The 72089-nt window shown below is 38.4% G+C and overlaps 2 protein-coding genes and 2 long non-coding RNA genes across 11 annotated transcripts; 2 read left to right on the forward strand and 2 right to left on the reverse strand.

The window, feature by feature from the left end:
• The first annotated feature begins 5004 nt into the window (after positions 1 to 5004).
• LOC141643540 (uncharacterized protein At2g23090) lies at positions 5005 to 7309 on the forward strand. Its single transcript, XM_074452739.1, has 3 exons — positions 5005 to 5266; positions 5556 to 5596; positions 6980 to 7309. Exons 1-3 carry the CDS (start codon positions 5194 to 5196, stop codon positions 7097 to 7099), a joined length of 234 nt encoding a protein of 77 aa, XP_074308840.1. The 5' UTR covers positions 5005 to 5193; the 3' UTR covers positions 7100 to 7309.
• Positions 7310 to 7353: 44 nt separating this feature from the next.
• Positions 7354 to 7559, forward strand: LOC141643541 (uncharacterized). The gene is made up of 2 exons (XR_012543724.1): positions 7354 to 7454; positions 7501 to 7559. It is a non-coding gene; the product is annotated as an uncharacterized LOC141643541 (long non-coding RNA).
• A 691-nt stretch (positions 7560 to 8250) lies between these two features.
• On the reverse strand, positions 8251 to 19072 carry LOC141643539 (casein kinase II subunit alpha-2). Its single transcript, XM_074452738.1, has 10 exons — positions 18790 to 19072; positions 17462 to 17591; positions 17139 to 17333; positions 15555 to 15712; positions 11365 to 11455; positions 11222 to 11287; positions 9048 to 9130; positions 8841 to 8904; positions 8677 to 8745; positions 8251 to 8588 (listed from the first exon to the last, which is right to left on the reverse strand). The coding sequence occupies exons 1-10, from the start codon at positions 18873 to 18875 to the stop codon at positions 8529 to 8531; spliced, it is 1002 nt and encodes a 333-aa protein (XP_074308839.1). The 5' UTR covers positions 18876 to 19072; the 3' UTR covers positions 8251 to 8528.
• Positions 19073 to 24482: 5410 nt separating this feature from the next.
• On the reverse strand, positions 24483 to 30449 carry LOC141643542 (uncharacterized). Of its 8 annotated transcripts, none has more exons than XR_012543726.1 (7): positions 30087 to 30449; positions 29814 to 29912; positions 28460 to 28566; positions 27963 to 28166; positions 26792 to 26906; positions 24907 to 26374; positions 24483 to 24815 (listed from the first exon to the last, which is right to left on the reverse strand). It is a non-coding gene; the product is annotated as an uncharacterized LOC141643542 (long non-coding RNA). The 8 variants fall into 8 exon arrangements; XR_012543727.1 differs by having other exon boundaries at positions 24483 to 25002; positions 26299 to 26374; positions 30087 to 30436; XR_012543728.1 differs by having other exon boundaries at positions 26299 to 26374; positions 30087 to 30435.
• Between the last annotated feature and the right edge of the window lie 41640 nt (positions 30450 to 72089).

Below are 72089 nucleotides of genomic sequence, written 5' to 3' on the forward strand. Positions count from 1 at the left end.
AGTGGGTGTAATCTTCATGAGCTTAAGGTGACTGGTTCTTACTACACTTGGAATAACAAACATGAAAATGATACAAAGGTTTACAGCAGACTGGATAGGGTGATTGTCAATGATGATTGGATCCTTGCTTATCCTGATTCTGTGGCTCAGTTCTTGCCTGAAGGTCTATATGATCATTGCCCGTGTGTGATCACTCTGATTGAGAAACATATGAGGAAGAAGTCTGCCTTTAAGTACTTTAATATGTGGTCTATGGCTGCAAACTTTTCTGAAGTGGTCAAGGAGGGGTGGAATTGTGATATTCAGGGTACACCCATGTTCAGAGTTGTAAAAAAATTGAAGGGTTTAAAGAAGAAGTTGAAGACTCTAGATAAGGAACAGTTCAGTGATATTGAGAACCTTACTCATGTTACTGAACTTTCCTTAAAGCATTTCCAAGACCAGCTCTCAAAGGAACCCTTGAATCCTGAGTTGTGCAATGCTGAAAGAGAATGTGCACAGGACCTAGTAAATTTAACAAAGGCTAGGAATTCTTTTCTAGCTCAAAAAGCAAAGGAGAATTGGGTAAAAAATGGGGATGAGAATACTGCATTCTTTCATGCTAGTATTAAGAGAAGAAGGGCCTTTAACAGGGTTTATCATATCAAAGACAAAGAGGGGAAGCTGTGTACTATACCTCAAGGAATCAAATCTGCCTTTGAGGAGTATTACATAGGTTTGCTTGGCTCTTCAAATGGGGTGACTCCTGTTCATAAGGGGGTCATTAGAGCTGGTAAATGTTTAACTGATGAGCACAGGGAGATTCTTACCAGATTTGTTACTGATGATGAGATAAAAAATGCAATGTTCTCCATCCCTGGTTCTAAAGCCCCAGGTCGATGGGTATAGCCCCGATTCTTCAAGGACTCATGGGCCATTGTAGGGAAAGACATTTGCGTCTTTGTTAGAAATATGATTAGCTCGGGGAAAGTTTGAAGGAAGCTAATAACACCACTCTCACCTTGATCCCTAAAGTTCTTTGTGCAGCATGGTGTTACTCGATTCGGGCCCATTGCCTGTTGTAACACTGTTTATAAATGTATGGCCAAGGTGTTATGTTCAAGGTTAAGCCGTGTTTTGCCTGATATCATCCACCCTTCTCAGAGTGCTTTTGTTGCAGGAAGGGATATTGTGGGCAACATTTTAATATGCCAAGACCTCATCAAATTACATAATAGAAAGATATGTTCCCCTAGAATCATGATGAAGATAGACCTTCAAAAGGCGTATGATTCAATTGAATGGAGTTTTTTACATGATATGCTAGTCCATCTCCAATTTCCTAAGACTAGCATTGATCTTATTATGCAATGTGTGTCTTCCCCTTCTTACTCTTTAGCTTTGAATGAGGAAGTTTTTGTTTTTTTCAAAGGGAGAAGAGGGTTAAGGCAAGGGGACCCTCTTTCCCCCTTGCTGTTTACTATATGTCTGGATTATTTGAGTAGACTGTTTGGAGTGCTGCACAGGTTCCCTGGGTTTAAATTCCACCCATTATGCAATAAACTCAGCCTGAATCACTTGTGTTTTGCAGACGATTTGTTGCTATTTAGCAGGGGTGACTTGTATTCTATTACTCTAATGATGAGGGCCTTCAGTACTTTCTCTTTGGCGTCTGGACTCCACATGAACAGTAGCAAATCCAGTTTCTATTGTAATGGGGTGGGTGACAGTCTGGTAAAAGATATTGAGGCTCTTACTGGTATGAAGAGAGGCAGTATTCCCTTTAAGTACCTGGGTGTCAAAGTAATGCCTAAAAGACTGGGGGTGCTTGATTGTCAGTGCTTAGTTGATAAGGTCATTGAGAGAATACAGAGAATAGGGGCTAAACAATTGTCATATGCAGGGAGAGTTGTCCTTATTTCTGCAGTGCTTAGTGCTCTTCATAGTTATTGGGCAAGAATTTTCATGATCCCAAAACTAGTTCTCAAGAAGATTGACACAGTCTGTAGAGCTTTCCTCTGGTATGGTACTGAGAACAAAGAACGTCCTCATTTGGTAGCCTGGAATCAGATCTGTCAACCAAAGAAAAAAGGAGGTCTTGGTTTTAAAAATCTCTATCAGTGGAACATTGCTCTCATTGCAAAGTATGTGTGGTGGGTGGAGAAGAAAGCTGATCATTTGTGGGTTCGTTGGGTGCATGCTATTTATATAAAAGACAGGATATGGAAGGACTATGAGCCTTCTATAAGTTCTAGTTGGGCATGGAAACGTATTTGTGCAGTTAAGCACCAACTAAAGCAGCACATGTTTGATGATGACTGGAGGAGGAATGATCAGGAGTACTCTGTACAGCTGGGCTATTCTTGGCTGGCAGAGGATGTTGCTGATGTTCCATGGTACCCTTGGATCAGAAATAGGATAATGCTCCCCAAGCACGAGTTATTTATCTGGTTGGTTGCTCAAAACAGATTGCTCACTCAGGATAGATTGATGAAGATGAGTATTATTCCTGACAACTGTTGTTTCTTATGTGGAGCAGCTGAGGAAAACATTGATCATCTCTTTTTTCTGTGTCCTTTCAGTCAGCAGTGCAGGCAGCAGATTGCAGTCTGGTTGGGGTCCCCTCTCCCTGATCAGAATGTGATTACTTGGTGGCTAGGGCATAGGGATAGGTCTTTGTTGAGGAAGCAAATTGTTGCAGCTTGTTTGGCACATGTAATGTATAGCATATGACAGGTGAGGAATAGGTGTCGGCTTGAAAATGTATTGCCTTTGCCTGCTGTTGTTATAAAGCAGGTGAAGAAGATTTTTCTTATGCAATTGAGAGCTAGTTGTGTTGGTTCCAGTATTAGGAGTGTGCAAGACTGGATAACACGACTAGAATGAGTCTTGTATTGAGCTAGAGATTGATCTCTGGCAAATTTGTTTGGTTGGGCATTAATATAATCACTTACATTTCCCAAAAAAAAAAGGGAACGTACCCCTCTGTTTTTAGGAAATATCATTGGTACCCTAAATTTTATAAATTGTTCATAAAATACCCAAAATAACAAAATTTAAGTTTTTTAACAGTTAAATATAATAAAGAAAATACACTTAAATTGAGTAAACGATATTTGTGATAAATTTTTGACAAATTATCGCAAAAAAATCAATACAAATTGTATAAATTAAAACATTTAAAGAATTAGAGCTTTTTGGGTATTCTAGTTTTCATGAAGTTTAGAGATACTAATAATGTTTTCAAAATATAAAGAGGGTACCACATAAAACTCGAAAAAAAATACGTGTATCGGCGTATCGCGTAAAAAAACCATTTCTTGTTTCAAAATTGACCAAAGCTACAAGACTAACCATGGGAAAACCTAAAACAAATGAAGTAGGATTTATATCGGGGAAGTGGCGATTGACTCCCATAACTTTGTATAATTGTTAAATTTACCTCTAAAACTTTCAATTGGAGTGATTAGGCTCCGTAACTTACATAATAAGTGAGTCCTTTGTCGAAGTTTCACGAGAAATTCAATTTATTATATCACAAAAGTAAAAATGGTTATGTTTTTAAGAAAAATATAAAATAAAAGTTTAGAAAATTAATAAAGAAATTAAAATATATTACGAAAACAAATAATTTATTATTTTTATATAAAGTACATTTTCAAATTTCTAACTGTACAATTTTTGTAAAAAAAAAAATATTGCAAAATATTTTGTTTGATAGTGGTGTTAAAATCAAAAGTCAGAATAAAAGATTTTCATGACAAAAAATATAAAAAATATAATAAAAGGTAAAAAAAATATTCAAATATTTCTAATTTTCAACATTTCAAAATAATTCATATAAAACTGTTAATTTTTTTTTTAAATCATATCAAATTATATACAGATGTAAAATATTTTAATTGGGTTTGTGGGATGACATGGCAATTGGTGGTCTCTAAAACGTACCCAACATATCAAACAAAAAAAAATGAATAATATTGAAGTGATATGTAACATGAACCTTAAAAATATTTGTCTATTATTTTGTATGGGTTTGTTATTGGATAGGTTTGTTAATTTGGTGGTGGGCATGTGACAAACCTCTTTAGGCCATGTTTTTTTTGGACTTAAAGTCACTTAATTTTAGATCACTTTAGATTCTATAAGTTCAGTTCAGTTTAAATTCTATAAGTTCAGTTCAGTTCAGAATTCAGATCCTATAAGTTCAGTTCAGTTCAGATTCTATAAGTCCAGTTCAGTTCAGATCCTATAAGTTCAGATCCTATAAATTCAGTTTAGAAAAGTAATATACAGAGTATTTTTTTTAAAATCGACGCAAAAATACTTGACATTATTAATTATTCGATACATATATACATTATTATTTTCAAAATAAAATTATCATTCTTGTCATTATTTTTTATCGTAATGTAAACGTAGTATAATGTATGAACAAACCAATGTATATAAAGCGAAAAAATGTTATTATTTAACCTTGTGTTTTAGATTATATTTTCTTATCAGTGTTCTCTCTTAGCTACCCACTAATTTCATGTAAATTTTTTGTTTAATCTCACTAAAAGTTTGCGTATTTTTATAATAATAATAATAATAATAATAATAATAATAATAATAATAATAATAAAAGAACAATAATAATAATAATAATAATAATAATAATGTTTAAGTTAAATTAATTTAAGTTAATTTAAATTAGGATCGTGTAAGTTCGATCAGGACCCTTATAAGTTGATTCGAGATCCAATAAGTTCGATTCGATTCGAGATCCTATAAGTTCGATTCGATTCGATTCATATAAGTTCGATTCGATTCCTATAAGTTGATTCGATTGAGATCCTATAAGTTTAGTTCAGTTTAGATTAGACCGTTTCAGTCCAAAAGAATAGGGCCTTAGAGGTTCATCTATTGTGGATGTCCTACTCGAGCTGATTTAATTTTAAAACAGATATACTTGTCATTTTATGTAAAAAAAAAAAAAAAAGACACAAAAGTGTGTAGAAGTTGCGGAAGTGTTGGGACAGTTGGAGTGGCACATTCGAATAAGCGTGTCCACCTCCTCTTTCCTTTATTAATGACCCCTTCCAACAATTCCCATAATCTATCTATTCTAGAAAACTCTCTTTCTATATCTTTTTTCCCCCAAATTACCTCCTAAATAATTAGGGTTTTTATTTGATCTGTCGATCGAATAATCAATCCCCACTAAAAACCATGGGTGGAGGCAATGCTCAGAAATCTAAGATGGCTCGTGAGAGGAACTTGGAGAAGAATAAGGGTTCTAAAGGTTCTTTTCTTCCCTCTTTCTGTTTTTCCTTTTATTTTATTTTTTTGAAATTTCTGAATTTTGTCAGAATGTTATTTTCGTCTGTTCCATTTGATTGTATATTTTTTTCCGAAATAATATGTCCGGATGATTCTGAAAAATGTATACAATTAAATGAAACGGCAGGCAATTTGGCGAAATTGTGGTGCTAAATAATTTGTCATATTATTCTAAAAAATGTATACAATTAAATGAAACATCGGCAAATTTGCTAAGTTGTGAAGTGATTGTTGGGTTGATGTGATTGCAGGTAGTCAACTAGAAGTTAACAAGAAAGCTCTGAACATTCAGGTATTTTTGTCCCTAATTTATCGCTATGTTGCATGTGTATGTGTTTTTTTCGCGGTTTTGAGCTAATTTCATGGTGGATGTGCAACCAATGCTAAATTTGCATGTTAAGTGAATCGGGTTGTTTAATGGATTTGAGAGACCTTGTTTTAAACCTGGGTTCAGCCTCCAAATGACAAGAACCCAAATTGTACGCATAGTACTCACCCGTCTCAATCATTTGTTTATCTTTTATATTCTTTGTGAGACTCTAGTTGGTAGTAAAGTCAATATAGTATTCACTTGTTTCAAATGAAGAGACTAGGATTATTTCTGGACCCCTCATTCAATAAACATTGACCAACTAGATGCCACTAAATTGATACTTATCTCGCCGTCGGGGTTACTGGTTGATCTAGTGTCTGCATTTAAGTGTGTGTTGAGGTCTCTTCCCATGTGTGTTAAGAGGCATTGTCCCACATTGGTAGAAAATGAGTGAAGGGACTAGTTTATAAGTAGGTGGGCTACTACTCCTATCACCAATTGGTTTTACGATGGAACCTCACTTGTTTGTAGGCCGGTCTCTTACACTTAACAGGGTAGTAATTACGATATCGCAGCCTTATCTGGACATAATTTTAAGTATTCACAACCTTATTTGGACATAATTTGTCTGATAAATCCTTATAGAAAGGCACTAATATGGATAATGATGCATTGATGTCGCCTACATCTCATATTTTGGATTAGTGTTCGTTTGGTATAGTTTTCGTTATGTTTGTAGTAGAAATGTTAGAAATTCGCCAAGCTAAATACAAACAATACCTCTCTTTTCATTGCTACAAGTCTACAACACCAAATGGGTACATTAGGTAACTTGTTCCTCTACTAGTAGGAGGTTTGGGGTGGAAATGAGATATTAACTATTGTCGATGTTGTTAGTAGTACATTTTAGTTTGGGGGGGGGGGGGGAATGAGATGCTTGTGGCTGAGGAGCTCTACACCTTCAAGTAAACTGAAATCTGATCAATTTACTGTTGCAACAACTTTTTGATTTACAAGTGATGCAGTCTTACTGGAGAACATCTCATCGATCTATTTGCAGTCTTTCAGAATTGGCGTGTAATTTTATGATCTGCAATCTTACTCCTATTTCCTTTTATTATTTTTACCGTCATTCATTGCCATCTTATACACTATGGTTGATAGCTGGCTTGTGTTACTTTATGAGATTACCATTTGCCTAATCCTTTGGCTCCCTCGGATGTAATGTGGATCTTATCTTATTGGTGAACTTACGAATCTGTTTTTATTCGGTGCTCTTGTTTTCGAGGATTTTAATAATTGATATATTTTGAGGTACCCATAATTGTTGGTGTGTGTACTGACTGTGAATGTTGAGTGCAGTGCAAGGTATGCATGCAGACATTCATCTGCACTACTACTGAAGTGAAATGTCGAGAGCACGCCGATGCGAAGCACCCAAAACACGATATCTACGCATGTTTTCCTCACTTGAAGAATTGACCTTTCATGTGCTGGAATTGATGGTATAATCAGTCGTGGTTGATCTAGTTTTATGTGATTGTGTAAAACCTCTCTTTTCTAAATAAACTATGTATCCTTGTGAAAGTTGCTGCTTAATTTGTAATTGTCTGAACCCAATGTCGTGGGTATAAAAGTTCAAACTGCTCTTATAAGATCTTGAGACGTTGCTTTGGCATGTCACTATCGTAATTCTTGTGCTCATTTTTAATCGTCTTCAGGCTCTTCACTGCTGGCGTGAGCACAAGGATAATACTTTATAAAGATGGTGATAAAACAGGAACAGGACTAATACCCGGTTCTTTTGGATTGTAACTGTCCGAGTTGAACTGGTCAAGTGAAAATGAATTGACTAATGAATTAAACTGACTGTAAGAGAATAGTATCTTTGGTATTTGAAATTCCAAACCATGATCAAAATCTCAATTTTATTTCATTATTATTCCTCCTCAGCCTCATCAATCAGTTACGTGTGAGGATTACGAGATTTAGGACCATTAGATCATAGTGCAATGTACGTGTTGTGATTGAACGCAAGGTTACTTAAGGTTGCATTCAGCCAAATTACCAAAAGATAATACATTGCCTAGCCTAAAGTTGTGACCACATCGGGTTTCTTTTGTCCGGTACTCTTGTGCCTTCATGAGGTACAGGAAACGAGTTTAGGTTTACTCTGTTGAAAACTTCAGATATTAATGCTTCTTCAAAAGACAATTCCCTTGTGGTCCTGAACATTATGCAAGTTTACCCCCTGGAAGGCCGACAAAATTCAGACTAGTAGCCTTTTCACAAAACATATGCCCTAGAATCTCTTACAGAAGGAAACAAAATTGCTCTAAAGAGCATCGCATTCATCCCCTTCATCAGCTGTTTGATCGGTTGATCAAAGGAGCAAAATTTGGAAACAACTTAACGCTGGGTAGTAGAGTATGATGACATGTATATTGGATGTGCCCAAAAATCGAAGCATGGTTGCACAGAATATTTGGAAGTTGCATGAGTTGTCATTTTTCCAAATATATGGATGTGTAGACAGCATTTCTTTGTTCAGACAGCATTAAAGTCCGAGTACAGCACTTCTAAACAGACGTTCAAAAAAAGGATTTTAGGTTAGGTTATCATACAGGGAATCGAGACAAGGATGGCAACCTTACCAAATTGCAATGCATTAGTCAAGTTTAAAACCTGAAAAAGTTACACTCTGATGATCATTTGTCCCAAACCACATGGGATTCCAATGAAAAATATTGCACATATGAATGGCAATAGCATTTTGCAAGAAAACTTCGGCTACATCATAGCTGGTCTATATAATGCTTGAAGTAGCGGCGATGTTAAGATAGGTACGACCTACCTCAAGCAGACACACAAAGGCCTAAAAATACTTGAGGAATGCATATCACGGAAACAGCTATTGTGTCCGCATTCTGCTACTCTCAGCAGCTCTAACTTGAGAGAAATATGGATGTGCCTACAAAAAAAATGCTTAGCTGTGAGCGGTCAACACAGAATGGAAGTGCAACTTTGTACAAGTTAGCGGTCCTTCTATAATAACTCACCATTGCTTCTTTTGCTGTTAGCCTATCCTGATGGTCATAACGAAGGAGTTTATCAAGAAAATCGAGAGCCTGCAGCAGATATACGGCTAAAAAAGGTCACAACCTACAAACTGAAGGAACCAACCAAAGATTAACAACAACGTATATGACTATATGTGCATTACCTCTGGGGAAACTAAATGCTGATTATCTGCATTAATAAATCTTGACCACGGTTTTCTACTGTGCCTGCAGTTATAGTGAGAGTTAGGATTCAGCAAACAGACAGCACAAAATCAACATGTCTCACATAAGACTCTGATAAGAAATTTGAACTCTTTCGGAAAGAATATGGAAATATATAAGAAATGTGTAAAAAATTCCTCGAGTACCTCCCAACAAGAGCATCAAGTTCAGGGAGAAGCTCTAGATGATATTTATTCAGATAAGTGTTCAATTCATCTGTGCCAAGAACCTGAAATCACATCAAATATTATATCAATTCACAAAACACACACACACACACACACACACACACACACACACACACACACAAAAAAAAAAAAAACATTACCACATTGCACCCACATGACAATAATTCACAGCAAAAGCAAAAGATGTTGGTCTCGTACTAGAGAAAGCACTAAAAACGCAATGTAAGGATACATAAAGCTGTGTTTGTGGAACCCATCCCAACTTGCCTCGACAAATGTTAATCACCTCTCCAGTTTAGGTTGTCCTAAACATTTGTTTGTACTTGCCCACATATCATTCCTCCAATAATCACTCATTTAGAAGCAAAAAATGTACTCCCTGACACTTCGACAATATTTCTAGCAATAATATGCTTTTTGGTTTACAGTAATACAATTTGTGAAGTTTTTTTATAACACATGTAAATTTACGAGCATATTATAATTTAGGGTTATTTAATAGAAATCTATACTATTTGGGTGTTTCTCAAAATACTTTGTACTTTAAATTAACTACCAATATAACCAACTATCAAACCCTTTTCTATGAATGAAACAAGTGGAAGGGTGACCTGTATCACCGGTTGCATTCATTTTCACCCTTCTCTGTCTGACTTTATTAGACTATTTTACTCATTTTCTGCACTCCTTGCCTCCTTGGCTCAACAGCCGTCTATCAGTCAATTCAACATAATCATCAAAATCCCCAAATCACATCTTATTCCCAAATTCAATCTAATTACAATATCAATTCCTCTCTCCCCAAATACTTGAGACAATAGGTCAACCATGGAATCCATCAATGTCGTTGGCTCATAAATTAATCAGAAGCTCAGACCTTATCTTCTAATTCATCAACTTACGTGTATGGCTTTATTTTCTACACATGATCACATCCCTTCCTTGCAAAATCCAACTACAAATATGGTAAATTTATCCTTTATGTTTTGTGCTGAGAAGTCACAAAGAGCCACGATTTAACTATGATTGTTTTGTTTTGGACCAATTAGTTAATATGATGATAAATCAATAAGACTACACTGAATCTTGCTATTTACCTTCCTTTTACCCTTCTTTTTCTAACACCATTAATGACCCTACTTCATTTTTTAAGACGCCATTAAAGTGATTTGAGCTATCGGAGATCGCAAACCATTTTGTGGAGTTCAGGTTTGCAAATCTTTTGCTTGTATGAACAATGCGGATCGGTATGGAAGTCTTCAGCAAAATCTGCTACTTTGTCCAATTTTCAGTTCTTTGAGCATGGATTGGATGTCCAAAGAAGGGAGCTCACTAATAAACTGGGTAAAAAAGGAAAAAGAAAAAAAAGATAGTAGTTGATGTTTTATCTTTAGACGGAGGTGAGAGAGAGAATTTGAATTGAAAAAAGAGCAGTTTATGTTGTTAATTATTTTTTTGGAGATAAACTGTATACCTTGTAAATTGTTAAAAAGGGGGGAAGATGAAATTGGGAACAAGGGAAAAAGTGGGTCCCGCCTAAGTTATACCTGCTACTCCAGGTTAATAAGGGAGCAATTCTATTAGATGGGGATGGGTGTTATAGTTGGTTGTATTGTTAGTTAATTTAAAGTACGTAGTATTTTGAGAAGTACTCGAATAGTTTAGAGTATTCTTATTAAACAACCCTATAATTTATTATATTTTTGTTAACATATTTACAATAAAAGTTTTCAAACTTTGATGTCCAAAAGCCAAATGGGGAGATAACTTGGATTCAGAGGGCTGTCATTGCATATCCAGGCAAATAAAGAGTATGCAGCAAATACAACTACTCTACAAGTATATCTATGAGGGTCTTAACAGCTATATGTATAGTACCCAGGGCTTCCCCTCGGCGCAAACTTTGATTATCAAAAGCCAAATGAGGAGATAAGGTAGATCCAGAGGGACTCTCATTAAACATCCAAACAAAAAAGAGTATGCAGCAGAAGCAGCTCTTCGTTGCAAACATAATTGATTAGTCAAGAAGTATATCAGATAGAGCTGTCATAAACAAACATGCATGAAGATTGAAGATACAACCCTTTTTGGTCATGCACCTCCTAATCCATTATAAGGCATAGAAAATATACCTTCGCAATTTTAACAAGTTGATCATGGTTGTCATGTCCATAAAAGAACGGTTCCTTTCGAAAAATCTGCATAATAGATAGAACATATTGAGTAATTTACAGATGGAACTTTTGAACATAAGGAACAATATATTGCAGCTCACCATTCCAGCAAACATGCAACCAAGACTCCACATGTCCAAAGAGTAGTCATAGTCTTGTAAGTCCACAAGAAGTTCAGGTCCTTTAAAGTATCTGCGATGAACAAGAGACTTCAATATTACAGTGATTATGTATGACGTATCAAATTACCCTCTATGACGAGAATAGAACTAATATGATACCATTAACCTTTGCGGTAAAAACATTGTTGTGATATTCTGAGGTCAATCAGTTAGTTTAGAAAGGCCGGGGGGGGGGAAGGTTGAAATGCTTCAGTTGAGGTCTGAACTTGGGACCTCAAGGTCACCAAATGACAAGTCAATAACTGACCAAGTTTTGCTCAGGCAGTAAAAGGCGTATGATTGTCTAGAGGAGGGTTGGAGCCACACGAACATTAAATTATATATTTATTCAAATGACCTAAAAAAGAGTAAACTCCGCCGGTGAGTGTTTTCGGGCATTCGCTGCCGGTCCCAAGCCCGGATAAAGGAGGAGGGTTGCGGTAGGTATGTGGCAGCCAGCATCAAAACTTAAGTCACATTTTATGGACATGAATCGGAATTTGAACATCGTTGGGGCGTCTCCTCAGAAGCGACGCGCTGCACTTCTTAGACCCGGGTGTAGTGAAAAGTATGTGAGGGTTGCTAGGTCGTCGCCCGGAAGCGACGCGCCATCTTTACATCTGGGGGTGGTGTCAAATAGGCAAGGGTGCGCTACATCTTCTAGACCCGGGTGTAGTGAAAAATATGCAAGGGTTGTTAGGTCGTCGCCCAAAAGCGGCGCGCCACCTCGAAGTATGGGTGTGGTGTCAAATAGGTTTGGATCTAGGAAGCATGGTCAAGAGCGGGTAAAGAAATCAGGACATGACTTTAGGAAGGGTAGTAGGTTACGGTTTGGTACTTGGAATGTTGGCTCTTTTTGGGAGATTAGCCGAGGTAGGGGAGGTTATGAAAAGGAGGAGAGTGCATATAATGTGTCTACAAGAGGCAAAGTGGGTCGGAGATAAAGCAAGGGTGATAGCGCCTTGGGGTTATAAGCTTTGGTACACGGGTAAAGACAAAAGTCGTAATGGAGTGGGTATTGTCATTGATAAAGATTACATTGATGATGTGGTAGAAGTATCGAGAAAGAGTGATAGGATTATGAGTATTAAGCTTGTAGTCGGGGATGAGGTGGTGACGGTTATAAGTAGGTTTGGATGCTTCTTTTCGACGAGCCTTCTGGGAAGATTTGGAAGAGGTTGTAGAACGAGTCCCTATTGGAGAGAAATTGATCATTGGTGGGGACCTCAATGGGCATGTGGGTACTAGTCGAGTTGGCTTTGAGAACATTCATGGGGGTTTTGGGTTCGGGGAGAGAAATGAAGCAGGAAGTGACATATTGGATTTTGCTTTGGCATATGACTTGGGTATAATGAACACTTGGTTCGAGAAAAGACATTCTCATTTGGTGACTTATAGAAGTGGAGGTAATGCTAGTCAAATTGACTTCCTTTTGGTAAGGAATGTGTGGAGGAAAGAGTACACCAATTGCAAGGTCATACCCGGGGAAAGTGCCACAACACAACATAGACTAGTGGTTCTTGATTTTCGGGGTAAGAGAGACTTGAGGAAGAGAAAGATAATCGGTGAGGCACGGATCAAGTGGTGGAAGCTACAAGGGGGAAACCAACAAGCGTTTTTGGATAAGGTTGGAAGTAGCGATATTTGGTCGGATTGCGAAGAGAAAGATATTGATGCAACGTGGGATAAATTGGAGCATGTTGTGAAGGATTTGGCGAGGGAGGTGTTAGGGGAATCTAAAGGGAATAGACCATCAAGTAAGGACACATCTTGGTGGAACGATGTGGTGAGACAAGCGATAAAGACTAAACGTGAATGCTATAAGGTTCTGGGGAAATGCATGAGTGATGAGAACTTTGAAAAGTACAAGGAGGCTAGACGAGCCGCTAAAAAGGCCGTACGGGATGCGAGGGCAAAAGTTAACCAAGAAGTGTATGCGAGGTTGGACACGAGAGAAGGAAAGAAGGATATCTATAAACTGGCTCGCATAAGAGACCGAAAGACGAGAGATATTGGGAGAGTTAGGTGTGTGAAAGATATGGACGACAAGGTTCTGGTTTAGGATAACGAGATAAAGGCTAGATGGAGTTCTTACTTTGATAATTTATTCAATGGACATCAAGAACAAGGTTTTGGGGATGTAGAGGTAACACCAAGCATGGTTAATCGGGAATTTGTGCGTAGAATACAAAAGAGTGAAGTTAGAAAGGCGTTAAGGAAGATGGGGTCAAAGAAAGCAGAGGGACCGGATGGTATACCCATAGAAGTCCTGGAGGTGCTTCGGGAGAAAGGGATTGAATGGGTAACCATGCTCTTCAACAAGATTTGGAGGAGCAACAAGATGCCATCGGCTTGGAGGAAAAGCACTCTTGTCCCTTTGTACAAGAACAAAGGTGATGTCCAAGAGTGTTCCAATTATCGGGGAATTAAACTTATGAGTCATACAATGAAGTTGTGGGAGCGGGTAATCGAGCAAAGGCTTAGGAGATATGTAGACATCTCGGAAAACCAATTTGGATTTATGCCCGGGAGATCGACTATGGATGCGATTTTTATCATGAGACAGTTGATGGAATACCATCGGGACAAGAAGAAGGATTTGCATATGGTTTTTATTGACTTGGAAAAGGCATATGATAGGGTACCAAGAGAAGTACTTTGGTGGGCTTTGGCGAGAAAGGGTGTGTCGCGAAAATATATTGACCTCATAAAGGACATGTATGAGGGGGCTAGTGCAAGTGTTCGCACTAATGTTGGGAGAACGGAAAAATTTCCTATTACCATTGGGGTGCATCAAGGCTCCGCACTTAGTCCTTTTCTCTTTGCTATAGTTATGGATGAGTTGACAAGGGATATTCAGGACGACATCCCTTGGTGTATGATGTTTGCTGATGATATTGTGTTGATTGATGAGACAAAAGAGGGGGTGGAGAGAAAGTTGGAATTGTGGAGGCAGACTTTAGAGACTCGTGGGTTGGTGCCGAGGGAGTAAGACTGAGTATTTGAGGTGTCAGTTCACTAAGGTGGCGGGGTTGAGATCGACAGAGGCGGGGAGTATTATTTTCGATGGGAATGTTGTTGAGGGTTCGGATTTCTTCAGATATTTAGGATCTATTATTCAAAAAGATGGGTTGAAATGGAAGAGTGCTTCAGGGTTTCTATGCGATAAAGATATGCCCCAAAGATTAAAGGGAAAATTTTATCGCACGGCAATTAGGCCTGCCCTACTTTACGGCTCCGAGTGTTGGGCCGTGAAACATTGTCACATTCAAAAGATAAGTGTGGCGGAGATGCGCATGTTGAGGTGGATGTGCGGACATACAAGGAAAGATCGGTTAAGGAATGAGGTGATTAAGGAAAAGGTAAAAGTGGCGCCAATAGAGGACAAGATGATGGAAAACCGACTAAGATGGTTTGGCCATGTGAGAAGGAGACCCATGGACGCTTTTGATTAGGAGGCTAGAGACTTGGGGAACAGAAAAGGTCCCTAGAGGCAGAGGAAGACCGAGACAGACATGGTTGAGAGTGATAGAGCACGATATGAGAGTTCTGGGGCTTGAGGAGAGTATGGTGACAGAGAGGGCACAATGGAGGGAAAGGATACATGTGGATTTTTAGTATTTGATATTTTTTTGACAGATTTAGTGTTTTTTTATTTATTTGATTTAAAGAAATTAATTTATTTATTTTTCTCTCCTTTATTACACACTTTTTCAACAACCACTTTCTTATAGATTTTCCGGATCCTTAACTCTATTTCGGTTTTTAAAAATCGTTTTAATCTTTTCCCTCGATTTAAATTTTAAGTTTTTATAAAAGAAAGACGGAATTCGATTTTAAAACCCCTTAATTCACCTTGACTTTACATTACATTTTCGTTCTCCCTTTTTGTTTTTCATCTTCCCTTTTTTTAGTCGCATTTTGAGGCGTGCGTTCACCCATGGACGGTTCGAAAGGATGATTCATGTCAGCCGACCCCAAATCATTTTGGGATTAAGGCTCTGATGTTGTTGTTGTTGTATTCAAATGACCTAAAAATAACTGAAGTGCGTGAAGGATAGTTATTAGTCTAACAATAATAAAATGATATCTAATGACTATATGTAGTTTACTCAAAATTAAGTACTCACCTTGAAGCCACACGAACATTATACTCCTTGCCTGGATGATAGAACTCAGCAAGACCCCAGTCTATTAACCGTAGTTTCCTCAACTCATGGTCTATCATGACATTGTGAGGCTTAACATCTCGATGCATTATTCCTTGTGAATGACAGTAATCTAAAGCCTATCATTAAACCATAGCACTTTAGAAGTGAGGGGAAAAAAAAAGGCACAAAGTTTATTTTTGTCACATATATTAAATTTGTGTTGGCGTTATATGAGCAACCCAGGGCCATCTAATAAAATATAGAAGCATATAAGTATTACATAGTAAAGGCCAATAACTTAACTTCTCTTTGCAAATTCAAAAAACTCGATTGGTACTTCTCCCTCTATTTCAGTGAACAAGCTTCACTATTTCATTAATATAAAGAGATTTATAAGATATATGTGACTTTGGCATGCCGTGTCTCCAATACAGCTCCACGTGACATTACAAAGCACGTGTGTGTGACACCGCAAAAATCAGACAAGACATTGAAACTTTTTTGACATCTTTTTGGGTTAGTTTTAACCAGTGTCAATAAAAGCAAGAATAGAAAGGCAAAAGCAGAAAAATATACATAATGATCGTGTTTGATTCCTAAACAAAATATACAGAGTAGAGAAACAAGAGAGAGGCAAAGGCACAATTGAAACGAAGAGAAAAATAAATCTTCTTACGGGTACATGGGACTGTCAATCAGAATTCAGAAGTAACATCAAACTTATAGGAATTTTGTGGATTGTTTTTCCTAGACACCATGTCATATACTAATTTAACACTATACAATATATGTAATCAGGTTTAATATATTTATGAACACAGTGAGCAAGATAGCTCCAAGTATTTTACAAATAAGTTGGGTTTGTGTGCAAAGGTTGAAAACGAAGAACACCAAACACCATGTCGGACTTAACATGTCCCAGACTCCCGACTCATAGTGTATAACTCTGCTAGTCTGCTCATGTACAATAATTTCAATAAAATTTGGCATATGAAAGCTAAACTATGACCTAGCTGGTAGATAAATATAAAGAGGGACATGAGTCGTGACCATCACTAAAACTCATCTCTAGCTGGTAGATGAACGGAAAAAGAGGCTTGGTCACCACTAAAACTAATCCATAGACATCATATGACAGGAAAAGTTAGCCTCATCATCCTGTTACACTCTGACAGGCCTTACAAAATCACCCTCAAAATACCACGTTAGCAGTTTGAATATACAATGCTGACTGTATAACAGAAATGTCACAGAAATGAAATTTATCGAAACATGAAGTTAGTTTTGACTAAATGCTTGCTGACATTACAGTATTATACTATTTTCTCCTGTCTTGATTTAGTTTAAGACACGTTCACCTCTGAGCTACAGGGTTAAACTAATATGTGCATTGCAAAGACAAATGTTTGAGATCAAAATAATAAAAACAACAGAAAACAGTGCACTCGGTGGGTCTTGGTCAAAGCAAGCCTAGTCAGCACTAAAATATAATGAAAGACTCAATTACCATGGAGAGAAACAAAATTCATCATAGAAGCAGATATAGAACAATAAAAAGCCAACCTTCAGGAGCTCATATATGTAGTAGCGTATGTCATAATCCGATAATGTTGGGTACAACACTTTGAAATCTGTACTGTTGACGTACTCAAAAATCAAGCTTGGGGTCTTAGAATGCTGATCTCTGACGATATCATACAACTTCACTATATTTGGTCCCCCACACAGGTTCTGAAGAATTTTTATTTCTCTTTTGATCTGTCAAAATAAATTACCGTAGAAAATTAGCTTAAAGTATGCATTCACAAGTTATCAATTATTGCATCAAAGATACAAGGAGTGTAAAACAGGTAATAGAATAAATTATCGCGAACAACTGTGTTCACCTTCTTCTTCTTGACAGGCTTGAGGATTTTGATAACACATCGGTCATTGCTGTTAACGTTTATTCCTTCAAAAACCTCACTGTATTTACCCCTTCCAATCTTTCGCACAACTTCATAATCATCTTGATCACTAAGAAATGAGCACAAGGTCACTAAGACGCAATAGACTTGTAAATCACTAATCCAGGAAATATAAAGTAATAACAAAATGCAAGAACATCTTCAATCCAAAAGCTTTTAAAACAAAAATACACCATTTCGGTCCAAGCTCGTTTTCCACTAAGAAACCAATCTCAAACATAGAATAGCACCATGAACAAAAGTACGTGCTAGAATAAAAGCTAAAAGAGCATAAGTCAAAAGGCTGGAATTCTCCATTCTATATTAACATCCCCTTCCCCAATCAACAACCGTGCTACAAAAGAAGACAACTAAACAAAAAAAAAAGGTGAAAATTACAGATGGCGCCTATCAGCGACCGAAAATCCACAAATACACTTCAAACCTACGAAGGAGCTGATATCAGCAGATTCAACAAGCTTGCACCAAAATTCCAGCCAGTTTTATACAGATATCCAAGTCTGAAAAACCGGCAGCTTCTGATAACTATATGGCCTGTGAGGCTGTGATTGAGATATTTAAACTGAAAGAGCATGCCAATTGTAATCCCTCACGCTAAATTGTAATCAAATCTACTACTCCGTAACCCGAAATTCAACCTCAAAACTATCATCTACCAATACTCAATTTCCTCAATCTCGGTAACAAACATCCACCACTTTTCACCTAGAAATCTACCACAGCAATATCAGCGACCAAACATCCACAAATATCACTTCAAAATATGAAGGACCTGATATCAGCAAATTTAACAAGTTTGTGCCAAAATTTCAGCCAGTTTTGTACAGATATCTAGGTCCGTAAGAAACCGGCAGCTTCTGATCAACTATAAATGGCCTATGATTGAGATATTTAAACCGAAAGAAGGTGCCAATTGTAATACCTCATGCTAGATCAATTGTAATCAAATCTAATTCTCCGTAACCCAAAATTCAACCTCGAACCTATCATCTATCAATACTCCATTTCCTCTAATCTCATAACAAACCTCCACTACTTTTAACTCACCTGCTTCCTCAAATTCAAGTTCTAAATATTTCAGTTCATACATCGAAACGCGATAAATCATAGAACAACCACAAAAAAATTAACAAAATCAATAACATAACATAAAAATGCATAATAATCAATGACAAAACATCGGCAAAATGCTAAAAATTACTTTAAATCAGGATATTACAGTACAGTAAGAAGAATTGATGATATACCCCCATTGAACGGTGAGAGATTCGTAATCGGAATACTCTTTTGGGCGAAGAACATTGACATCGGTATAAACCCTAGCTTTTGACATCGTATATTTTCTCGGCGATCGGAAGCGGCGGCGGCGGCGGCCACGTAAGAGTTGCAGAAGATTAGGGTTCCGGTGATCGTTGGCGAGTGCGTCGACTGAGATGAGCCGACGGAGGAGTGTGAGAGAAAAAGAGACTGGTGAACGAGGAGAAGAGGAGAGACAAGTGTTGTGGTTTGGAATATTTCTAAAATTAATTTTTTTACTCTAAATTCATTTTTAACTTTTTTTTTTTCAAATTAGTGACACGGAAATATCCTCTTAAATAAAAACAGTCAAATATTAAACTTAGTTTCCCATTTCTTAGGTATTTTGCATTTGTTTACCTATCTACTTAACCCATTTTCGGTCAAAACGGATATCGTCTAAATAAGAATTTGTATTTTTTGTATGAAATTATTGGCACCGAATTAGCGATACGTTTCGAAAAATGATAATGTCAAAAGGTAAAATGTTTATGTCACTTACTTTATGAGAGTGTTAATTAATCCATTTATCTTATTCGTGTGTTTAAGAACGAGTGGTGCAGTATATTTCTGACTGGCGATATGATCATTCTTATTTCAAATCTCTTTTGCATGATAAACACCACTTCATATAATAATGTAATTTGTAGTACATGAATGTGTAACGGATTTTAGTTCAAGCTCTGAAATTTTTCGAAATTGACTCAAAACTGTATTTGAGTCTGAATTTGGGTCTAACTTGGAAGTGGTGGAGTTTCAAAACTTGAGCATCAAGCTCGGTTAAGAAAAACTTAAAAATAGTTTTGGAAAAGCTAGCACTCGATTTGTCATTACATTCTCTTTATTATCTCAATTTTTAAATTTAACTATAAATTAAAATATTTTGCAGAAATGTCAAATAATACACTTAAATATAAGATCAATTATAAATACCAAAATATAGGGATATTATTATTTAAACATAACATTTTCAGGCTATCTCGTATACGTAAGGGTTTACCCAGTGCGCACCGTAGGTAGCGGCTGCGGGTTCCATCATCACAATATATATATATATATAGAGAGAGAGAGAGAGAGAGAGAGAGTAGAGATCAAGTGAGTCCACCTCTTTTCATTGAGTCCATAAGTCCCCATCCAAGCCATTGAATGAGGAAGATGGAGGGCTAAGGTTACATTTACACTTTGGGGTCATTAATGAATCTTTAACACTCTTTCTCATAATCACACAATTAATCACTAATCCATCACTAATTTACTATATATAATTTATTTCCACACTCACTTCTCTCACATCTCACAAAAATCATTCACTTTCTCTCTCAAAAAATCAATCCCTCTCAATAACCAACAAAAATCAAAATTCAAAAAATTCAAAAAAAAAGTCCCCCTCTTCCTCACCTACTCTACCCCACCGGCCACCGACACGGCCACCCACACCCACACCCACGCCCACCACCCTCGCCATCTCCCTCCACCAACACCGACATTCTCTCGCAGCCCACGACCCACCACACACCACACACCACAACAACCACCTCCACCACCGCCACTACCCTACTTCCTCCTCCTACCAGATCTGCCACCACGACCCACCACCCACAACCACTAACACAACAACAACCCACCACGACACCACTGCCACCTCCTCCTCTTCCCTTTTCCGACCAGATCTGCAAGTCCCCTCCCCTCGCCACCTCACTTCAATTCCTCACAACACCACCCTCGGCTCCAAACAGCAACAACACACAACAACAACTCCACTTCATTTCCTCCTCCTCTGAAAACCTCCTCGACAGCCACCACGTTCTGACCATCGGAACGAACCTAGATCTACCAAAAACGAGTAAGGAGGTCAGATCTATTTTTTTGAGTGGTGGTTGTTTTTGTTGGTGCTCGGGTGGTTGTGGTAGCGCGGTGGGTGTGGTCGTGCTGCTCGGGTGGTGGTAGTGGGGTGGATGTGGTGGCGGATCTGGGCAGTGTTGCTTCCATTGCTTCAAATCTCGTTTCCTTCAAATCTCATTTTCAAATATTTCAGATTTATTTTTTAATTTAATAGTATTGTAGAGCAAATTTTTTGGGGAAATGAATTGAATCATACGGAGGACTTGTTTATGTTTATGGCATCAGAGGACTCGTTTCCTTCAAATCCTCTTCTTTATGTTTCATATTTGTTTTTATTTTAAAGTTTTGGATATTTTTTTGTCCTTTTACTCATTTGTTTGTTAATTGCTTGGATTTTTTTTTGTTAGTGTTTGGACAAAGCATCTTGGCTTTTCTTCTGATGCCATCTTGTTTGTTAGTGCTTGGATAAAGCCTCCTCCCTTTCTCGTTTTTAGTTCAGAAATTTATATATATTTTTTTCATATTTTGCTGTGGTAGTTTCATAATTGATTTTTTTCTTATTTTGTGGGTTACTTCTATAAATTTACACTTGTATTTCCTCACATTTACACTCGCATTTCTTTAAATTTACACTTGTATTTCCTCACATTTACACTCGCATTTCTTTAAATTTACACTTGTATTTCCTCACATTTACACTCACATTTTTTTAAATTTACACTTGTATTTCCTCACATTTACACTTGCATTTCTTAAAATTTACACTTGTATTTCCTCACATTTACACTCGCATTTTTTTAAATTTACACTTGTATTTCCTCACATTTACACTCGTATTTCTTGAGTTTACACTTGTATTTCCTCACAATTACACTCTTATTTCCTCACATTTACACTAGTTTCAGATCTGGGTTTTTTTTGTTCTTTTACAGTTACACTCGTATTTCTTCAAATTTACACTTATATTTCTTTACATTTACACTCATATTTCTTTACATTTACACTCATATTTCTTTACATTTACACGCATTTTTCAGATTTACACTCGTATTTCTTTGCATTTACACTTATATTTCTTTACATTTACACTTGTATATCTTTACATTTACACTCGTATATCTTTACATTTACACTCGTTAAAATTACATTTACACTTATTTCCACAATTCTATTTTTTTGGTTTCAGATCTAGTTTTTTTTTTTCTTTATTTTTCAGGTTTGTTTAATAGGTCTACATTTTTTATGAGGGTGGGTTGATGGTGGAGGACGGTGGTGGTGTTTGTCGGTGGTCGGACTACAGTTACACTCATAAAGGACCAAAGTTACACACTTAAAGGACCAAAGTTACACTCTTAAAGGACCAAAGTTACACTTAAGACGGTGGTCGGACTATAGTTACACTCATAAAGGACCAAAATTACACTTAAAGGACAAGATTTATATTTAAAACATTAAATTTACACTCGTAAACCTTCAAATTTACACTCGTAGACCTTCAAATTTACACTTAAAATACTACATTTACACTCGTGATACATCAAATTTACACTCTTAAAATTTTCAACTTATATAAATTCAAAATTTCCGTCATAAAAAAAACAAAATTACACTCATAAAATATTACATTTACACTCGTAAAACATTAAAGTTACACTCGTAAAATGTTAAAATTATAAAAATTCAAAATTTCCGTCACAAAAAAAAAACCAAAGTTACAGTCATAAAATGTTAAAATTGTTTAAATTCAATTTTTTTTGCATACCAACTCCGCCATAAAATCTGTCACAAAAAAAAATCAAAATTTCCGTCACCAAAAAAATTCCAAGTTACAATCATAAAACTCATACAACATTATATAAATTCAAAAATTCCGTCACAATAAAAACCGACTTAAAAGATTACATTTACACTCCTACAACTTACATTTACACTCATAAAACTCTAACAATATCAAAGTTACAAAAAAACCGCCTTAAAATATCACATTTACACTTCTACAAGTTACACTTACACTTGTAAAACTCCTACAATATCACATTTACACTTACTAATCACTCAAACTCAAAAGTGATTAAATTTGTGATTAAAGAGTGAAAAATCAATTAATTATATGATAGAAATTGATTAGTGAAAATATTTTTTTGTTAATTTCAATCTCAACCATCCATTTCAATCCAACCATCCACATTTTTTTCCTTTTCTTTTTAATAGTTCTTAATCCATCCCTTCTCCATCCATCTCAACCATCCATTTTCTCATCCAATGGCCCTTAGAGGAACTTATGGACTCAATGGAATTGGTGGACTCATTAGATCCCCTCTCTCTCTCTCTCTCTCTCTCTCTCTCTCTCTCTCTATATATATATATATATATATATATATATATATATATATATATATATATATATATATATATATATATAGTGTCAAGTTCTCCTAAGTCCTTCATATTTTTTGAGTCCCTAAGTCTTCATATGGGCCTTTGGATGAAGGAGATGGAGGGAGGAGATTGTATCTCAATGGAGGGCTAGGAATGAATCTATCTAATTTCCCTCCCTAATAATTCCTAAACACCTCTTAGGGGGTGTTTGGTTGGGTATATTGGAATGGAATGGAATGGATTAGATCCATTCCATTGTTTGGTTGGGGTGATTTGGAATGGAGTTAGATACCCAATGGATTCTAACTCCACCCCAACCCCTTGGAATCCCATACCCACCCTCCCCCCTTGGATTCAAACTCCATTCCTCCTCTTTATAATTTGGGGTGAACCAAACAACATTAGACAAGTATGGATTTAGAACCCCATACCACCCTACTATCAAACTCCATTCCATTCCATTCCGATTTGTTGAACCAAACGACCCCTTAATTCTAATCCTCTCTTTTTACCCACTCCCTCTTCCCCTCACTAATCATTCAATTTCATACATTTCATTTCCTCTCATTCTCTCTCAATAACAAAACCAAAAAAAAAACCCAAAAAAAAAAACCCAAACAAAATAAAAAAAAAACCCAAACAAAATCAAAACAAACCCAACACCCACCATCAACCAATACCGCCACTAAACCACCAGCCACGAACCACCACCAATACCGACACTGACCTCCAGCCACTGAACCACCAGCCACCCGCCACTGACCCCACGACAAGCTGGTTTTTTTTTTTTTTTCAGTTTCGATTTTTTTTTTCAGTTTTGTTTTTAATTTTGTTTCTTTGTGATTGTTAGATCCCATTTATTTTGTTTGTTTTTAATTTTGTTGGTAATTTTTAATTTTTGTTGGTAATTTTTAATCATCTTCATCTACCCACCACATTTCATTAATTTCAGATTTTTTTTCTTCTAATTTTGGTCTTGTTGGTTGTTTTCGAAAATGGTGGTGATTTTTTGTTAGGATATGTTGAAGATATTGGGTGGTAGTGTTGTTGAATGTCGTTGTTGTCTTTTGTTTTCTTGTTTTTTTTTTTTTTTTTCCTTTTTTCTTTTCCTTCCTTTCTTCCCTTTTCAGATTCACTAGTTGTTGCTCCGCGCCCTACCGGGCGCGGAACCCCAATTTGGTTAATCATTTAGAAAACCTCTGTAGAGGCATCGAAATAGAAACGGAAATTGTCGTTTACATTGGTAATAACAATTGTAGAACATAGTAGTTAGTATACATGCAAGACAAGCACGTTAAAGAAAGACCCTCACAATTTGGAACACCACGTATGGGTGTTTAATTGAATAGAGATCAAATAATAGAAAACAGAAAACGAGGCTGAAATTAAAAGTGGCTAACAAAGAGACGGAACACACTTCTTTGTGAAATACTCCAGGTAGAGCATTGTTTAGGCTACTAAATAATTATAATTTGAAATACTCCAGGTACATCTGATAATTATACAAATCAAATAAAAGATAAGATAATTTGAATTTCCGAAATAGGGGCATAAAATATAAAACATTGTACAAAAAGGAGAGGGAATGACGCAACAACTATTGCTATTAAATTTTTAACATAAGATCTATATCAATACATGCCACTAATTATACTCACTATGTAAGGAAAGAGATATTAGCCGTAGCATCAAAACCGTCTTTGGTCGCGCTCTCTTTCAGTAGGATGAGAGTGTCATGTCATGGTTACCTTGTTTGCTGCAAAATCAACATTGTATTAAGCCCTAACTAAGCTTAGAATTGGACGTTCAAGGGGTTTAGCAACATACTAATTTCGTTAAAGACCAACCTCTTCTTGATAGATCGGACTGCCTTATTCAACCTAGCTAAAATATGGTTTCTTTGGCATCCCTAATCTCTTTCACATGTACAATCACCTCAAATCCTAGATCAACATCTTTAATCTCATAAAACCACAAATATTAAATCTGTCTCAAATAACAAAAAGTAGTGTTCTAAATAAGTAGGCAAAAATGTTAATAACGACTCGTACAACAAGCTAATCTCATTAAAAATCCAACCCTAAAGTTCCATAACCTGTGACTCCATCAGACTTTTTCCTCAAAATGAGCCGCCTAACAAGCACCAATGCATCAAACTTCTTAAACACGTCTCCTTTATCACCCGCTAAAATCAATAGGCTATTGGACCACCCTGAATACATGTTTTTACTCTCCATTTGCGATAAGGCAACCACTATCCGAACCGATCACACTACCTCAAGAACCTTGTCGTTTGATCATACTAACTAAATTTGCAAAACTAATACAATTATGTAAAGAGAATGGTGATTTATCCCAGTTAATGTATGTGCCTACAAAACTAAAATACTACATCATCATCATCATCAGAGCCTTAATCCTTAGTTGTGAAAAGCCCGAATGCTCAACAAACTTAAAAAAAAAAAAAAAAAAAAAAAAAAAAAAAAAAAAACTGAATATGTTTGGTCACTGAACACTAATTCCACTCTCAATAGTCATTGTATTTATTTATTATAAATAAAGGTTGCATAAGGACGATAACTGAGTCTAAATTCAAGCAGGATATATTCTGTTTAATTTTTAAGTGCTTAATCCTAGAAATGCACTTCTTTAGAGTCCAGTTTATTGTCACACGAAATTTATTGTCACACGAAATTTAGAACAGAGAGGAATTTCTTATCATCCTAAAATACAGGAATGTGCCAATGGCTAACTCCTAGTTTTGCCATATCCATCTACACCAGAAAGATATTTACCGTGCAATTCTATGAGACAGAGAATTAAGTACCTTAAGACATATTCTAACATTCCTACCATGTCAATTCACAAAATCAGGCCATAGTCGAGCCAGTACTTGCAACAAACAATACAGAACACCTTCATCTACTGACATCTATTCAAATATCGCAAGTTTCAATATATTAAAACTTCCCACCTCCATCAAGAACAAAAGAAGTCCCCGTTTATTTGCTCACTAATTCTTATATGTGACGGCCTCATCATAATCTATATTTAATATGATAGACAACACCTAATCATCAGAATTAGATCAACAATCAATAAAAAACAAGAAAATCAAATAACTATGGATAATCTCAAACATCATAAACTATGGGCAATCTAATTGATCAAACAAATTACCAAATGAACCAGTAATCATACTAAATTTAAAAAATAGAAAGGAAAAAAAATGAAGATACCTAATAGAAAATCTCCCACTTGTTCCCTTGCAAAACCGAGTAATCGACACATTTAGGAGAGAGGTTAGATCCGTACCTATTAAAAAAACAAAACAAAAAAAAAAACAGATAAATTAAGTAAAGGTAAATAGGATGAGAGAATGTCATAAGGAATTTTGAGGAGCTACTGAAGGGATTATCTATGGAGTCATGTGCTACCCCGACTCTCCGACACGGGTGTCGTGTCTGACACGTGTCAGATACGGCTATTTTGTGTAAATTTTTCAATTTTTTGGTCTAAATGAAGTTTCAAAGTGTCGCGTCGGTATCTGACAAGTAGGTGTCGGACACGTGGCACGGCGGCTAAGTGAAGTGTCGGAGTAATATAGATGGAGTAGCTAGGAGAGTTTTAAAGGTGACATCCACCGACCACTACCGTCACCAATCACGCCACAACCACCCTGAACTACAGCCAACAACAATTGCCACGAACAAGCATAGAACAACTGCCTACCACAACCACCATCAATGAACCGATCTAAGTGCAAGCTAGCTTTAATTTGTGGGTGATCTAATCTACATCGAAGGCTGAACTTGAGCTTGATGTTCTTCGTCCTCAACAACTGAAACTGCATTAAAACCCCCACGTATCAGAATTCAACCGAAAAAGGCAAACGATGATGAAAATAAATAAGCAAAATGAGCAAGAGGAAAAACATCAACGGTCACCATATTTCTCCTATTCATCATAATCTCCGTTAGTTACAATAATTCCATGTATAAAGTCAGAACCTTTGGTACGGTGAGGAACAAGGATATAAAAAGCCAAATGATACCTTTGTGTATGGACTCACAAATTCCTTCGAAAGTGTTAACAAATCCGTCACTAAACAACCATCAAAATTCAAAACTAAGACCCCGCATTTAAATTAGGTTAAAACCTATCAAAAATCTAGCTAATTCAGCAATTTTTGTTTCGCAACCTAAATCCATAACCAGTCTTAAGATATAACAAACTTCAGTTTAACACAAAATCCCATAAAACCCCAACTCAACCCTGAAAAGTAAAACCTTAAACAAACACTAAAGACTCAATCAAGTGTAACCCCAAAAATTAAAGAGACCTATTTGGTTAGCACCATTGTCATAATTGCTAATTTTTTTTTCACTTTACCGTGATTTCACTTACAATAATCCGCAAATTTGATGGACAATTGTCCGAAAGCAAAATCCAACTAAATGATCACATAACCTAAAAGATCTTTCCATATAATAGACAACTACCCAAATAAAAGCAATGATAATTTATAAGCACCAAAATGAATATGAACCCAGAAATGTGAACCAATAACCACGCACGAAAGGCAATGAATATGAACCAAGAAATGTAAATTACGAAATAATAAAAGTGCCCTGAGTTAGCCATAAGGGGTGATATAAACTCTACCCAAACGTAATCCATGAACTACATAAATGTAGAAAATATGACGCTGGCCGGTGTTGTTGATCAACCCTGATAACAAAAAGCTAAATATGCATAGGGATTGTAAGGAAACTCTATACAAATCAATAGGGACGGTAAGGACAAAAAAATTAAAGTTAAGAAGCCCGGGTTATACATATTGAAAGTAATGTAGGTCTCATTCTCATTATCGACGTAGCTGAAGTTATAGATGAAGTTTAACCTCAGCTCACAGGGACTAAGCTGAAAACCTGTTGTTCTTGATTTCATGATCCGCTACTCCAATACTGCTTTGTTTTGTTCCACATGATAACATATTCTTTTTGATCGGGAATTATCTCAAGAGTATAAAGACCCGGGGAAGGATCGTCCTCATTTTTCCAAGAAAAGTTGCTGTCTTTTTCTAGTCTTTTTGTTATACTCGATCCTACAATCAGGAAGCCAAGTATCAGTAAGATTTTCAAAACTCTACTACAGCGGCTTACTCGTATTAGGTCCGTCTCTAAGAACCAGATTTCCTAAATCAAGTAAAACTGCTTGTACTGATTTCCTGGTTGTCGAATTCAAATATGTGGACTAAATGGGTGATGATTTTAGTCCGTTTGTAATAACCAAGTTTCCATCTAAAATTTTAGCTATAACTATGTTTATCTAAGACGGGATTAGCTCTGTTTGCTACCCTAAATACAGTGAATACTGAAATTTTCTTGTACCAAATACCTATATACCAGTTGGAAGATTCACCAGGTCGAAAGTAGCCGAGCTCAAAGTTTCTTCCTGCTGATATTATTGTTTCATCTCCGGAGATCGAGTTGTTTACCGTAATCCTGTCCAAACCAGATGACAAGGGAATTATGAATGAGATAATTAATGTGAGATGATAAAGCTTGAAACATCGATCATACAAGTTATCCATGACATACAAACTCCAAAGGGTAAATGTTATGTTTTTCAGTCAGTTAAGAATAACAAACACAAGTATATAGTGAAACACTGAAACAACGGTTTGCTAGAAGACTAAATAAAGTGGTGGCAACCTAAATTTATACTTCCTAGGTGGTGTTAGATATATATAATCCAGAAATAAAGTAAATTCTTCATTCAGTATGCTAAATTAAACATTTTAAAAATCTCTACATAAATTTATACTTCCTCCAACCGACGAGAAAGATCATATTTCCAAGTCCCGATTAACATTTGTCCCATTTGTTTAATAGTCGTCTAACCAAACCACTATACCAGGCAACCTAGTAGTAGATAACTTATTTCCTTAAGGACTGCTAAAAAGTTTATACTTTGAAGTCCAAATTTTCTTTTCTTCCAAAAAATCAATCTTATTCCAGAAATGGAAATGTTTCAGGCTGAAATTAAAAATCATAGTTCTGTTGACGAGTCGTCCTCCCCATTTTATCACAAGCTCTACTATTTTTTTAACTCATAACTTACCACCACGATAAACCTTCATTACCATGCAGCCATTATATAAGAAAGACACAAATAGTTGAGCCCCCACACTACTTGCACATACCTCTAAAACCTCTAATCAATCTCTATTTTGACAAACATCTACTTAAGTCAGATACCTTTGCTCACTTTACCATCATTTCCTCCATATACAAATAGTCGAGGTATGAAGCTCAATCAAGACTTCAGTGTAATTATAATATTTTGAGACAAAAACAATGCTAAACTAAATGATCATTCTTGTCCTAATATGGGTGGTTTTCTACAACCAACGACCCCAATTCGAAAGAACCCATGAAACAAAACATGAACAAGAAACAATTTGAAATAAATGAGTCGACTTTGGTTAATTAAACAAGCTAATCACTGTCATCATGGTCGAAGTTCGGAACTTTTTCAAAGTTCCATCCGATTGACTCACTCCATCACAAAAGAAACAACGAAGGCAATTAATCAAAATAAAACAAATCATAAACAAATTCGAGAAGAACCCATCAATCCAATCATGAAATACTATACTACTCACCTCTTCAAAACAATCAAAACCCACAATTCAACAACAACAAAAAAAGTAACAAAGATCCGGTAAACAAAGAAACTAACAGCATACCAACAGTGGCACAAAAAGGGTAAGAATCTGCAACCAAGATGATGGTTGAGCAACAACCTTTAGCAACTTCCGCGATTGTCAGCTGATCTATAAGCCCACCTGCGATGGATGAAGCTCATGGCTTGAGAATTTGATCAAAGTAAAAGGTGTGTCTACGAAAAGCGGAGGATCAAAGTAAAAAGAACAAATCATTGCCGGAGGATCTCATATCATAACATGTAATTGGAGTTACTACGAAGTATGATTTGAAGTAAAATAAAAAGAGTCACAAACCTTGATCTTGGTCTTAAGAGCTCTAGTAATACCAAGCTTAACTTCATTATATGAACCAACCGATTGTCTGATCTCTCCATACTATCTCAAACCAATTCCTAAAGTTTGGTTTTTTTACCGAAAGAAGATTAATTAAAACTCTGACGGAGCTAAAAGAACCCAAATACTCCGTAATAACCCAGGAAAAAGTCGACTAAAAACCCAGATCACCAAAATTAAATGGAAATGAGTGGGTGAGAATGATACAACAATGTCGTAAAAGGAGTGGGTCAGTGGGTGTGAGTGAATGTGAGAAATGGAGGGTGGGGATTCAAAGGGGAAATCAAGGGTTGAGGGAGAACAACTACTATTCATAGCTACAGTTGCTTGAACTCCTCTCTTTTTAAAGGTAAAGGATTTTTTTTAAATCTCAGATTCGGTTTTTTTATTTATTTATTTTTTCAGTTTCGATTTTTTTTTTTCAGTTTTGTTTTTAATTTTGTTTCTTTGTGATTGTTAGATCCCATTTATTTTGTTGGTAATTTTTAATTTTGTTGGTAATTTATTTTGTTGGAGGAAGATGGTGAGGATAGTATAATTTATTTTTAATTTTGTTCATATTTTTTCAGATTTGGTTCATATTTTGGTTTCATGGTTTTTAGGGTTTAGGGTATGCTAAAGCAAAGGCATGATTCAGCACAAGGAATCCTTGCTTTCGTTAAAGTTCGATGTCATTGTTAGATATGTGCAGTAATCACAGTTAACAGCCAAAGAAAAGTTGGAAGACAAACTTCTACTCATCATATTTTCATCTATATTTGAGCTATTCATCTTCAGAATCTCTTAAGTTGAAACTGCCATGAGGATCATTAAAGATCTTGTGTTTTAAAAAAAAATTGCACACCCTTCAAACATTAAAGTTACACTTTTTGTGTGTTAAAATTACACTTATCGTCATTAAAGTTACACTTTTTTCTGTTAAAATTACACTTTTTTTCGTTAAAATTACACTTTTTTTTTGTTAAAATTACACTTTTTTTCGTTAAAATTACACTTTTTTCCTGTTAAAATTACACTTTTTTTCGTTAAAATTACACTTTTTTTCGTTAAAATTACACTTTTTTCCGTTAAAATTACACTTTTTTTCTGTTAAAATTACACTTTTTTTCGTTAAAATTACACTTTTTTCGTTAAAATTACACTTTTGTTGGTTAAAATTACACTTTTTCATGTTAAAGGTTATCCTCCCAATGACTAAAGTTATACTCTTGGACTAAAGTTACATTAATTTGGACTAACTAATTTCGACTAATTTGGACTATTTGGACTGACTAATGGACTGAAATTACATAATTTGGACTAAAATTACACCAATTTTGACTAAAATTTCAACATTTTGACTAAAATTACACAATTTTGGACTGAAATTACATAATTTGGACTAAAAATACACTTTGGACTAAAGGTAAAATTTGGACTAAAGTTATACAATTTGGACTAAAGTTACACAATTTGGAATAAAATTACACAATTTTGGACTAAAATTACACAAATTTGGACTGAAATTACATAATTTGGACTAAAATTTACACTATTTACGACTAAACTTGGACTAAAGTTACACAATTCATTTATTTTGACTCATTGATATTGTGCAATTTCAATCATTGTCGACTAAAGTTACACTTTTTCCGGTTAAAATTACACTTTTTCCTGTTAAAATTACGTTTATCTCTATTAATGACTAAAGTTACACTCTTGGACTAAAGTTAGACAGACTAATTTGAACTATTTGGACAATTTGGACTAACTAATTTGGACAATTTGGACAATATGGACTAACTAATTTGGACTATTTGGACTATTTGGACGAACTAATGGAGTTTACGACTAAATTGAATACAATATTTACAACTAAATTTGGACTAAAATTATACAATTTAAGACTAAAAATACATTTTTGGACTGAAAATACACTATTTACGAATAATTTTGAACTAATAATACACTATTTACGACTAAATTTAGAGTAAAATTGCAAAATTAGAACTAAAGTTACACAATTCATTTATTTTGAGTCATTTAGATTGTGCAATTTCAATCATTGTCCACTAAAGTGTAACTTAGTAAATTGATAGTGTGTGTATCTTTTATCATTTTATGAGTGTAATTTTAGTCCACAAAATTGTAATTTTAGTCCGAAAAAGTGTAATTTTAGTCTACAAATGTGTAACTTTAATCCACAAATGTATAACTATAGTCCAAATTTGTGTATCTTTAGTACAAATTGTGTAATTTTAGTCCATAAAAGTGTAATTTTAATCCAAATGTATAACTATAGTCCAAATTTGTGTATCTTTAGTCCAAATTGTGTAATTTTAGTCCAAATTTCTGTAACTTCAATCCAAATTGTTCTAACTTTAGTCCAAAAGCGTAACTTTAGTCATTGAGAAGATAACCTTAGTAGAGATAAATGTAACTTTAATGAAGACAAGTGTAATTTTAAAGGAAAAAAGTGTAATTTTAACAGAAAAAAGTGTAATTTTAACCCGAAAAAAAGTGTAATTTTAACAGAAAAAAGTGTAATTTTAACGATAAAAAAATGTACATTTAACAAGGAAAAAACTGTGATTTTAACCAAAAAAAAGTGTAATTTTAACGGAAAAAAGTGTAATTTTAGCGGAAAAAAGTGTAATTTTAACCGATAAAGTAATTTTAATAGATCCTAAATCACACAATACCAAAAGAAAATTTTAAATACGAAATTTGGCAAATATATATAACAAGACGGATATTAACGAAGTGATATGAACAAGAAAAAAGTAAAAAATGAGATTTCATAACTAATAGATTTAGTACTATAATTTTAACCGGAAACAAAAGTGTAATTTTAACACAAAGTGTATTTTAACGGAAAAAAGTGTATTTTTAACAAGGAGAAAACTGTGATTTTAACCCAAAAAAGTGTAATTTTAACGGAAAAAAGTGTAATTTTAACGGAAAAAAGTGTAATTTTAAACCAATAAAATAATTTTAATAGATCCTAAATCACACAATACCAAAAGAAAATTTTAAATACGAAATTTGGCAATTATAAAAAAAAAGACCAAAACATCAAAATTGAAAAAAAAAAAAAAACGGGTCATTGCTCTATATTAGTAGATCTAAGATTAAAATAAAAAAAATCTCACAAATTTAAAACAATATAATATAGCAAGACGATATAAGGAGAAAAAAACAACCAAAAAAATAAAAAGAATACCCAAACATCAAGTTTAAAAAAAAAAAAAAAAAAAAAAAAAAAAAATGTCGCCGGGGAGGCGGCGGCGACGGCGGTGGTGGTGGCGGCGGCGGCGGCGATTGGCGACTGTGGTGGTTTCCGGTGGGTGGTGGTAGGTGGATGGTGAATGAGGAAAAGATTAGTAAATGATTTATTTGGATTTTTGGGTTTTTATTTGTTTTTTTTTGGTTTTTTTTTTTCTTGGTTTTTTGGAGAGAATATGGAGAAGTGAGATATAGAGAGAGAATGAGGAGATGTGATAATGAGTTGGTGAATGAAAGATGAGGAGGATTAATGTAGTTAATGAGAAAATTAGAGGGAGATGGACAAATTAGAGCATTAACCTTAATTTTTGGGTTCTCATCTAAGCCCTCCATTTCCAAGATCCAAAGGCTTACAATGAGACTTATGGACTCAAATGTAAGAGCTGGACTCATTTGATCTTATTACTATATATATATATATATATATATATATATATATATATATATATATATATATATATATATATATAGAGAGAGAGAGAGAGAGGAAGGATCAACTAAGGTCCTTATATATAATAAGTCCATAAGTCCATAAGTCCTAATGTGGACGGTTGGATCAATCAAACCAATGGCCAAGATTTCGCAGTCAAACCCCACTAAACCCCATTAAACTAATATTTTTGATTTACCTCTCTCCTCTTACCCACTAACCTATGCATGCTACACTGTTTGTCCATCAGTCCATGATCATTTCCCTCCTCATTTTCTAGACAATTCAAAACAACTTGCGGCTATTTGTGTTTTCCCTCTATTTCCTGTCATTTCGTCTTCCTTTTCTTTTTCTTCGCATTCGATAACTCCATTTTCATCATTACCAATTAAGTCCATCCTAACAAACGCCATTTTCATCACAACAAATTAATACCAACTCGCGTGCAAACTCGGTTGTCTCCATTTTTTTATAAGGTATTTTCTCCATTCCTTATTTAGTGATTTGTAGTTTGTTTTTTGTTAATTATTGCCTTTGTTAAACTATCATAAAAAGAGTTCATTTGATTTTTCAATCTGCAATTATGGGTTTTTGATGTTTATTTGTTTAATTGTTAATTATGGTTGTGCGAACTAATTCGAGGTCATTTGATAATTAACAATGGTTTTTGCCAAGAAAAATGCCAAGAAATCTTCCGAGAAATCTGAATCGAAGGTAAAAAATCTCGTCTTGTTGGTATAACTCTTATAGAATGATTTGTAACTTCAATTAAATATCTGTATAACTCTAATCCCAATTGTTGGTCATCTGAGATGGATGTTGTAGAAAGTATTGACACGGGAGTTGATATCCAGGTTAAAAGTTTTGATTTTGATTTATACGTTACTAGATGTCTAACTCTGCTTACTAGATGTATAACTTTAGTACTCAATATGTATAACTCTGGTTAATTAATTTAAAACTCTGGTTAATAGATGTATAACTTTAGTACGCAATATGTATAACTCTGGTTCCTAGATGTATAACTCTGGGTTCTAGATGTATAGCTCTTCCGATTCGTGACCAACTCCTTCTTCATAATGTCAAACTCTAATTGTTATATGTATGACTATACTTCTAATTAGTTTCCATACATAGAGTTATACAATATATGCCTACAGTTATACAATTTATACCTGGAGTTATTCATTATATTGTATATGCTTACAGTTATACATTGTATAGCCAAAGTTATACATTCACAGACTAGAGTTATACATTACATGGCCAGAGTTATACTTTATATTGCTAGAGTTATACATTTTATCGCGATCATTTGTTGTATAACTCGATTACATGTTGAATAACTGTTTGTCATAATGTATAATCGGAGTTATACAATGTATGTGAGTTAGACATTCTATTACTAGAGTTATACATTACATGGCCAGAGTTATACTTTCTATTGCTAGAGTTATACATTTTAATAATAGAGTTATACATTAATGGCTCGAGTTACACATATAATTTTACACATTATATAATCTGAATCCCTTTTTATTTGTCACTACTGAGATGGATGATGCACCAATATCGAGAAGGAGAGCGATTCCCAGGTTCAAAGTTTGAGCTTTTTATAATCTGTTGTCATTTGTTGTATAACTCGATTACATTTTGAATAACTTTTCTTTGTCAGAATGTATAACTCTTGATATTTTTCGATTAACTCTATTATCGAATGTATAACTTTACTTATATTTTGTATAACTCTATTATCAGAATGTATAACTTTACTTATATTTTGTATAACTCGACTATCTATGTATTACTTTAATTCACAAGTATGTCTATTTCTTTGTTCCAAATATCTATAATTGCAACTACAGTCTGTATAATTTTGTGTGTTGTCTTTGCTTTTCCCCAGATGGTTGAGGCCAAGCCAAGGGTAAAGAGGGTGCATGATATCACGGTTTCGTGTCGACCTCAAAGACTTGTTTTTCTCATTGAAAAGCTTAATGAGGATCGGTGTCATTTGTTAAGAAAATTGGGTTTGGTGGCCTTTTGGAGCTCAAGATTAGCGACTTCCCACTTGCACACGTTCACTGTTCTTGGAATCCTTCTCTCGACAACTCATATGTGTTCGGGGCTTCGCGGAAGAAGGAGTTTATGATCGTAAGCATGACGTGCATGATGTTTCTTGTTACCTTTCGGACCCAACCCTCTCCCTTTGGTGCCCGTGAGCTCGCAGAAGGGGTCCAACGACCCCGAGAATAAGGAGCTGAAGGACAAATGGCGGGAAGCGTACGGGGTGGCCAAAGGGAATAGTGCAATACCCTTAGGGAAAGTTCACAAGCAACTCCTGGAGTACGAGGAGGCGGACGATCAATTTTTTGGCTATTTGTTTTTTGTTCTCGTATGTCTTCATTCCTCGCACCCACCCCAAACAACGGGATAGATTGGAAGTCTGTTAAGGGTCTGTAGAAGATCCTAAAGCCATCCCGCATTTTGACTGGTGCTCTTATATTTTGGACATGACGGTGAAAGCGGGGTCAGACTTTAAAAAGGGGGTAACAATTTTGAATGGGTGTATCCCCTTCCTCATGATAAGCTACTTTCAGCCGATACGATTACTGGGGTAAGCCTTGTAATCATGAACTTCCTTTGATTAAACATTGGGATGAAGCTTCGCTTGTAGAGAGGGTAAAATTTGAGGTGGGTCAAGGGGGATTGGGTACTTTAATCTTGTCTAAGACCAGGTATCCGAGGTGCCTTCAAGACCCCTCTTATGGAAGGAGTGTGGACGATGAGTGCCTCGGCGACCCGCGTGAACCCAAACTATCGTTGCTAACAGCCCCCAACCCCTCAACCCCGCCCAACTTTCGAGAAGAAGTTCATTCAGATAGAACTACCCAGGGGTCGAGGATGACCAGGAATTGAAAGTTGTTGTCGATGTAAGTGCAAACTATTATATATTTTGCAGATGGATTCTGTTTCAAATTTGAACGTACCCATATATTATAATATAACTAACTTACTGTACTTCTTGGATGCAGGGTACTCACGAGCTTTATCTGCAAATGCAAAGGAACGCTATTGTGTTCTATTCATGGTACGCAGATGCAACCGCACGGATCAAAGCTGTAAATAGTGATCCGACGGGCCTAAATGCTAGTCAGGCCTCTCAAGAATTCTTTGAGGGTGAAAAGATTCAAAAGTACGTCGCTGAAGCTGAACAGATTGCAGAAAGGCTGAAGGTTTCTGTGGGTAACGCCCCTGCATTTGGAGAGGTAGTTACTGAGCATCCAAAAAAATCTGTCGGAATCGATGCATCTACGCGTCAAATCAGTGAAGTTCTTGAGAGTCTCGGCAATGATGGGGGTGGATGGGGTGGTAACCCCCGTGTTGAGCCGCGTCGAGAGTCCGTCAAAGGCGACACGCCAACGAAATCGGTTGCAGTTTCATGGTCAAAGATTATGGAGGAAGTGGGAGGTGATATAGTCGTTTCTAAGCCGTTGTCACCTGCTAGCCCAGGGTTAGAGGATCAGGTTGTGTGCACCCCCGTCCCATATGTCAGAGAACTGTTGTTGGAGGCGAGTTACTCCGAGGAGGAAATTGACCAATGTATCGGACCGTCAAAGGACGATGAGGCTCGCCTCTGGGAAGGTGATGAGGGGCATGAGCACGTTCATGGGGACGGATTGAATGAAAATGCTGAAAATGTTGGAAGATTGGCAGACACTGACCATGAAAGAGCAGCAGACATTGTAGGCCAAGTTGACGGACGGTCAGAGAATGCTGAATCTCGGCCCGTGGTAGGTGATGAGGTGCATGAGCAAGTTCATGTGGAGGGATTGCCAGAAAATGTTGAAAGATTGTCAGACAATCAACCGTCAGATATGGTGATGGAAAAATCTACGGTCCCAGAATTGGGTTTGGACATACAAGAATTGATGGAGTGTCATTTTTTCTCTCTTTGAAATGAAGGAAGCCGCACGTGGACTTCCAGCCGACGGGAGTGGTCTGGTGGCGAGGTAAGTTTGTTAATTTGCGATAAATACTTTTTATACAATCGTTTTTTTTTTTGTTTATTGGTCGTGTATAACTCTAAGTTGATCAAGTATAACCTTGTTGAAACTTATGTTGAAGCATTCTAACTGTAGTGCCACTGCAACGGCCGGTTGGTACAACTCTTAACCAGCATATGACTACAGTTATACTGTATATGACTAGAGTTATACAATATATGCTTTGGAGTTATACATTAGATAGCTGGAGGTATATCTAGAGTTATACAGTATAGTTATACATTATAGTGTATACAGTTATACATTTTATGGTCAGAGTTATACATTCTATGCTTACAGTTATACATTTTATGGCCAGAGTTATACGTTTGGTGTTTAATTTTGTTATTTTTCATTCATGCCACTGTTAACCAGTATATGACTACAGTTATACAGTATATGACTAGAGTTATACAATATATGCTTTGGAGTTATACATTAGATAGCTGGAGGTATATCTAGAGTTATACAGTATAGTTATACATTCTATGGTTACAGTTATACATTTTATGGCCAGAGTTATACGTTTGGTGTTTAATTTTGTTATTTCTCATTCAGGCCACTGTTAAAAAGGATGTAATTGAGAATGTTGAACAACATTCTAACAATGGGGGTGTAAACGTAGATGTTGGCGTCGGTGTGGAGATCACCCCGGGGAATCCTTCAACGGAATGTCGGAAATGAAATCCTCTCGACTTTCATGAGCACGCGCAGATGTGAATGAGGCATTTGCCGGGGTTGAGGAGCGAACGATTGGTGCTGCCAAAGAAGGTTTGGTAGTTGAAATTAGAGATGCTAGGGTTGAGCTTTGTTGCGCCACTCCCACCCCCTATTTATGTGCCGCGATGTGACATGATCCACCATCCGTTCTTCCGCATTCAACCGCCCCCTTCCGTGTATGGACATTATACCCGAGAACCTAGGTTGCTCTCGGGATTGCGGGGCACCCGAACCCGACCAAAGACACGTATGCTCACAAAGTGGTGGTTGCGATTTAACAAGGAACGTTTCGGGACGGTGTTCGTGGTGAGGAAGGATGTAATGGATTATGTCTTTGATGAATTCCACGACCATAAAAAATCGTAAGTAAAAGATAAGTTTGACCTATATTTCAATACGACAGTCAAACAGGGCATGAATGCATTCCCTTCTTTGTGTGTCTCAATTTTGCTAATCCTTTGTAGGGAACAATTGGTCACATATCCCGTCCAAACCGCATAACGCGTATTGATCTCCGATCGTTGATGCCCGGAAAGCAGTTCGGGTAATGTCATCGATCTTTGGTCTCAGTACTACTCAATCGCTTACGCACGCGAAACACCGCAGTTGTTTCAAGTTCGCGCTGTTTCTTTGGCCTAGCTCACGCTGTAAGTGTGCTCGAACTCCGCAAGTTATTTTGTGACAAATCGTACGTAACTTATGATACAAGCCGCCAACCCCGTCTATCATTTTTATAGGACCTAGCAATTGCAATTTGGCAAGGCAGGAAGAAAAACTTGGTTGTTGATCATTCTGAAGGCTTTTGTTACTCGTGGAACATGTGGCAAGAGTCGTGTTCTAGTCCATTCCAACTGGACTCCGATATGGTGAGCTCGGATATCAATATAGAGTCATTTACATACCGGAATTATTCATTATTTTCGTAGAGTTTAACAAAGATATGCTTAGAGTTGTACAATATATGCTTTAGAGTTAGGCATGGAGTTTTACCTAGAGTAATACCTGGAGTTATACACTACATCGTATATGCTTACGAGTTATAGAGTTTATGGCTAGAGTTATACATCCTATGGCAAGAGTTATACAATATATAACTTTAGTTTTTAATTACTAGAGTTATACGTTCTAGGGTGAAGTTATACATTATTTGTCTAGAGTTATACAAGTATATGCTTAGAGTTTTGATGAGTGGCTAATTTCACTCCATAACTCTAGGCATATAATGTATAACTTTAACCATAGGATGTATAACTCACTGCACATAAAGTACAATCGTAAGCATATACGTATAATGTATAATCTGCAGGCATCCGCTTAGTGCACATAATGTACAATCGCAAGAATATCTTTGTATAACTCGGAAATTGAATGTACAACTCTACACATATAATGTATAACTCGGGCACTGCATCGTATAACTCCAACTACGCACAATATGTATGCCTCTAATCTGCTATTTATGTTTCAAAACTCTTAGATTTTTGGTGCATGTTTGTAGGTATTCGTCCGTGCTTGTGGTGATAAAGATCATTACTCTTGCATTTGCATAAATTTCTGTCCGAGCGGATCGAGTACCTTGATAATCGTTCTTACGAGGACGATCTTCGACATTACCATACGGAGGGATTGCGCGTATTCATCGTAAGACTTATAAAACTGGTGACTAGATTAATTATCACTCCATTTGTTTTGTTAATACGTCTTCCCCTTTTAAACGCCTTGCCTAACTTCCGCCGGTGATGCAATGGGAAAGTATATGGCCTACAAAGGGCTCGACAAAGGCAAGAAAGTTGAAGGGTTCCCTTTTGTCAACGTTAAATTCAATGGCAGGGGCAGGGACATACCGCCAATGATCGTGGTCTGTACGTCATGGTCCATATGTTCTTTGCACCGTGGAGAGCCATTCGATTGTACCCTAGGGATCGAGGAAAGCAATGACCTCATGCGAGCGGAAATTGCTGCAACCCTTGTCCTCGGTGACATTAACTTGGACAGGGAAGAAGTGTTATCCAGGGTATCGGCTTTTAAGGAGCTTAAAGACCGTGAATTGGAGGAGGTGCGTTATAAACAGAGGACGGTAGGCAACACAAGTGGAAGGAAGAGAGGTGTTGGAGACGCGATTGAACAGATTCGCTAAACGACCTTGCTCTAAGGTCAGTTCAACCTTCCAGACTCCACCTTCCAAAGTAGCCCTGGGCCGGACGCCGTCCAGTCGGGCCCTCTCAGCTGTTAATAGCCGCTCCCGGGGTAAGGGCGATGGCCTTGGTTGCACCAAATATTGCGGAGAGCTAGACGCCAACCTTACCGTGGTCGCAAATTCTCGAAGATGAACAAGGCATTAACTAGGGATATCCGGTGTATCGCAAACAAGTGGTGATTACGTTTTCCTTGATGACTACAAATTTCCACTTACGTAAGCTGTGCTAAAATCCTAATGTTTTATCATATTAAGTTTTATCAATATAGAGACAATTCCATACTGGAATTCTACCCTTTGTTGCGTAGAGTTATACATAATATGCTCAGAGTTGTTCAATTTATAGTTTGGAGTTATACATTAGAGGACTGGAGTTATACCTAGAGTAATACATGGAGTTATATGTATCATCACTGAAGTTATATATATCGTTAATGGAGTTACTCATTCCTAAAAAGCAGATTATACGTTTCATCGTGAAGTTATGCAGTCATTTTAATAGCGATTACCTTCCCATTTAGTATACGTCATAGCTCGATTAACGTCTCATTGTCATCGAACTACGGTGAACCACTTGTGAGTTACTACGGCACGGAACACTTAATAGGTTGGAAATGTTGTCTATGCTCCCTGAGACGCCAATGGATGAAAAAGTTATTGAGTGTTGGTCCTTGTTGCTTAATCGATTGGAGGCAGAGGATTGCGCGATGTTTCGTTCGTCTTTCTTCGGTATCCGTTATATGGTATGGTCCTAATCAATCCTTTAATATGTTATAAGAGTTGCACATACCCTCTTTAAAATCACACAAATGGAAAGTAAGTATAAAGTTATACATACCCTCCCCGGAGTTAAACATTTTGTTTTGAGAAGTTATTAACAACCAAAAGTATATACTTAGCCATTCTTCATTATTCGTAAGAGTTCTTTGTGAAACTCCAATGCACAACCCCTATAACTCCTTTGGTATCCTCATTCATATACTCGCTACTTGAACAGAAATAATCTTGAGCCTTGTACGAAATCCGTCCAACAAACAGGACACCGAGATGTTGTACCATACGTGGGACGTCTTCCGAACCGATTGTGGCAAAGATTTCAGCTTGAAGGCTGATTTAATCTTTGTACCCATTAAGATTGAAGCGCATTATGCATGTGTGTGTATCAACTTTAATTCTAGGACGATTGATCTCCGGATGTAAAGTACTATTCAAGTCCGCGGCAATCGGAGATATGCGGAGCATGTCACGTTATTGTAAGTGGAATTAAATTGTAATTATGTTCAACTAAAAAGTGTTCTCACCGCTTTCACAAATCTCACTTTTTGACGTTCTTGTCTCGCAAAGCGAGCCTCATGAGCGACTACGTGGAGGCTAGGGACGATGCGAAGAGAGCGAGAGCGAAAGACATACCGTCGTTCGATTCGTCGGATCCGTTTGCCTGGCATCCGCAAACGATAAACGACACCGAGTCTGGCTTGTTTCGCATGATGCACATGTTAATGTACGAGGGTGATTTTGGTCACGTTGATCTCGAGAGGAAGGTGAACCGTCGATATTTGGTGATCCGGTTAGCGCGACGCTTCTCCTAGCCGACATGAACATCATCGGGGAAGGAGTTCGACCAAGGTCAATGGTTTCATTGGCGAGAAATTACAGATCCTGAAGGTAGTAGAAAACAGACGGAGAGAGCGGCTGGGAGAGGAGATAAAAAACCGCGAAAAAATAGAATGGATCCCTTTGAATCAGTATTCTCTTTTTTTGCAACTCTAGAATGTGGTCAAGAAACTCCTTAACAAATTAGACAACTTGTTGGAATAGATTGTTACTATATCATCTTGGTCAGTCATAAATAAAATCCAAGTTTTGAGATAAGTGTTAGAGTTATACACTCTGTGAAGTAAAGTTATACAAATTATGTGCAGGAGTTATACAACATTTATTAGACAATTAAGAGTTATACAAAAAACATCAAGAGTTATACAAACGTGTACAAGAGTTATACAACATATGACTCAGCAGTTATTTAAAGGCAAATTTTATTAGACAGTTATGAGTTTTGCAAAAAATAACAAGAGTTATACAAATTTTGAACAAGAGTTATACACTCTGTGAAGTACATTTATCCATATATGGGTAAGAGTTGTACTTAAAGCCACTGAAATTATAATTCCTTCTTAAAGCCACTTTTAAATATTGAATATGTTGCCATGAAAGTAAGTCATCAAAATAATGTAAAAGAGTTGTACAACATTAGTTCATAAATTTCACACACCATATTACTGAAGTTATACATTCTGTAAGGTGCAATCCCCCTTCAAAATAGACAAAAGCTAGCTATTAAATTCCCGCTCCGTCTCACCAGATTTTTTACCTTTTAAAGAAAAAAAGATTGTAAATAATTTGTTGAGACGGGGGTATTTTTCTACTGCCTACTACTACAACATGTTAAGTTTCTCTATTCTTCTTCTTCGTCGTCTTCGTCTTCTTCTTCTTCTTCTTCTTCTTCTTCTTCTTCTTCCTCTTCCTCTTCTTCTTCTTCTACTCCTTCAGATGCTGGTGAAGACGGTGGATGCTCAGAGAATGGGTTAGGGCAGTTCCGTTTATCGTGGTGTGCCATTTGTTTACAGTTATTACACATGCGCTTTGGCTTAGAAGCCAAGGCAATGGCTTTAGCCTTAGCTGACACCATTCTTTTACCGCTGCCTTTGTTTTTCGATTGTTTTGGTGGAAGTATTGTTACCTCGTCACTGGCGGGGCAACCAAGGAGTTGCTCAAATTCCTGTTGCTTTGTTAAATCCTTCTTGTACGGTAAAAGTTTCTCCTTGAACTCTCTAATTAACGAGCTTAAGTTCACAACTTCAGTCTCACTCGCGCCACGAAGTAAACCAATGGTTGAATGAACTTCTGACCACAACTTCACCATCGCAACTTCTTTTGCATCAGCGCTACTATTTGTTTCCATTTGTACACCATCACATTCTCGATAATCAATTGCAATGCATCCTTTTTCCATCTTGTAGAAACGTAATCAATTGGAATTGTCTTCATGCCGTTAGCCGACAAAATCCAGACTATATGTCGGCACGTAAATCCCATCCTTTCAAACATCATATACACCGCCTTTGTGTAGCCCGTGTCCCCGTAATCCAATAAAATTATGCAGTTAGTAGTCTTATACATATAATAATAAGAGTTAAACATTATCACGCAGAGTTATACATATGGCAACAAGAGTTATACATTAAAGCTACGATTATTCAAACTCTAATCGAGTTATACTACAAATAGTCATATTCAGTTGAAAAATTGAATAAGTTGTAATGTTATTCGAAAGTAGAGTTATACATATGGCAACAAGAGTTATACATTCTGAAATCTAAAGTTATTCAAAATGTAATCAGAGTTATACTACAAATGACAACAGTTCATTGAAAAATTGAATTTCTAATGTTATTCTGAAGGTAGAGTTATACAACAGAGATAATCATAGTTATACAAACAGATAATCTGCAGTTCATCGAACAATTGTATAACTTCTATGTTCGCACAATGTAACTTTGGCACTATATCTAGCAACTTCACCAACTACTACATAAAGTTGATGCCAAAATGTTGTTACCTGGGTTGTACTCTACGTTGAAACTTTTCGTCTCGATTGAATCCTTTACGACAGTCACTTCAACTCCATCAACTTCAAAGATAGCCGACACTCTTACATGTATCGATTGAGCAAATGACCTCTAGTTGGAATTCCTTGAAAACCTCACGGGTATAAACATCCGACGCATATTCCTCTATGGGTAAATGCGTCCCCATTTCCGGTGTTGAGTGTCGGTTTTCATGGTCAAGTCTCTTCTGCGTATGCCGTTGATGGTCCATAGCGCTTTCAAAACGCATCCAAAACTACACTAATGTACCGACCGCTCGAACTTCTTAAAAAAACTATTAGTGCTCTCGATCGATCTCGGGTTGTCCTCATTACGCCACCCATGTTCAAGTCCCCGCAATGTGCCATCACCCATTGGCTTCTTTTATCATACGCTTCAGAAACCGGTCTTCGTTCACAAGACCATGCGCTTCCATTATTTCTCGCCCACCTAGCGTCAAAGTCGTCTACTTCGATGTTGTCGTCCCATATAATGTTGTTCAATTTCTGAATGAACTCCTTATAATCCTCCCTTGTCACCCCGACCTTTGATGGCACCTTGTTCATTATATGCCACATGCAAAATCGGTGGCGTGCACTCTTGAAAGCAAGGGGTACGGCCTTAATAATGCCCGGACAACGATCCGTGATAATGTACTTGGGTTCCTTTCCTCCCATAGCATTGTAAAACCTGTTGAAAACCCACTGGAAGGATTCATGGTCTTCATGGGCAATCAATGCCCACAGAATATCACCGACCGCTTATGGTGATCTATGCCGGTGAATGGCGTGAAAATCATATCGTACTTGTTTGTTGAGTACGTTGGGTCGTACGACACCGCATCTCCAAAAACGGAGTAGTTCCTTCTAGCGGTACTCATCAGCCCATATTGCGCTTCAAGGTGTTATCCTTATCAACTTCATAATCAAAGTAAAAACCCCGCCTATTTTGTGCCATACTCTTGAACCGGTCAATGAACAATTGACCGTCCCGTTTATGGATGAAGCACTTCACATCTCGGTGGAAGTTCTTAAAATCTGTTAAGGATGCACCAATGTTCTCGAACCCGTTTACGAACTCCTTACACATGTTGTACGTCCTTGTTGCTCCTATCCTCAACTGCAGTGGACAACAAATCCTTATCAGTGCTGAATAATAACCAAGAATTCCTCAACTTTAACCCTTTCAGCTATTCTTCTAACTTCTTATTATTTATAACTTTTAGGTTTACATAACTTTATCATCTCGGTGAATAACTTTAGAAGTTTGCCATTTAATTAGTGGATGTTTGTTTAATAGTAAACTAACCCTGGAGTTGTACATTATCAAGTACTTGTGAAAATCTTCTATGTTCCGCGACATCTTCAAATCGACGATCCTCACTCGATACAAGCTCGTGATTATGCCCCATGTGGAATCGGTCAATTACTAGTAATCCATTCTTCATAAATAGCCTGACATGTGCTTTACACCCTACCCTCTTGACTGTATATTTCCTCTGGTTTGCAGTTATTTTTCCCCATTGCATTCCTTCTTCCCTAATCCCGGTCTCATTTTTTTTAATTACTGCCTCTCCTTTTGGGACATATGTGAATCCCTCTCTGTTGCAAACCAAAGAACTTTGACCGATTTCACCGTCACGCCATTTTTTCGTCGAGTACTTCCGAACATCAAACCCGGTTGCCAATGCATAAACTTTATAGAATGTCACTGCCTCGTCGATTTCAAAAAATTGTTGCCCTACACACGGTGTAAACTCCGCTGCCAAATGCTTACAATACTCAGTTTCCGCTGCCTTGCGACCATCTGAGCAGAATCAATCATCCATGAAATGATTAAGAAATACATAACTCAACGCATATACTGAATAACTCTATGCACATACGGTATAACTCTGGGCACGTAATGTATAATCGTAGTCAGATAACGTATAACTCTACTCATACAATGTATAACTCTAGTCACAGTTTGTATAACTCTAGTCATACAATGTATAACTCTAGTCACGGTTTGTATAACTCTAGTCATTTAATGTATAACCCTAGTCACACTGTATAACTCGGTTACGAATGTAAAACTCTAGTCAAATAATGTATAACTCTAGTCACAGTATTCATAATTATAGTCATCCAATGTAACTCTAGTCACAATGTATAACTCTAGTCATACGATGTATAACTCTAGCCACACAATGTATAACTCTAGGCAGAGACTGTAAGATGTATAACTCATTCTACACAATGTATAACTCTTAGCAAATAATGTATAACTCTAGTCACAGTTTGTATAACTCTAGTCACAGTTTGTATAACTCTAGTCATTTAATGTATAACCCTAGTCACAGTTTGTATAACTCTAGTCATTTAATGTATAACCCTAGTCACACTGTATAACTCTGGTCACAGAATGTAAAACTCTAGTCAAATAATGTATAACTCTAGTCACAGTATTCATAATTCTAGTCATTCAATGTATAACTCTAGTCACAATGTATAACTCTAGTCATACGATGTATAACTCTAGCTACACAATGTATAACTCTAGGCAGAGACTGTAAGATGTATAACTCATTCTACACAATGTATAACTCTTAGCAAATAATGTATAACTCTAGGTATATAATGCATAACTCTAGGCATACTTTGCATTCTAAGAGTTATACATTTAATGAAACAGCACAATATATGGAATGCGAAGGGTTATAAGATTTCAAGCAGGGATATGGCACAACTTCCTAAACAAAATTCGTATTAATTTAAGCATCAAACCCCAAACATATTAATTAAAAAACAACTCAAAGGACACATTACTAATTATAAATTCATTCTACTATCTAAAAAACCAGTTCATTATATCTCTATCTCCACCCTAAACTCAGAACCCTAAATCGTTAAAACCTAATAATAAACTCCAAACTTCCTTCAACAACAATGAATGATGCCATTCGTTATACATGCATTATGACCGAGTACAACAAGAGTTTCATACGCCGGTTGCTTGACATTGAGAGGAGGTACAGGACCTACCTTGAGGACGCTCAGATCGCACTCAAGGACGCCAAAGAAAATGGCTTGTCGAGAAAGCAGATAATGCAGCTATTAGATGATATTGCATCTGCGGAACGAAACCTCCAAATAGCAAAGGAGGAGAGGATGAATATCATAGAAGAGAATTCATCCCTATATGAACACCTAAGAACTGTATTTTTAGCAATGCATTAAGTTTATGTATCTATATCTATTAATTAAGTTCATGTATGTTAAATGTGGGTTTGTTTTACTATCCTGTCCATCATCTTCATTGTTTTATTTTATTTAATTTGTTTTACTAACAAACACATAAAAACTAAGCGAATAATAATTACAGAAAAAACAATGACGGAGAAAAACACATGCAAATAACATGTATAACTCGGGGCACGTAATGTATAATCGCAGGCATTTAATGTATAACTCTAATCATACAGTGTATAACTCCAGCCAAAATGTGTATAACTCTAATCATACAATGTATAACTCTAAACACAGCCTGTATAACTCTAATCATAAAATGTATAACTCTAGACACAGCTCGTATAACTCTATGCATTTAATGTATAACTCTAATCATAAAATGTATAACTCTAGACACAGCTCGTATAACTCTATGCATTTAATGTATGACTCTATGAACAGTCTGTATAACTCTAGTCATACAATGTGTATCTAGAGTTATACATCGCATGACTAGAGTTATACATTATCTATATCTATTAATTTAAGTCACAATGATTGTTCATCAGAGTTATACATTGTGTATAACTCTAGGTTTATAATGCATAACTCTATGGATATAATGTATAACTCTAGGCACAGTCTGTATAACTCTAGTTATACGATGTATAACTCTACAAACACAATGTATAACTCTTCGCATAAAATGTATAACTGTACGCATATAATGTATAACTCTATGGATATAATGTATAACTCCAAACACAGTCTGTATATGCTAAGAGTTATACATTATATGCCTAGAGTTATACATTGTAGAGTGTATTACTGTAGTTCCAGAATGTATAACTCTAGTCATACAATGTATAATTCGTACATATATATGGATAACTCTATACACAATCTGTATAACTCTAATCATACAATGTATAACTCTTGACACAGCCTGTATAACTCTAGGCATATAATGTACAATTGTCCACATCCTATAACTTCACTTAATGAATGTATAAACTTCAGCTATAACATGAATAACTATATCAAAATTGGTTGTTTAGTAAGAGTTTTTACGCACAATTTAGGGTTTGAGTTACTCTGTTACTTGAATCTGCAGGAAATTGTCAAAGAGTTTTACAAAAACCCACGATGAATATAGAGCGCATGTTGACATCAGACATGAAGTTATACATATTTGGTTCAGAGTTATACTAAAACCCACTGAAGTTATAATTCGTACTTTATCAAGCTTTTAAATTACCATCATTTTTTGCCATCAACAACAAGCTACCAAAATGAAATAAGAACCTGTCATTTTTTGCCATTAACATCAACCTACAATAATAACCTAGACACAAATAAGAAAGTAAACAACTCACCATTGACGGCAACTTCAATCTGCATATGATCCAATCCACAAACACTGACTGTCATTTCCTGCTTGTTTCTCTAATGAACACTGAGAATTTAATTTCTCTTCAACAAAGTTATTTGATGATGATCACTGATGTAGTTTTACATGTGCGCTGAAATTTCTCTTATTTTTTTGATGATTGATATTGTATTTTACAGTATTTACGATCGTTTTTTTGAGGATTTTTTAGGGTTTTTGCTTGTTCAGATGTTTTGAATGGTGAAAAGAGGAGGGAAGCATGCAAAATGATATAGGAGGCTTTGTTTATTGCTATTGTCTGCGGGATTTGATATGGACGCAGTACATAAACAGTGAAAGTGGTCCCTCTCTCACACAATCACCATTTTCCTTTTTTTTTGCTCTAAAAACAACGCCCTCTCTCCTCATCTCATCCCTTCAATCCCTTCATCCAAGGGCTCTTATGAAGACTTAGGGCCTTATATGCAACAATGGGATTTTCATGTGACATTAACTCTCTTATAGGACCGTCCTATAGCATAGGACCGATCTATTAGAGAAGAGTAGCCCATTAAAAGAGTATAGAAAAACGAAATTGATGAGTCATATTTATATACATTTATATGTATCCCCTTAGTTACTTTTGATACGGTTTTCGTGCTAAATTACATTGATTATATGCTTTTTATGCTAGAATGTCGATACTTCCGTTGTGTTTAATGCAGGAATGATGCATTCGTGGAGCAAAAGAATGAAATATTGCACCGCGAAGATGGCATGAAAGAGTACACGAAGCATGACACGTAAATCTAGAAGAATAAAGGAAGAGAAGTGAAGAAGACTACACGAAGAAAGGAGCTGAAATGAGAAGTACTCGATCAAGTAGACAAGAATTCGATCGAGTAAGTGTGTACTCGATCGAGTCCAGCTAGGCTCGATCGAGCATACCCGGTTTTGGCAGTTTCCGCGCAATTTCCTTAAGTCGGTTTATCTTTATTATAAATACCCAAATCACGTCATAATTAGAACTTACGCCTTATTATTCCTAGTTACATATTATTTATCTTATAACTCTCTTAAAACCTTTAGTTTAGTTTTATTAATATTGTTTTCGTATCTAAGCACTCTTTCATTACAGTACTTTTTAATCTTTCTTTGATTATTATTAATTCAAGTTCTAGTTAATTCAATTGCTCATTTGTTCATCTTGTTGTGCTTTTAATTATGATGTTCATTAATCTTATTGTTGTTATTCGCTTTATCATGAGTAGCTAATCTTTTAAACTAAGGTGATGAGAATCTAGGTTGTTGGAAGGGGATTATGTTAATGAATTGGTAGTTAAAACAACTTCTTTGTTGTTGTTCAGTTAATTGTTTTGAATCTAGTTGATTAGTTGCTGCATGATTAATTAACTAGTGTTGCAAACTAGGATTTTCACCGACCGGGTTAAGACTAGTAAAGCTACAATAACTGAATAAAATTAACTTAATGATAGCGACCGCATGTTAAGTTAGGTCTAAAGAACATATTAGAATCGATCGATCATATGACCTTAAATAACATAAATTGCTCTATCAAAGAATTAAATCACACTCGGATAACTACCTAGTGAACCTAATCCCTAGACCTTTTAATATTATTGAATTCATCTTATTTACTTTATCGCAATTAGTTTATAGAAATCAAATAAACAATCTTCAAGAAATCGGTTACCTTTAAGACAAACTTAAATATTAGCAAATAGTTAATTACCGCCTCCCTGTGGATTCGACCCTTTCTTAGTGCTAGCTACTAGTTATTAGTTGATAATATGATTTATTTTGATAGGCCAACGACTGAAAATAACCTTTATCAGAAATTTAAAGAATTGAAAACCCTTGTAGTAAGTGTCACTACAATTTGCATCCTCCACCACAACCTCCAATTCACACCCTTCTCAACGACAACTCATCTACTGCCTTTGCGGCCCACCTTCTTACCACCATCATCTGCCCCGCCGCCTCTACAATCCACAAGACCACAACCTCACCACCTTCCCAATTGTCATCCTCTACTTCCATGAGTTCCATCAAACAACGAAAATTAGAGATGAAGATGTTGGTAAGCACCGTCACTACCAAAGTCAAGTTGCTAACTACCTAGGTTTAAATTTGATTTTTAAAGATTCAGATTTTAAAATTAAAATTCAATACTTCTAAACTCAATTTATTCTTACTTGAATACTCATATTTGTATATTGAATACCTGGAATTTTAAGTTGAACTTTTGTGTTTAATATTACTTTAAAATCTCTAATATGTAGAATAATAGAAGTATAGAAAGTTAATTCAGAATGAGGTTTTTTTACGTGGTACCCCTATGTTTTTAAGAATTTTACGTGGTCTTATCTTTTGAAAACATTACCGATACCCTTAAACTTAATGAAACTCATGGGGCATATTCTGCACCCGCTGACCAGTCAGTATATTGAGCAAGGTCAAACATATCCACAGCAAGTCAACGGCCTAGACAGCCTAACCGACGCCACCTGTCGGCCTGTCTCTTGTGCCTCGGCGGGGACAATGAGCCAGCCGAGGCACACATCCGCGAACTCATATCCAAGACCCCTCGGCGGCGAGTCAACAGGGCCCGCCGGCCTGCCATGGGTCCCTCGGCCGAGGGGTAGATCAGTCTTTCCACCTGCTAGCCACTTGGCCACTACGTGACAAAAGGTGAAAATCTATAAATACTCCTCAACTCTCATTGAGGAGGAGATCCACAATTGAACCTAAGAATCACTATTCATCTGGTAATAACTTCCTTATCTCTCTACAATATATACTTCGCCAAAAAACAACAACTTATCTCTCTAAGTTTACTGACTTGAGCGTCGGAGTGAGTTCGCTCGGCCCAAAGCCGAGCCCTCAGTTTGTTCATCGTTTCAGGAGACCGCAAGGAGAAGCCAACCAAAGACGTCATTCTACAAGCACGGGTGGTGACAAATAACTGCTCTGGAATTACACCCGGAACAATTGGCGCCGTCTGTGGGAAAGAGATACTAGAAGCTAGTCACATTCATTCCCAAACAAAAAAAAACAAAACAAAAACCCACCCAAAAAGCTAAGAAGATGTCGAAACAACAAGAGGTATTCGTGACTGACGAAACCGAATTCTGCCAAGATAATACCGTCACGTTCGGAGTTGCGCAGCTCTCCACCGGCCGGTAATTCAACCGAGTACGGGATGCCAATAATACCGATTACGCCACGCCCGCCAACCAGGTCACCATCATGGGACATGTGGTCGATGCAAATGAAACTAAAGCTACTCCGGACCTAATTGGTAGTACGTCGGCTCACACTGTCACACCGACAAGAGCGGCGGAACCCGTCCAGGAGACCAGGGCCCAGAATGTGACTCCAAGAGACTTGAATGGAGCACTGGAAGAAGCTGGCCCTGTCAAGACGCCGGAGGAGCCCAGAGTGCCAGTGGTAGACCTAAGTCCTTCCCGCACCCGCGGGAGGACAGCGTCGCCGCGGCACCGACGAGGCCTGCCTCAGAGGAGTGAAAGAAGTCCGACTCGTCAGAGTCGAAGAAGAAGCCCGACTTACCATAGTCGGAGGAGAAGCCCCACCCAGTACGAGGAGAGGAGCCGGACTAGGAATGCGAGGAGCCGATCGCCGCGTGTCATTCGACACGTGGCCAGACAGCCCCTCAGTGCCTATGTCCTTGACACCGCCGTGCCAACCAAACTAAAATTGCCGGCGTTCACATACAAAGGGGATAACGACCCCACCGACCATGCCGAGGCCTTTGAGTCGTACATGTCGGTGTGGGAACAACCCGATGAAGTCTGGTGCCGAGTCTTCCCAACGACCTTGCATGGGATGGCTCGGAGTTGGTACAAAGGGCTCGCCCGACGGCTCAGATATCGTTACGCCGACCTAAGGGACGCCTTCCTAGCCCAGTACTCTTGCAATAAGAGAAGGGCCGTGGAGACATCGGACCTCCTAACTATTAGGCAGGAGGGGGGCGAGTCTCTACGAAGCTATGTGAAGAGGTTCGATGCCAAGGTTCAGCAGATTCGAGAGATTAATCCCGAGCTGGCGGCCTTCGCGCTGATGAAAGGCCTCCCAAGGGGAGACTTAAAAAACGAGCTCATCAAGTCCGGAGGCCTGGGCTTAGACGCCGCCAGGAAGATGGCCGACCAAGCCATCAAAGTAGAGGACTATCACAAGACCTGGGTAGGCCACAACGAGGCTGGGCACTCAGAGAAGAAAAGCCACCGGGAGGACAACCCGGATGAAAGACGCCGTGACAATAATAGGTCACGGTCGTACAAGACTGTCAGGAAGCAGAACTCGGCGGACGCCGGGGGGAATTCGGGGCTGTACTACCAAAGGCGGTACAAAGATCACACCCCCCTGGTCGTATCGGCCGCCGAGGTCTTCGCCCTGAGCAAGAACGAGGGCCAGAAATGGGAAAGGCCCCCAAGCCGAAAGAAGACGGTGACACGAGCCAAGATCGTGAGTACCACGGCACACCGGTCACCTTATCGACAAATCGCCGGCATCGAAGAATGCCATTGAAGAGCTGATCCGGAAGGGGAGCCTCGGCAAGTATGTTGCCAAAGGCCAAAAGACTGATGCCGGCGGGCCGAACAAGAAATCCGTCTTTGAACGGATAGGAGTTATCCATGTTGTCATCGGGGGCAACGAGAACGGTGGGTCCGCTCATGGGCACAAACGGCATATGAACGAACTATATCAAGCCATCAACTTTGTGCCCAACACAGCAACCCCCGCTTCCAACATCGCCGATATAACTATTGGAAAGAAGGACTACGAGGGGGTCATCGCCCCTCGCGCGACGACCCACTCATAGTCCACTTGAACATATCCAACCACTGGTCAAGAGGTGCCCGATTGACACAGCGCCTACACGAACATCATGTTCGGGAATGCTTCCTCAACCTTGGTCCGAAAGTCAAGGACCTAAGCCCTTGCACCAGTCCACTATACTGACTTCTCCGGGGCCGGCCTAGTACCCCGGGGTCAATCGATCGCCTAGGTGATGTTCGGCGAAGGGAATGCGGCTAAGAATGTCCTAGCTGAGTTCGTGGTCATTGACGGCTCGTCCGCCTACAACGTTCTTATTGGCCGAGTCACTCTGAGCGAGGCCGACGCAGTGATGTCCATCCGGGCCCTGACACTGATGTATGTCTCGGACCGGGGGGAAGCGCATAAGCTCGTCTCCAAGGACGAGAAGGACGAGGTGGTCAACGTCCAGATATCCGCCAGAGGATGCAACATGCAATCCCTCAAAGCGGCAAAGAAGTCAGAGAAGGGGAAAAGCCCATCCTTACAACAGGAGGGCGACCTCATGGATGCAACTGATGGCTAACTAGGAAGGTGTGCCTTTAATAAGCCGTTAGAACACTGACGATCTCAGAAAGTACTTTGTAAAGTGGCGGAGGTGCCCAAGACAACTGTGGGTACCCCGACACATGTTTATATCTAATGAGGAATCGTCCAAGTTCTCCATCAGTGTTCATTTCCCAAATAGTCACTATCAGAAACAGGCACCGGCTCACACTGTCATGCCGACAAGAGCGGCAGTCATCATCAAGAAGCAGGCGCCGTCGCAGTCACCCCAAGTAGTAGACGCTACGTCAGTCACCCCAAGAGGTAGACGTCGCAGTTAGTCACTCCAAGTGGTAGACGCCACTAGATCACCATCAAGAAGCAGGCGCCGTCGCAGTCACCCCAAGTAGTAGACGCTACGGCAGTCACCCCAAGAGGTCGACGTCGCAGCAGTCACTCCAAGTGGTAGACGCCACGACAGTCATCATCAAGAAGCAGGCGCCGTCGCAGTCACCCCAAGTAGTAGACGCTACGACAGTCACCCCAAGAGGTAGACGTCGCAGCAGTCACTCCAAGTGGTAGACGCCACGGCAGTCATCATCGAGAAGCAGACACCGTCGCAGTCACCCCAAGTAGTAGACGCTACGGCAGTCGCCCCAAGAGGTAGACGCCGCAGCAGTCACTCCAAGTGGTAGACGCCACGGCAGCCATCATCAAGAAGCAGGCGACGTCGCAGTCACCCAGAGGTAGACGTCACGGCAGTCACTACCAGCACAGCTGATACTCGCAAAAGCGATCAACATGCCTTAGGAACGTTAAAAAGTTGAGATACGCACTCTAGACTGCCTCGGCCAGACCGAGGCGGAAACAAAAGAGGCGCTCAATTCAATAACGTAAGAAGACAACTCAGACGAAGACGAGAAAAGACCTCGGCCAAGCCAGAGGCAAAGTGAAAACGTTAAGTACAGTTGAGATGCTCAACTATTAGCGCAAGAAGACAACTCAGAAAAAATGAGGTAAAGACCTCGGCCGAGCCAGAGGCAAAGTGAAAACGTTAAGTACAGTTGAGATGCTCAACTATTAGCGCAAGAAGACAACTCAGAAAAAATGAGGTAAAGACCTCGGCCAAGCCGGAGGCAAAAGAAACGAACTCTTGTTAAAAATGATCAAGTTACAAAGTGAGGAAAATACAGACGACGGCCGTCCACATAAGGATAAGCCAAAACACAACCTACCAAAGTTGTACAAAATACAAGGGAAAGAAAGGCAAAAGGTTACAGACATATCATTTAAGCGCCAAAAGATGGCAGGGAGGAAAGGCTTAATAGTTGGCCCCCGAACAGCTAAAGCTATCCGAGACGCCGGGTGAGCCTGGTGACGACCGCCCGTCTCCCTATGCCTGGTGCTGCTTACCATCAGCAGCGTTAGCAGCATCGTCCTTAATGGGCGACCCAGAAGTTGTCTCAGCCGTCTCAGCAGCCTCAGTCTCAGCGGCCTCAGCTGCCTTCATCCTCTCGGCTTCCTCTTTGGCCGCCTTAGCCTCCTCAGCAAGGGCCGCCTTCTCCGCGGCCGCCTCTTCCTCCTTCTTCACCCTTACCTCCTCCTTGGCCTTTTCCTTCGCGGCTTCCTCCTTAGCTTCGAGCTTGTCATCAAACAGCTCGTCAAATCTGTCCCACGGAAAGGAGCCATCAAGAGGGAAGAGCTCCTCAATCACTTCCCTGGCAGCTTCTTCGGCCAGGTCCCGGTATTGGGCGCACATGTTAGGGAGAAGAACGGTTTGGAGTCTCTCAATGTCCTCCTCCCTTTGGGCGATGATAGCATCCTTGTTCCGGACCACCTTCCCCTGGCACTGGAACAAGTCCCTAAATTCGTTCCTCTGCGTAAGGTAAAGGTCGGCGTGCTTCTGAACGAGGTCACGCATCTCCCGCAGCTTAGCAGCTTCAGCCGCCGCAGCCTCGGCCTTGGCCCTCTCAGCAAGGACTTCCTTTTCAGCGTCCCCCCTGAGTTTTCTCTCAGCACGGACTGCCTTTTCAGCCTCGGCCTTGGCCCTCTTTGTAACACCCCCATACTCCAAGTGCCTTACCAGGACCACTCAGGTATAAGGATGCCACCATCTCGGTTACCCGAGGCATGATAATCATAAGACAATGAAGAAACACACTTTATTAAATAAGTTGAAGTGATTACATTACAAAACCAACTGTAAGCAAAATACAACTGTTCTCAAACTATAAACCAACTGAAAGGAACTGTCCTAACAAACACAGCGGAAGACTAAAGACTCTGATACGTGATGACTCCATCCCCAGCTAGATCCCACGCGTATCCAAGATATACCGCTAAGCAATCGCTCACCACCCCGAATGGATCACCACAGTTTTTAAAACATTTAAACGGGGTCAATACTAATCACACAATTAACATACATGTCACAATAAGATAAGCGATGACTTAAATCACACATACACAACCAACCAACTCCAATCATCTCAAACAATGATCGTCCACGGACCACCGCCGAGTGGGGGACCGCACTGTTCCCACCTAAGCCCCGCTCATCATACCGAGCGATAACCCTGTCCATTAATGTGCACATCCCCTTCCGTGGCGGGTTCCACGAAGGGCGAAACTAGGGCGTGAAGCCACTCCCGCAAGTGACTCCACTCAGCCGAGAACGCATCTCGAGAACCATAGGCAACCAATCACAATCACAATATCAACAATCGTCTGAATCTATCAACAGTGTACAATCACAATCACAGCCGTCACAATACAATTACTATATCAAACAATCAACCTTAACACATCAACAATCATCCCATTATGGGACTAATACTGAGTAGGAAATCCTACCTGGAAAGCAACACAATCATCAGACGATCTAGCAGCTGTCTCAAAACCTCTCCTTTACAAATCCTTCTCCTATCACATAATCACATAATCACAATCTAACCATAACAAATCATAAAAACCCCCAATCCCAAAATTAGGGTTTAAGCAAATCAAAGGAAAGACAATAAAAAGGGTACATAGATCTTACCCTCGACGCAAGGAACTCAACGGTATAAACAACGACAAGAATCGACCGTCGAACTCCGGAATTGCTAAGAATGCGATTAAGAAGATGGACTTGTTTGCTTTCTCTCTTAAACAGAAATTTAGGTTTTGGAAAAGTGATTTGAAAGCAATGACGGAAGTGTTTTATACTTTAATCGCATTATTAACAAAACCCGACAAAACAGCCCCCGTAAACCGGCTACTCGATCGAGTAACTAAGGTACTCGATCGAGTGCCCCCTTACTCGATCGAGTACCCTAGTTACTCGATCGAGTACCCAACAGTCGAAACTATTTTATTTCGCAAAACACCCTTACTCGACAGAGTAAGGCCTACTCGATAGAGTACCCCAAGACTCATAAATACGGAGTATTACAGTCTTCCCTCCTTAAAAAGAACTTCGTCCCCGAAGTTCAACCCATACATGAAAACAAACATACTAACTCGATCAAGACACAACAACGTGACTAAGAACTCAAAACAAAACTCCAACCCAAACATGAACTCGTAACACCAACTCCACTAACTATTCCTACCTCCACAACATGGCTCACGATATCGTATCCACTCCATTATATCTCTCTCAACACTAACTTCATACACTACTAAAATACTCATAACATCAAACGGAATGTTACATTCTACCACCCTTAAAAGGAACTTCGTCCTCGAAGTTTACTCAGACTCATAACACCATCCTCCAACTGTCAACACTATATAAAATATTCTCACACTTCGTAGCGTCACACTACTACAAGCACGACCATGGCCTTTTATAAGTATCATCCACAAAACAAATCCCTTCTTTACGCTACGCTAACACTCTACTTCCAATTATATTACAACATGCACCACCATGAAACTCTCTTTTATCGCATCCTACTCCTCTTAAGACAAATGTTACGTCCTCGTAACTCACTAATACTAAATCCTAGCTATATCGTGTCATTATCCTCATCACCACCGCATGTCAAAGATAACCACTTATAATCTAAACACTCGCCATGCATATATCCAAGGCTCTCTTACTTAAACATTCCTCATACCTCACTCATTCGTCACACCACCTAACCTATACCTCAGAATGTTTATCTTAACCCAAAACTTCCACTTTTCCACATTACCGCAACATGACATACCTCTCTATATAAAGCACCTATCTCCCCAAACGCATAACTCACGATCCACACTCGTTACGTACACTCACACTGGATCCTCCAGTTCTTTCCTTCATTACCGCAAGACTCATACATAACCTAATATGACACTAATTCCCCCAACACCCTACACTCACTGTTCTACGGACCACTTGTCATTACCATGTCTACTAAAGCCTTATCTAGAACAAGATCAAAATTACTGTAACAACCTCTCACAACCGTGTCCCATCAATAGAACATCACTATACCATGACAACAACGAAAACATATACGACTCTATTTCATATCATACTATACCCTCATTCCCAACTTAACCTGGTAAAGAAAACATCAATAAACAAGACAACTGTCTATCCGCAGAAACTGAAACTCGCAGGGAGCAACATCAAACAAAACAACAAACTATGAATAACTGGTATGCACTTTCGAAACTCGAATCATAATCGTCCCGCCTACTCCACCACAACCGGTGGCGGCATCACAACACCGCCACCAACAGCCACACTGTAGTGCGAAAGTACCCGCATCACAACATTATGTACCGTGCCCGGATCACCACCCGAGGCACCACAACCACACCGATAGACATCACAACTGCATACGATTCCCATAAACACTGACTGAGCATAACTTCTCAGACAAGAAAACTTACTCAAATCCACTTTATTAAATCACCACGCAACATATTATATGGATAAACAGATAAGCATCTCATGAACATCATCTCTACCATTTCACGGAATACACATGTGTTAATAATACACATAAAATTATAACTAGCCATGTCAAATTAATCAAGTTATTACCTTTTTGGATATTATTCAATTAAATTACCGTGTCCAACCTATATATTACAGAACATTCATAAAACAACTTTATAATTATCACACCATACCACTTCTTGTGAGGTCAGAACCTCACACAACATTTACACATATCATAGACCCGTAATCACAACCAACTAGTCAATCCTGATCACGTAAGTTACCACTCAACATAGGTTACCTGTCGCCCGAGCTTAACTCGTATACGCCTCATAACATATTCTCCCTTTCGCATATCCATCACCCTCTGCCAAATGTAGCCACACCATTAATACTCAACTACTAACAACCGCCTCCTATAACCACATCTTATACTCTTTCATAATCGTACTTATCAACTGGTCTCGCAAAATCAACCTCTTTAGAATTGTTACCTTTCTAATATACCATTACCCTTAACCACTAGTCACAAACCATAACACTACCGTTGTCCGGGCATCAAACCTCTTACACTCATCTCTAAACATCACGATTTGTTTCCTATCTTTGGTTGACATCCCAAATAACGAACATCCAATCCATTAACAAAATTACCTCAACATTCTTCCCAATACTATCCTTAATTGTATCATCATCTAATTCTCCACCAAAAATCTCGTATCGTGCAAATACTCCACCAACTTCATACTCCCTTAATTCCTCGAAACTCATGATTAATCATGTTGTCCTGAAACTTCTGTATAACTATTAACTTACTTACCCATGATAGTATCATACATCTCGACGATTCCTTACTTTATGTCACATAGCTCCGGTGAACTTTTTCTCAACTTACTTTTATCCTTCTTTTCTCGTTATACTCAAAAATACCATTAATAACTCAGCTCCTTATTACTTCTATCTAACTCTTTAGTGCTCCGATTATCTTTTCATTGCTCCAAAACTCAAATCCCATTATTTCATTTCGATATCATCTCACTCTTTCTTACCATAAATATTATCTTATTATGCCATTAATCATCCTTGCCACTAGTTTATCCATAAAATCAACGTTCACTGTTCTAACAATTGCATCTCCTTTGTACCTCTCTAGGAATCAAAATTCCTTTTGTACCATTAATTGCCCAAGGAAATCACACAGTAGTTTCATCTCTTAATAAACCAAATCTCCCAAATCCACCTCGCGACATGTCTTCACAAAGTTCACTATATACTACTATTCTCAACTCCTTTAAAACGCACTTTCACTACATATATCCTTACTCAACTCTATTTCTAACCATCTCTCTCCATAATTCTTTACACATCCCAAGCTGCCACTATCCGCATCCTTACTTTTCAATCTTTTTATTCTCACGTTCATTATACTCACATCATCCCTTGCCCATATTCTCTTACTTTTACATTACTCAACACACAATCATGTCACTCATACCGTCTCGCAAAACGTGCTCTATGCCTCAATAAACTATACCAATCTTCCTTTTCTTTTTCCACCATCTATCATAATCACATATAACTCATGTCCTCCCCACCGAACTCATATTCATCATAAGTGCCACTCTTTACATCATAAGATTGGGTAACTTACGCTTCAGGACCAACACATACGTAAAACAATGCATAAAGAAGTAATACAACACCTTTGGATTAAACGTAATATGCAACGAATGTCAAAGAAAATAAACATATGACCCGAAACACGCATATGACCTGCACAGACCCCCCTCGATCGAGTACCAGAACTTACTCGATCGAGTTGAGGCTACTCGATCGAGTGCCCAACATGCTCGATCGAGTGCCCGACTCTTTAACCCAAAAGACCTTCGACCTCGACTTACTCGACCGAGTAGCCAGGCTACTCGATCGAGTGACCCCATACTCGATCGAGTGCCCGAGGTACTCGACCGAGTGCCCAAAAACACGATTCTGATCAAAATAACGACAAATACCCACTCGATCGAATCATGTAGACTCGTGAATACTACCGAATGTTATCTCACATACCCCCATCGTACTATGCATTCATTATTATTTCAACATTATGATTACAACTATGCATTCAAATCTGCGCGACTCCTCATACAATCAACATAATAATCTACTTCGTGTTATCAAGTGCCACGTTATAAACAACCATCATGCTTTTCATCCAATTTGTTATACAAAACACATATCATTGAACCTCTATTCTTCATGTTACTACTTACCAAAAGCCAAACATTACCATCTATCATGCTCATATAACATTCAACTTTCAATCATGTATTACCCGCATGTTTTTAATTTCCATAACTTTTCATGACACAAACCACACCCTTACACTACAAATCCTATTTCCATGTTGCTAATACAACAACATTACAAATCCACTTCATCACATAAACACTTCCATAATCAAGAAATTCATATCCTTACGAAATTGCCACTTCATCTTTTCCAATCACTTTATCTAGTTCAATCACATACTTCAGCTAACAAGCGCATATGATACGATAGTAGACGATTATACGAACTTAATATATAGCTTTACGCAAACAAAACTATGAAAACAAATCTTATCATACCCCCTATCCACATGTTATTAGGATTGTCTCATTATAAATCATTTATCCTACACATCATTATTCATCACATATGAACTATTTCCTTTTTCCACCACATCATTCGTCATTCACACATACTTTTCTAACTATTCCAATCAACATGGTAAACCAAGTATCATCCAACATGCTTTCAACCAACAACATATAAAATCACCCTTATACATGCCACACATCACCATATCGTTACACAATTCACAAAATAAACACATAGCGATCCCGACTCATATCCCATGGTGACCGGTTCAAAATCGTAGGGCGAGTTCGCGACTTTAGGACGTCTCCCAAGCCTTTGCATTAGCTCCGACAACCTTTACCCCGGGTTCATTTTAATTGACTCCCTAGATTCATTAGATTCATTGGTTACAGGTTTCAGGATCGTCGCTCTGATACCATTTGTAACACCCCCATACTCCAAGTGCCTTACCAGGACCACTCAGGTATAAGGATGCCACCATCTCGGTTACCTGAGGCATGATAATCATAAGACAATGAAGAAACACTCTTTATTAAATAAGTTGAAGTGATTACATTACAAAACCAACTGTAAGCAAAATACAACTGTTCTCAAACTATAAACCAACTGAAAGGAACTGTCCTAACAAACACAGCGGAAGACTAAAGACTCTGATACGTGATGACTCCATCCCCAGCTAGATCCCACGCGTATCCAAGATATACCGCAAGCAATGCTCACCACCCCGAATGGATCACCACGAGTTTTTAAAACATTTAAACGGGGTCAAGACTAATCACACAATTAATATACATGTCACAATAAGATAAGCAGACAGCCTTAAGCGTCACACATACACAACCAATCAACTCCAATCATCTCAAACATCGATCGTCCACTTTGGACCAGACCCCGCCGATGGGGGACCGCAGCCGTTCCCACCTAAGCCCCGCTCATCATACCGAGCGATAACCCTGTCCATTAATGTGCACATCCCCTTCCGTGGCGGGTTCCACGAAGGGCGAAACTAGGGCGTGAAGCCACTCCCGCAAGTGACTCCACTCAGCCGAGAACGCATCTCGAGAACCATAGGCAACCAATCACAATCACAATATCAACAATCGTCGAATCTATCACGAGTGTACAATCACAATCACGGTAGTCACAATACAATTACTATATCAAACAATCAACCTTAACACATCAACAATCATCCCATTATGGGACTAATACTGAGTAGGAAATCCTACCTGGAAAGCAACACAATCATCAGACGATCTAGCAGCTGTCTCAAAACCTCTCCTTTACAAATCCTTCTCCTATCACATAATCACATAATCACAATCTAACCATAACAAATCATAAAAACCCCCAATCCCAAAATTAGGGTTTAAGCAAATCAAAGGAAAGACAATAAAAAGGGTACATAGATCTTACCCTCGACGCAAGGAACTCAACGGTATAAACAACGACAAGAACTGACCGTCTGAACTCCGGGAATTGCTAAGAATGCGATTAAGAAGATGGACTTGTTTGCTTTCTCTCTTAAACAGAAATTTAGGTTTTGGAAAAGTGATTTGAAAGCAATGACGGAAGTGTTTTATACTTTAATCGCATTATTAACAAAACCCGACAAAACAGCCCCCGTAAACCGGCTACTCGATCGAGTAACTAAGGTACTCGATCGAGTGCCCCCTTACTCGATCGAGTACCCTAGTTACTCGATCGAGTACCCAACAGGTCAGAAACTATTTTATTTCGCAAAACTCCCTTACTCGACAGAGTAAGGCCTACTCGATAGAGTACCCCAAGACTCATATATACGGAGTATTACACTCTTAGCCTCCTTGTTCGCCGCGTCGAGTTCCAGCCTTAGCCGCTCGAGCTGTGGGGCAGCCTCAGCCATGGTCTTCTCTTGCTCCATAATGTGGGAGCCGGCTAGCCGAGTCCATTTCGCCGACCTCTTGCCTATTCTCATCCCCTCTGCCACAAGCTCGGTGGGGGAAACCTTCTGAGGTAGGGGATTGACGGTGACATTTCTATCACCCGCCTTCTCAGGCTGCTTCTCCAATTGCCGCACAGTAAGAACGGCGGCTGCCGACGGTTGATCTACAAAAAAAGAATTAAAACATCCGTGTCAGTATACATGGGCGTATCGGAGGGCTGTCATCGGAACGCCTAATTAACCGGCTAAGTCGAGCCCACGGGGGTATATCTCGTACCATGCTTGGCCTTCTAGCTCGGAGGACGCATCTCCTCGCCGGCAGCGATTGCAGCGAGCATGTGCGAATATCGACGCAGCAGGATGGGCTCTTTCCTTTTACGGACAAGGGGAGATCCCTCCGCATCGGAGTCCCCCCCATCGGTAATGTCAACGATCTCCACCGTCTCCTTCTGGACTGAAGGGATGGAAGGTGGAACAGATGTCGACGCCGTCGCCGTCGAAGACTTCGTTTTCCGCGTTCGGCGCGGCATGTTACTAGCAACCCTCGCCTGGGCCGCCTCCACATTCAAGCCTTTCAGCTGCTGATCCATGAGATCATTCGGCGACATTCTGCGGTCACGGGCTGAAGCCTTAGGATGCAAATTAGCAACGGTCTTGTCCTTGTGCAGCCCCATCCTCTTAAGAATATCCTCGGACAGGTCCGCGCCAAAATGATCTGCAAAAGAAGCAAGACAAGAGTTAAGCAAGGAATGAACCAAAATTCAAAACGGACAGAAACATTGAGAGCAGTGATGGGCCTCACACCGACTCCACTCACCCTGTGCTAGGGCCGGTATGAGGCCGACATGGCAGAGCAGCTCATCCTGAAGAATGATCTGCGTTGGGGGAATCCATATTTTCGGCACCCCACTCTTGTCCGCCTCAAAAAGCCTCATCGCGCCTTCTCATCCTCGCAAGAGGGACCTTCTTTGGCGTCCATCTTAAGCTTTTTCGGGTGACCCATCCGTCATGCTCCGCCTTAGTCTCGCACCGCAAATTAACTTAGTCTTTGGAAGGACCGGGGCAACGGATAGTCATCCAAGCACCTCAATATACACCCACCGATCTTTCCAGTCTTTGCAAGAAGACAGCTTATCAACGGAGACGTAACCCGGCTCCATTTGCACGCTGTACCATCCGACGCGACCAGAAAATGACGGCCGAAGGTGGTGAGGCCGACGGAATAAATTAACCGTTGGGACCACCCCCTTAAAGAGACAGAGCCAGACAAAGCCGACTATGGTCCTAATAGCCAACGGGTGCAGCTGGGCCACAACGACGTTCATGGCCCTAATGATGGCCATAACGTAATCATTCAGCGGAAACCGGAGCCCGTACTCCGGTCCGGATATATACGCCGGTGCAACCCGGTGGAGGGCAACAGATGGCTCGACCCCCTCGGGGATAACAATTTTGTATCCCCCGCCAAAGTAGAAATGGCCCTCGAAAAATGTCTCGCCGGAACAACGGGCGAACTTATGGGTCCAAGTACGGTCGGGCCGACCTTACGGGGTCGCCGTGATCCATGACGCATCGCCTCCCTCATTAGGATGAGCCCTTTCGGCATCATCACCGAAATCGTCTCCGTCATCATCAACATCATCATCATCCTCCCATTCCTCCAAAATTTGAGGATCAACTTCAGGAGAAGGAGACCTAGGGCCCCAGGACCATAGCGGGATGGCGTCTAGCATCCCCTCCTCATCAAGACGCGACGGAGAACCCCGGCGTCGGTTTACTAGTTCCGGCATCGGCAGGAGACATGTTTCTGACAAAACTCACAAGTTAAAAAGAAAAAAATTTGTTGGTTTACCTTGAAGAAAAGTACTAGCCGGAGTAGTGACTTTGAAAAATAGAAGAGAAAAGCCCTTGAAAGTCTAGAGAAGAAAATTTTTGAGAAAATGAAATTGGTGCCCAATTTCAGGGGATTAACGCCCTATTTATAGGGGAAAGCCCATAAAGAAGGACCAATCAGGCACGACCCATGAAACGTCGGCCAATCAGCAAACAGACACGTGTCAGACATGCAACCACGGAATGTCAATCGTTGCAACAGTTGAACGTCAATCAATGAAACAGTGACCAAGCGTCTTCAACACGCCCCTTCATATCTCTCTGCCTGTTCATCTTCCTCATCAAATTCCTAAGTATCTGTTTATCCGCCGGCCACATGATCAACCAAGCCAGAAAGCACCGGCCAGGGGGCAATCAGAAACAACCGGCACTCTCCACCCTGGTCTCAGCCAGCGTCATTGCCTCGTTCCACATCGGATGTCCATTACACATCCATGTGGAGGGGGGATATGGTACGGCCTAAGCAGAGCCATGCCGAGGAAGAAGAAGCCGGGGCAGAAATTTGTACTTGCGCAGAATATACGCTCAACATACATCGGAGCCCATACCACGGCATAGACTACGCTGGGGGCAAATTGATGGGGCATATTCGCACCGTGACCGATCCAAGATATTGAGCACGGTCAAAGATATCCACAAAGAAGTCAACGGCCTAGATGTGACCTAACCGACGCCACCTGTCGGCCTGTCTCTTGTGCCTCGGCGGGGACAATGAGCCAGCCGAGGCACACATCCGCGAACTCATATCCAAGACCCCTCGGCGGCGAGCCAACAGGGCCCGCCGGCCTACCATGGGTCCCTCGGCCGAGGGGTAGATCAGTCTTTCCACCTGCTAGCCTGTAACGCCCCGTAATTTTGGACCGTTAATATATTTCGAAAATAATTAATTAATCAAGTAGAATTTGATATTAATGTATTTTAAGTAAAAATAATTCAAAGAAATATAATTTTATTATATTTGGAGGTAAAGTATTTATTTTGATAGTTTCGAGATGTTTAAAAATAGTTTAAACCGTGTAAAACTTTTTATTTCGAAATAAGGGCGTATCGGGGGGAAAATGACAATTCTTTTGAACGTTGGGTAAACGAATTTGGAAATGGGTCGTATGAATACTCAATTTTATTGTAATCTCGTGTTTAAGAACTTTGGTCTTGACGGAATTTGACTTTGACTTACGGATTTAATTATTATTGAAACGAGTCAAAACCGACTCGTAAAAATCCCGACTAAAAATCCCGCACCTTCCTTTCCTCCTTTCCTTTCTCCCTTTCACGCGCACCACCCCTTCCTTTCTTCATTTTTCTGGTTTTTCTTTGATTCATCAACATTCAAACTCAACCAAAAACATTTCAACAAAAATTCAAGCTGTTTTGGCCATAATTTCTTCGTTTCTTATCGGTTTTTCACGAAATTTACCTTTCCGGAATCCTCTCGTCGCGATCTACAACTTGGTATAATTTAATTTCAGTTTTCTTGAAGTTGTTTTAAGACGATTTTTGGGTATAATTTCGGTTTTGGTGACTTTTGTTGTGTTTTTGTTGTTTTTAATAGGTGAAGATTATGAGGATGATGTGGGGGACTCTTATGTAGTAGAGGATGATGGGTAGCTACTGTTTTTAGGGTTTTCTCAAGGGTTATTTTGCCTTTTTCTAGCTTAAGGTAACATATTTCGAGTTACTCGACGAAAGATCGTCACATGCTTTGTTGTTTTTGTATGTTGGGTGATTTTTGTTTGAATAGTAGTTTTCACATGTAAAATTTGTTGCATGCATGTTTAATTTATGCCTTTTGCTAGTTTAAATTAACAAAGTTGAATTGGGAACGATTAATTAATGTTCAGACGGTCTTTTACTAAACAAAAATGGAAAAAAATGGTGGTGTAGGGGGACGGGCAGCAGGCCGGCAGGCCCGTGGCAGGCCCACGGCTAGCCCACGGTTGGCCCGGGTCGGTCCGTTGCTTGTTTCGCGGTTTTCCATGCAAAATTTGTCATTAAAGGTTTATTAATGACATAGTTAGTATGAGTACACTTTAGGAATTGAATCATATAAGTAATAAAAATTATGTTAATGGTAAAACTATGCTTATATTAATAGTTATCACATGTTAGGATAGTTTACAAAATGAAATTGTAATTAATAGGCTCGAAATGAATTTTATAGCGATAATTGTAATGTTTTGTTGATTGTGCCGAAAACTGAGCCTTAGCCCCTTTGACTGATGCGATGTCAGTTAATTGAGTGATTGGTCACCGCAATTTGACCGTGCACTGTCGCAGGGCTGGGGTTGCGGGTAAAAATTCGTTTGAATGAATTAGATAATTGGCCTTTTTCTTGTTTTAGGCCATTTATTATATCTCTATTTCACATGTGTAGTTAGTTGAATTTAAATAGCTTCTTATTTAGTTAGTTGAATTTAAATAGCTTCTTATTTTGTAGTAATGGCCCTAGATTCCCCTAAAGCCTTTAATATTGTTAAAATTGCTAGAATTGGAAGTTAGTATTGAATTCTTATTGAGGACACTGTTGGATTTGTATGCTGAATAGACAATTATATAGCCTTTCACATGATAGAATGTTAGAATTCATGTTGGTAAGTGGGACTTTTTGCCCTCTTATGGTTAAGTGGGTGTCTTAATTGACTTGTGTGGTGAGTCGTGTGTGGTGTGGGCTAAAGTATTCAAGATGGGACTAGCTGGGACTAGGTCCTAGGTGAGTATTTCGGCCTTCATCATAGATAGGTCTTTATAGTCTTTGACGAGTATATGTTCACTGCTTGATAGCCTTTGTGTTCCTGACTAGTGGATGTTTATCCAAGTTGGGGCATGACCTCAGTTACTTATTTTGATAGTAAGTGGTCAGCTTAAGTACTAGCCAACCCTTCGGTGGTGTCCTTAGGGTACTCACTTCACTTTGTTTTAAACAAAGTTGTGGGTCTTGGGTGCGGTGGTGTGTATCCGCATGTCTAGGTCTGCGCAGATTTTAGGCTAGGGTTGTGTTGTCTCTTGGCCATGTTTTATTAATATTAACCGCTGAGCCAAGATACCGGTTTGATTACCTTCCCTACCTCGTGGTATAGACTCGAGTTACAAAGTGACTATTGACGGTGTTAAGAACTTATGCCTGTCTTTGATATATTGCCCTTTCTTGTATGGTGATTTTATGAACTGTAATAGGTGAGATGTAAGCGATTTGATTGATAAAGTTTGGATTACTATTTGAATTATATGATTCACATGATAGTTTAGTTTGGTCAGTTTAGGGGTCATAGGTTAGATTACATGATAATTACATGGTTTATCATATTGTTTACATGTTACATTAATTTTGACGATTCGTGGTCGGAGGACTCGAAGTTACTCCCCATTTGAATTGTGGCTTTCGTGTTTGTATAAAATGCGATTGTGGGTTGTTGATGCTTAGTTGGGGGTCACAGACGAGCTAGTGAGCAAGGAACCTTGGACCTAGTTTTTGGCTATTCTTATAGTAACCCTTTTAACTTTTGGTTTGTATATAATTTGAAGGGACATATGTCTCCCTTTTCCATTTTGGGTTGTATCATTATGTATTTTCTTACCTTTAGCGGTGTTAAGTAAGTTAGATTGTAGCAATTGCAGGTTTGGCACCCGTCTATTGGGAATGTTGGATTGGTTGTGAATGGTTTAGTTAGAAAATTTTTTGAAATTGCAGGATTTGATCTAGTTGAACCATTTACAAACATATCCTACCAGTTTTTCTGTAGAATTTACGTAGTTATTTAAGGCTAGATTTAAGTGTGTCACATAGCCACTTGGCCACTACGTGACAAAAGGTGAAAGTCTATAAATACTCCTCAACTCTCATTGAGGAGAAGATCCACAATTGAACCTAAGAATCACTATTCATCTGGTAATAACTTCCTTATCTCTCTACAATATATACTTCGCCAAGTAACAACAACTTATCTCTCTAAGTTTACTAACTTGAGCGTCGGAGTGAGTTCGCTCGGCCCAAAGCCGAGCCCTCAGTTTGTTCATCGTTTCAGGAGACCGCAAGGAGAAGCCAACCAAAGACGTCATTCTACAAGCACGGGTGGTGACAAATAACTGCTCTGGAATTACACCCGGAACAGAAACTTCTTCCGCCGTTTTTAAATTTTTAGTTTACTAACTTTCTATTGATTTTTTGGCTATATTTTGTCAAATTATTATCACAAATTTCGCTAACTCAATCTTAAATATATATTTTTTTATTAAATTTAATTGTTAGAAAACTCGAGTTTATTATTTTTGGGTATTTTATGAACAATTTATAAAGTTTAGGGGTACGAATTGATAGATGAACCATCTCAACCAAAACGTTAAGATGTTGATTGAGGCCCAACAATTATATTTATTCCTATTACGCCCCCTCACTCGAGTGCCCATTAGGCTCGAAAAGTGGTTAGTGCCCACGCCCCCTCAATCATACCATGTGCTGAATTTCCACTTCGCGAGTTATTGGAGGCTGTCAGGAGTTGAACCCGTGACCTTTGGTCACTCTGGCTATGATACCATGATAGATGAACCAACTCAACCAAAACCTTAAGGTGTTGGTTAAGGCCCAAGAATTATATTTATTCCTATTACGAATGATGTTTTTAAAAACTGAGGGGTATCACGTAGAAATCGAAAAACGCAGGGGTACCATGTAGAAAATCCCTTCAAAATTTTAAGTGTCCCATAAAACATCTAAAAGTTTTAACTTCAAAACCCCTAAATTTAGTTTGAAAACTTCATATGACTAGGAGGAAAATTAAGTTTTTATTGTGTTTTTTTTTTTGGTTACAAGTTTAGATACTGCTTTATAAAGTCGAGCAAAATCTTTAGATTATGACTACGAAATACAAATTTAGCTTGAACAACGAAATTTTAAACAATAAATTCATGACTTTGAGATGAATACTTGTGCAAAAAAGTTACGCAAAAAGGGTAATCGACATTAGAAGCTGGATTTCGAGGTTGTTATTCAAGGTGTTTTCAATGGTTGATTGACGAGGAAGGCGTAGTAGGACGGAAACAACAAGCGAGGTTGAAAAAGGTGAAGGGTAGACTATAATCGTGGGGAAGAGGTGAATAATTGGGGATGTGTTATGAAATATTATTAATGTAAATATTATATGGATGTCCCTATCTTAGAATACTCTAGAATATATTATCTTATGAAAACTTTATCCCATTGTATTGTATATATATACCCTTCATAATGGAATAAGGAGACAGTTTTGTCTCTCTCTATATTCTCTCTAACTTTCTCTTGTCTTTATTTCACAACACGTATCAGCACGACTCTAATTAATTGAGCCGATAGATCTAAAGATTAATCTACGAGGTATGTTTCCGTAACTAAGAATGTTAAGGGTTTGTTATACGCTGCAATTTTTCAATGATTGTAAAACAAATCCACACCAAACTTAATCTTCTTGTCTCCTCTAACATGTTAATCTCAGTATGAATACGTTGTATAAATTTGAGTATGATTGTATAATGCTGAATTTTTGCGAGTCTCTTAAATTGTTGGGATCAATGTGTCAAACTGTCAATTGGCTTTGATTATAGTCTATTAGTGTTATTCTATTTGTAAAATAAAACATTTGTTTATTTACTGATTTTATGTAATTAATTTGCAACAACTGTTTTGTTTGTTATTACGTCGAATCTCGGGAGACTTGATTGGTGTACTAAATATTAATTGTAAGAATTTTAAGGGAATACTTTCTATGATTACAATTGCTCATGTGTTAGCAATATTATTGCTATTGATTAATTATTGTCCATATGATATTAGTATTATAATGTTTGTGGTAGTGATGCAATCAATTATAACTACCGTTCTTTCGATAGTATATGCACACGATTTCATATTGTTAATGAATTTACTTCTAATATGGTTAATCAACGTGATTAAGGAACAATATTTGACATAGTGAGATTTGTGATTTAATTCATAATTGTTTTGAGCTTTGAGCATGATTAAGTTATTGTTAAAATTCGCATGTGATAATTTGTATGATTTTGTTAGTTATATTTACGAGCAAATCTGTGAATATGTAATATTCAATATATATGCTATGAGAAAATTATATGCTATGAGAAAACCCCTCATACTTTGGTAAATAAGTTTTAAGTTTTGAGAAAGGACATATCGTACAATTTTATTGGATCTGAAGTTCGCAGATATCTATTTGATAATGATGAGCAGATATGTCCATATGACTGTTGGAGCTTGTGTCCTCCACAAATTAGTGTGATAACATTTGTAAATCTCTTACAGGTTCACAAGGGTATACTTCGTATTTTAATCAGTTGATTAACGATTACCTAATAACGGTTGGCTTGCTAGAAA

This window comes from Silene latifolia, chromosome 2 (assembly GCF_048544455.1).
Source record: "Silene latifolia isolate original U9 population chromosome 2, ASM4854445v1, whole genome shotgun sequence".
NCBI lineage: Eukaryota > Viridiplantae > Streptophyta > Magnoliopsida > Caryophyllales > Caryophyllaceae > Silene > Silene latifolia.

What these genes read in the sequence shown, in the direction of transcription:
- LOC141643540 (XM_074452739.1), top strand. Translation starts at nt 5,194, where the DNA reads ATGGGTGGAGGCAATGCTCAGAAATCTAAGATGGCTCGTGAGAGGAAC. An exon ending in GAAGAATAAGGGTTCTAAAG is followed by an intron (nt 5,267 to 5,555) that starts GTTCTTTTCTTC and finishes ATGTGATTGCAG; the next exon opens with GTAGTCAACTAGAAGTTAAC. An exon ending in AGAAAGCTCTGAACATTCAG is followed by an intron (nt 5,597 to 6,979) that starts GTATTTTTGTCC and finishes TGTTGAGTGCAG; the next exon opens with TGCAAGGTATGCATGCAGAC.
- LOC141643539 (XM_074452738.1), bottom strand. Translation starts at nt 18,875, where the DNA reads ATGTCAAAAGCTAGGGTTTATACCGATGTCAATGTTCTTCGCCCAAAA. An exon ending in AGCCTGTCAAGAAGAAGAAG is followed by an intron (nt 17,334 to 17,461) that starts GTGAACACAGTT and finishes TTATTTTGACAG; the next exon opens with ATCAAAAGAGAAATAAAAAT. An exon ending in ACATATATGAGCTCCTGAAG is followed by an intron (nt 15,713 to 17,138) that starts GTTGGCTTTTTA and finishes GTTTAATGATAG; the next exon opens with GCTTTAGATTACTGTCATTC.